The sequence below is a fragment of the Callorhinus ursinus genome, unplaced genomic scaffold (assembly GCF_003265705.2).
Source record: "Callorhinus ursinus isolate GAN/ISIS: 27379988/994484 unplaced genomic scaffold, GSC_fseal_2.0 scaffold4, whole genome shotgun sequence".
Taxonomy (NCBI): domain Eukaryota; kingdom Metazoa; phylum Chordata; class Mammalia; order Carnivora; family Otariidae; genus Callorhinus; species Callorhinus ursinus.
In genome coordinates this window covers 50,104,520-50,176,608 of record NW_027397066.1, presented here as the reverse complement: position 1 = coordinate 50,176,608, position 72,089 = coordinate 50,104,520, and the positions used below count along the sequence as shown (strand labels likewise).

At 34.6% G+C, this 72,089-nt stretch overlaps 2 pseudogenes; one reads left to right on the top strand and one right to left on the bottom strand.

Annotated features, from left to right (window-relative positions):
- Window positions 1-35,652: 35,652 nt before the first annotated feature.
- LOC112835489 (MIF4G domain-containing protein-like) lies at window positions 35,653-36,419 on the bottom strand (annotated as a pseudogene).
- A 6,278-nt stretch (window positions 36,420-42,697) lies between these two features.
- LOC112835488 (glyceraldehyde-3-phosphate dehydrogenase-like) lies at window positions 42,698-43,651 on the top strand (annotated as a pseudogene).
- Window positions 43,652-72,089: the final 28,438 nt, after the last annotated feature.

Sequence of the window (72,089 nt, the reverse complement as noted above, 5' to 3'; positions counted from 1 at the left end):
TGCATTTCATACTATGTGTAAGTTACAAAGGACAAATAATACCCCACGCCTTCAAACTGCAATCTAGCTAATGAATGAAACCATTAGAAAAATACTAGGCAGACTGACAACAAATATTACAAAACAAAGTTATTAATGAAAGCTTGGCATTCAGAAAGAGGGAGGGAGAGAGCACAAAAGCAAGAGAGAACAAGAGAACATCTAATTTGATGCTGAGACTTTTTTTCATTACTAAAGACTGAAAAACACATTGACAAGTCACGTAAAAGGAATATTACTCTACAGAGCAATGTTAATTTAGTACTAGATTCAAGAATTGACAGAATGTATTAAAAGTAGGTAGAGTGGCTCACTGAGTGGGTTGTAGAAGAAATTAAGATATAAAATGTGATCCGATGTGGAAAGAGTTCAAATGCCATCATCATCAACATCATCATCATCATCATCATCATCATCACTATCATGGATTTTATTCTATGTGTAGTGGTGCTTTATCAAAGTTTCAAAAATGGTGATACCACAGATTTCCTTTTCTATAAATTGAGTTTGACAGATGAGAAAATGAAGAGTATCTGGGTCAGAGAAATGAGAAGGAAAAAAAAAGATACTTCAAAAGGTAAAAGTACTTGTACAAAGATAAACTTGATCAATTGCATAGTTTTGTTTAGAGCTAAAACTGAGTTCTAAGCAGGAGCCTATGACTATTTTTTCTACAGGTTGTATTCCAGGGTCATATGAATCCTCAGAAGACTGAAACCACACAGGACTTCAATTTTATGAAATAAATTCCATATAAGTATAATGTGGTTCTGTATGGTGTCTTATTTCAACTAAGGTTGAAGAACATGGTGATATTAGTTTTCCATTTATAAAATTCAAAAACATTGTGAAGTAACACTAAATAAGAATGGATATTTCATAAAACCATTTCTTAAAAAGATTTCATTTCTTTATTTTGAATCCTGCCATTTTCTCTGGAGGTTAATTTATTTTAGTTTAACATTCTACACTATTCTGTCAATGGAATTTAGTGCCAAGTACTTAAGTCATATGTGTGGGAACAATTTCTTTCATAGGACATTTTCCCACATGAATTTCTTAGAAGACATTGCCAATAGGGACTGAGACACCTGCTTGTTCCTTTGCACTCATTTATTTTCCTGTTTCATATTAAAGAAATAAATATTTTGTGCCTTGTCTCATCTCTGGAAAGCCTACCAAAAGGAGCCTCCTAAAAATAATTTGGCATTGGCCAAGAAAGTGTAAATAAGACAATAAAGAATAGAAAGAAAAGAGACATAATAGAGTTCAAAATATTTTCTGGCTTTGTGTATATCCCGCTGAAACATAATTTCATGAAATCTGTCTGAATGTCTTAGAACATTACATGTAGGTCTGATTTTTCTTAAGCCAAGTTTGTTTCATTTACAGAACTTAGAAAATCCTCACTATGACATAAACTCATTTAGATGTTATTTGTTTCTGTGAATTTCTGCCAAGCTCCATTGAGATTTGGCCCTGATTTCTGTATTTTAAGAGAGTCAGTTTATTCGAGGAAGATATACCCAAATGGACTGAGATTGAATAGCTGTATTATTTAGAAAGAATTCCCAAATGATGAGTCATTTTTTCTTTCAACATTTAATTCTAATTCCAATTGTAAAAATCATAGTCATTCTTAATACAAATTATTTTCCCAAATACATAAATATACTAGTCTGTCCCGTTTTACATCTTTACATTTAGAGAATCCTTCTCATCCTTATTGCTCTTTTAGGAAATTCACACTTTAGGTCTATTTTTCTCACTTTGCTGGATCCTTCCACATCCTTGACAATTCAGTATTGTTTCTTAATCTGCTTAGAGCATGCATAGCTCTGAAATGTACATTTGTCAACACGCATAGCCTGTGACCATACATACAGTTGATAGACTATATATTATTGCTATAAAAACATATTAGAAAACTCTTATCTGTTCTTTATGTTAAATCATCATCTTTGAAAACAATATAGAATATTGTTGAACTTGTCATAATAACAGATCACACTTTCTGTCACTGCTAAATCATTTAACAAAGTATATTATTTTCTGAGACTGGTATAGATTGCCCTAGCAGTGCCACAATTTTGCTGAACATCTGCATAGCAACCTTTAGAATGCCTTCTCAAGAGAACTAGAATTCCCTGAATTTACAACATAGCCCACATTGTATAGCTTTGCCAATTTGGGAAAGCATATAATCAAATATATTCAAATTATTTTTATTTATAATATTAATTACATTCTTAGTATAAATGTTTATTATTTGCAAAATAGTATCCTATGCATATTAAATTGGTTCTTATAATAAAATGATTGTAAGTGCTCTTGTTTCCTTATCCTTTTGCTATTTTGCTGATTATTACAACACATCTATCATATTGGGCAAAAGGGAACAATCCATTAATACTGCCTTGGAAAATTATACTTGCTTTGAAATTCACATTCTCCCTGCAAGTGCAATCAAAATAAATTACCCTACTTAGTCTATAAGTTGATTTTTGGACCACTTTGTAGGATTATATCTCTAGGTTTTTATCATTGACTTTACAAGAAAAGAGCATTGCATTTAGATGTTATTGTCCCTGTCTTTACTCTATGCAATTAACACTCCCCACACCCCCATTGTGTATTCCAAATACCAGAGCACTTCACTTTAATAACACTTCATTTTAACATGACTCTTCATGGTCATTGAGGGAGAATGATTAAATTAAATCAGGAGTGCACAAGCATTCCTATGAACTATATTATACACAAACCATTTGGTCTTCAAATTCTCTTTAACGCATGGAAGTAAAGAATTTTCTTTTTTTTAATAGGACCTTGGTGTTGACCATACAATGCCACTACACTATAATGTGTGAAAAAATGAACTTAATTTCATATAGTTATTCTCCTTCACTGAACTAATGAAATAGATAAAATATGAAAATGATTTATCATAGCAAAACTTAAAAATAATTTAGAATAATAAAAATAAGCATTTGTAAAATTTCATTGTCAGTTTACTAGGGAAAATTGAATTTCCCTCTGAAAATAACAGCTTTATTTAACCAGTCAGTAAAAAAGATCTAAGTGTTGGCCGATTTTAAAGGAAATCTATTCTAATTACTCATTTGATCTTTGTACTGTTATTTCTCTTAAAAAAAAAAAGCCCTATGAAAGTTTCTTTGAACATCTGTAGTAGTAGAGATTCAGTACTTCCCAAGAAAACTGATATTTTAACAGAAAGTCTATTAGAAATAATTGCACAAATATATGAAATCTATTAATTTCCAAAAGTTTGAGAAGCTATAAACTTGGACCACCCAGAATAAACTTAAGATAGTACACATTAGTTACTATCAAACACATAAAGAAGCATCTGATATATAATTCAGTCTAACCTTCCCAAATTTAGTGGCACCAGAAACTTAAGCATTCAAATATGGTTCTAACTATGACTATCTCTAGATAGAGCAACTTAGGAAGAAAGCATTGTCTCTACACACTAGCCATTAAATACTATTAAAATATTTATAAAAATCTCACTTTTGCTATTTTATTATCTGTCCTACTTTCTATATAGATCTGAATGAAAAAGATGCTGAAGTAATAAAACAAATAGAACTTATAACTGTACAGTCTTTCCTACTAAGACTAAGGGTCCTAGAAAGTCAAGAAATTAGTATAAACCTTTGAAGTGAGGAAAGCTGTAAGTGTCTAAGTGAGGCGATCCCTTTGCCTACTTGAGAGGAAGGTTCTCATGATCTTTGTGCATGCCATGGTATTTAGATTAAATTTTTCCGTTTTATTGTTTTACATTTTCTTATTTTCTAGTTAGTGTTGTGGAGTCCTTGTTCTTCTGACATAGTCTCCTAACCTGGGGATAAAATAATTAATTAGGGGGGGCGCCTGGGTGGTAGTTGGTTAAGCAAATGCCTTCGACTCTGGTCCCAGGGTCATGGAATCGAGCCCTGCTTCGGGCTTCCTGCTCAGCCGGGAGCCTGCTTCTCCCTCTCGTCTGCCACTCCCCCTGCTTGCGCTCTCCTGCTCTCTCTCAGTCAAGTAAAATAAAATAATAATTAGGAAATATCTAATAATCACAAACAAACAAAATTTAAAGTAAGGAATATTCAAAATAAAAAAACTCATCAAATAAAATTATATTTACTTGTTAATAAACGTTGAGGCCATCTTTTTGTTTGTACTGTCAGTGATGACAAAAAAAAGAAAACAAACAAGCAATAAGGAAACCATAAAACACTCCATAAGCTAGTAATCCTCTAATTTTCTCTAAGTAGTTTTAACCTCCAGACCCATTCCAGGATTAACCACGAACACCCATAGACGGCTAGTACATTTTTTTTTTTCATAATAATCACTGCTTAGTTCTCTGCATAAAAATTAGTTCTATATAGTGCAGAGAGAAACTGAGGTATAAAAGCATTCAACTACTTTTAGATATACCTAAAACAAAAATTTTACACTTCAAAAAATAGTCTCATAGGAAAATGGGCTGTTAATTATCAGAGTACAAATACTCATTTTATATATTAATTTTGTGAAAGAGATGTCCACATATGAGGTATTCTAAATAAATATAAAAATATTACATTAAGATTATTAGTAAGACTGTTCTACCATGGTAGTAGAAATATATCTAGCAACTCTTGAATGAATCCATGTTGTAATTGAATTTAAATCATACACACAACCATCTCTAGTCTGCAGCATATGAAGAAACTGCCACTCCAAGTCTGATGATCAGTAGTAATCAAATTAAACAGGAAATAAACAGTGGAAAAGAGATTCTGGACAACTAAATGTACAAGATCCTCACATCTTCTCTTCTCCTTAAGCTTCAAACGATAAATTTTTGTGGGATTATATATTCCCCAAATTTTCAATTTTGGTTTAGAATTGGCTTCCTTGCTTCCTTCACACCTTTGTGACATACGGTAACAAACATTAACTGAATCATGTTTATATAAAACTAATTCTCACTACATTGACTATCATCATTACAAAGTATTGCTAATTTCACACAGTAATACACAGTTTTCCTGGCATTTGCCAATATCCAGAAATGGAGAAGGGAGAAAGAGTATAACTAAATGTGTTACTACTATGTGAACACAGAATTCATGTTCTTGATGCCATTCTGTGTAGCCCCAAAGCTTCAGGTTTTCTATTCTTATTTTAATTCCTTTTACATTTTTTCTTTATATTTTCATACTTTGATTTTATGAAAAATCATAATTATTTGATTATAATTTAATATACAGGAAAATCAAGGTACCTTATTTTTTGTAAACAAAGACCAAATGAGAAGATAAGATTAGAGAAGATAAGCTTACTATAAGAAAAGTAGTCTTAAAGAGCTCATTTTAAGAGAAATCACTTAAACCTCATTTTTACCTTTTCTATCTAAAAGTTGTACCTAAAAACTCCCTTATATTAAATATAATATAAAAGTCATAGGTAAATTTGCTGTTTAGGAGAACTTAAAATGATTATTTTGTTTAAAAAAATCCCACAGTTTCCAAAACAAATAATCTCCTTTTTCATCTGTTCCATGGTCAAATGTTTTAATATAAAATTTATTTAAATTGAGATGGCCATTAGACCTCTAAGTAAATTTATATGGGTATAAAATTAGCATTATAGAAAGTGAATTTTAAAAAGAGTGATTTTTTTTTTCCTTTTTTCTCTTAAACATGTCAGACTCATATCTGGAGGATATTCTTTTTCATCACATAGTAAAGGATTTCCATTTGGAATATCTAGATGAACATATTTTAATAAACTGATCACATTTCTATGGGACACTTCCCCTTACAGATTAGAATGCAATATTTTCACATAAAGTACATTTCTAGTAAATTATGTTAATTATATCCTCCATGTAATAATGTAATTATATGTAAGCACAGCATTACTCCCAACAAACTAGATTGGTTTTAGAAGACCCCTCAAAGTGTGGTGGTTCAGGGGTCAAGTGAAGCACATATGAAGCCTGAAAGTGTGATAGGCTCTTGAGAAATATACATATGCTCATATATTGATAGACATTGCCTTGAAACACACAGTGGCAACACAAGTCTAGCACAGTGTTGGCACAATTCATTACTAGAACTCTTGATTTTCCTTTTAATTTCTTTAGAGTATTCTATTTCTTAACAGGTTAAAGGGGCCAGCTAAGCAGACAGAGATCTAAGAGCCCCACACGTACTTCACTGGGAAGCTTCAATTTCATGTCAGAAAAGAGTTTCACAGATTACAGAATGTTTTAGAAACATAATATCATAGAACTTTGATTTCACTTTTCTACTCAACATGTGGGTACTATCAGCTCATAGAAATCACAAGGGTGGGCAAGTTGGAATACATATCTGTTTGTCCTTTTTTTTCTTTTTTAAAGATTTTATTTATTTGACAGAGACACAGTGAGAGAGGGAACAACAAGCAGGGCGAGTGGGAGAGGAAGAAGCAGGCTTCCCACCAAGCAGGGAGCCTGATGCAGGGCTTGAACCCAGGACCCTGGGATCATGACCTGAGCCAAAGGCAGACACTTAACGGCTGAGCCACCCAGGCGCCCCCATATCTGTTTGTCTTTTGTTTTCAGGCATGACAGAGAAAGGAAGCAAATTTGAAAATGAGACATAGAAAAAAATTTTAAAAATAGTGAGAATGAAAAATCACCACTATTTCAAAACTAATATAATGATTTTGGTGTGACCTGTTATTAATGTCTATTTGGTGTAATGCGTAAGATTAAGTGCTTATTAAAATATTTCATAAAAAACAAATACTTAGGTCTGTGTTTTTAATTTTGTGTCAATTTTATTTTTTTTTTCGGTTTTTATTTATTTATTTGATGGAGAGAGAGAAAGACAACAAGAGAGGGAGCACAAGCAGGCGGAGTGGGAGAGGGAGAAGCAGGCTCCCGATGGAGGACTCAGTCCCAGGACCCTGGGATCATGACCTGAGCTGAAGGCAGACTCTTTTTTTTTTTTTTTTTTAATTTTTTTATTTGAAGGCAGACTCTTAATGACTGAGTCACCCAGGTGCCTCTAATTTTGTGTCAATTCTTATCAAAAAAATATTTTAGTTATTTAACAAAGTAAAAACTTTAGAAATATCCTACAAATTCTTGCTCCTAATATATACAACCTTTCTCTTAAACTTGCTGAAATGTTTTGTCAAATGTAACAGATGGCATTTCTTGAAATGTACATCTGTCTACTCAAACACTAACACCAATTTTATAATGTAATTATGTAAAAAGTCTACTTTGCTTTATCAGACTTCTAGCATGTCAAGATAAGAATAATGAAATAAACAGATGGTGCATTATTATCAAGTTTTCTCAGTACTCAGGGCATCTATATTTTTTATTAGTACCACTTGATCCTCTAACCATATTAGGAATGATACTGTTGAGTGTTAGTATTGATGCTGTGGAGAGGTTTTTAAAAATAACTTAAAGTAGTCCTGAAGGAGCAACAAAATTTGTCATGTTTTCCTTTTTATGAAGTAATCAAATACATAAAATAACATTGTGGCAAGGAGAACTGAATGCCACTGTATATATTTACAGAAATAACTGTAAGTAAATATTTTGAGATAGATTAATAGCTTCAGTATTCTTCCTGTGGCGTCCAGATTTCCATTCATTTAGATTGTGAGGAGGGAAAAAGAGATGTCCAAAAGGATTATTTTAGTGCATATATTTTTATGCTTACATAAAAGGAGGGAATGGCTTTGTTAAACTTACTAAGTTTTATAATCTCTTTTCCTTGTCATTTTCTCATTCAAATGTATTCTATTTTAATTATTCAAGTCCTTTAATACTTTTCACTTCCTTGATTAATTCTTCTCCCACATTTTAAAAACCCTTATATTTACTTCTTTATATAGACATCTCCATTCCAACATGGCTTTTCTCTAAATAACCACAGTTAATAAGAAAAAAAATGTAAAAAATACAATTATCATTATAAATAGGATTTATTCCTATAAATTCTATGTATTTTTATATAATCTATGGCAGGTTTTTTGGAATATGTGTTATTTTGTTTTAAAGCTATAGTCAAAAATTGTGACGTCTTAGCTGATATCCCCTTTTCCTCCTCACAGCTCTTAATAAATGGTTCATACATATGGTATCAAAACTGAAATGATAAACCCGTATTAAGAACAAACACAGGTAAGGAGTTTTTGATTCCATGTTCCCTGTAAATCATATGACTTTCTGTCATTGTATATTATTTCTAGTTGGTAAATTCATTTCTAAATAAAGTGATTATGACCTCAGGCATGTCGAGTACACCATTTTGAGATTTCATGAACTGAACATGATTTTAACAACATCCACACCACCCAAAATTACAAATATACTATTCAGAATCTCATTATTGTAATGACAGAGCCCTATTCAAAGTATCTTAGACAGTAATGGGAATTTATTGAAAGAATACAGGATTAACTCACATACCCACAAGTAAGGCAGTGTCTAGCTTGGGCCTAAAAAGCCACTAAATTTATGCATATTTAACTAGAACTAAAGGAAAAAATTAAATCCCTGAAAAGTGAAGTTCAGAAGCTAACAGTGGTCATATTTCTGACCAAAAAGAGGAAACAGATTCGGTAGAATCCCCTTGTCTTCTTTGAACCAATATTCTTTTGGTGTTCTTAATTATTCTTCTACTTTTCTAAGCCACACAAATTAGCACATTCCCTAAATGTACATATCAAAAGTTGAGTTTCATTAATTTTTAAATTTCTTTTTGTATTTTATTATCCACACTTTTCCTAGGAGAAATCATTTTTTGCATGGCTTCAATGGTCAGTCATATCCAGGTAATTCATATATTTCTATCTCCAGCCCAGTATGCTCCACAGAGTTCAAAACATCAATATTTAACTAGTTAATTGACATAGGGAATTATGTACATCAAGGCCAAATCAATTATCAATATAAAATTGATATTTTCCTATGCCATCTACCAAAACACACAAACAAGAAAGAAAGCTACTGGCCATCTTTCAATGATCTTCAAGTCAATAAGGGAATTTGTCATCCATAGGATGAAGCAACCAGAGTCAGAGTCATACCTTACCCATAAGTCTCCCTCACCTGAGCTCTACGCTCATAGACTTACATACAAACATCTAATCCATCAGTGAGTACTGTCAAATCCTCTTGAATAATCTGTGTGATTCCTCCAAATTGTTCCATCTCCACCACTACTACCTTAGTCTATCTTACATCAATTCTCAGTAATGTTACTCAAGCAGATTACTAAATATTCTACATGTGTGTCTCCACATTTACTCTCTTCCAAACAGTTCTCAAGACAGTGTTTGTGATTTGCTAACATGAAGATATTTTCATGTGCAACAAATCCTTTGGACCTTTGTTTAAAATGCCTGACCCATCTCTGCATATCTTGTAATATTAAGAGAAATCCCTTAATATGGCTTCCAAAGACCTATACTAATTAGCCATTTTCCACCTCTCCAAATTTTTCTGTCACCCTGTCACATTTGTGCTTCTTTTTACACAATTTACACAATTAAAATTCCCTCATATAAATCATAGTCACTTCCACTATTATCGGTCCCTCTGTGGGGGATGTTCTTTTGTCCTTTTAATGCTTGGTTAACTCTTACATCTTTAAGGTCTCAATTTGAATGTGAGACCCTCATAACCTACCATCCAGGCTGGGTCAAATTTTCTATTACCATTGGCACTGTATACTATTCTGTCACAGCTCTTATGGGAAAATTTTGCATATTTTTTTGTTATTATTTAGCTATTGTCTGTCTTTATTCACTGGACTGTGAGTTCCATAAAAATAGCATATTTGGCTTTATTATTTTATCCCCTGCTCCAAGCAAAGTGTTCAACATTATTTTGTGGCTTAGTTAATATTTATTGAATAACGAAAAATAGAGTGAATATCTACATTCAGGTATAAAAAGAGGTAATTTTTTCAAAGAAAAAATTTTGTCAAAGTATGTCTTCTTCAGGAGAAATTAGCTACTAATCATAATGGCAGCTCATTCATTTTAATATCCTGGTTTATAACTTAAAGTGGAAAAATCTGGTAGAATACACCTTAATCAAGAGATCAAAGTTAACATAACCAAAAATAGTAAGATACATTAATACTATATGCCCTATGGAATGAAACACTTTGAAGAACCCAATATACTTCTGTGGAATTTCTGCTAAAAATGAATACTTTTCATTGACTGGTGAATGGAAAAAGAAGAGGTGGTATATATATACAATGGAATATTACTTAGCCATCAAAAAAGAATGAAATCTTGCCATTTGCAAAGACTTGCATGGAGCTAAATTGTATTATGCAAAGAATATTAGTTAGAGAAAGACAAATATCATATGATTTCACTCATATGTGGAATTTAGAAAACAAAACACATGAACATATGAGAAGAGGAATAAAGGAGAAAAAAGAAAGGGAAGAAAACCATAAGAGAACAAACTGGGGAGCTAGATAGGCATCAAACCATTCTGAACGCCCATGAACTCAACAGGACATCAAAGAAAAGAATAGCAGCAACCTCTGAACAGAAAAGCGACCACTTCCTGGAAGGTAGGACGTGTGGAGAACTGAATCCAAGGCAATACTCGGGAAGATAGATGGCGGGGGAGGGGGCCTCCATCAGCCATACCAGCAAGTGAGAGAGCAACAGAGCACAAAATCAGAATTTTTAGAAGTCTTCTCCGCTGAGGGATGTCACTACAGTGGATAAGCAGGGGGTGGAACACTCGCTGGGACAGTGTGGTCTCAGGACCCTCAGGGTCACAGAAAGACCGAGGGTGCCTGAGTGCAGCAGAGCTCCCAGGTATCGGACTGGGGGAAGTTGGCTGCAGAGACAGAGCCGAGGCACAGGCTCTCAGCTCAGGGTTGCCATAAACCATGATCCGTGGCACAGTCGGGCCCCTGCTCTTCCAGCAGGTACACAACAAGTGGCAGATTTGGGGAGACTCCCCTTCCTCCCCTGTGAAGAGTGGCACAGGAGCACACCGCAGGGATCTGCCGGGTTTGGAGACTCCACACCAGGTCGGGTGCCAGAAATAGAAACACACGGTCACAGGCTGGGTGAACACAGAGTGCTGCCAGAGACCAGGGAGACGGGAGTGATGGATTCCTTTTCTCTGGGGGCACACTGAGGAGTGGGGCCCCGAGGTCTTGGTTCCTCCGGGGCAGAGACTGGGAGGCCACCATTTTCACTCTTGTCCTCCAAAGCTGTACAGAAAGCTTTCTGGGAAGAAAAGCTCCCGGAGCAAACCTGAGCAGATTACTTAGCCCAGACCAACAAGGGCGGGGAAATTCCACCTCCGGCAAAGACATTTGGGACCCACAGGTAAAGGGCCCCTCCCCCCAGAAGATCAGCAAGAACAGCCAGCCAAAAACAAGTTTACAGATCAATGAGAATGGCAGACCACCAGACTAGGGGAATACAGCACATAGAATTCATGGCTTTTCCCCCTGACTCTTCAGTCTCTCAAAGTTAATTTTTTTAATTTTCTTTTTCTTTCTATTTTTTTAAAAAATTTTCTTTTTCCCTTTTTCAACCAACATCTTATCAATCCCTTTTTTAAAAATCTTTTTTATTTTTCATTTTTAGAGTCATATTCTATCCTTTCATAGTAGTTAACCTTATTTTTTGTTCACACACACACACACACACACACACACACACATATATATATATATATATATATACATATATATATATATATATATGTTGTTAACTCTTTAAAATTTTGGGATATAGTTTCTTCTAACAGACCAAAATATACCCTAAATCTCTAGTGTATGAATTTGTTCTAGTTTCCTGCCTGGTCACATTCTCTCTGTTTTTATTTTTTGTTTTTTCTTTTTTTTTAATTTCTCTTCTTTCTTTTTTCAACCAATTTCTTATCTTATCAATTCCTTTTATAAATTTTTTTAAGATTTTATTTATTTATTTGACAGAGAGATAGAGAGCACAAGTAGGCAGAGAGGCAGGTGGAGGGAGAGGGAGAAGCAGGCTCTCCACCGAGCAGGGAGCCTGATGTGGGACTCGATCCCAGGACCTGGGATCATGACCTGAGCAGAAGGCAGCTGCTTGATTGAATGAGCTACAGAGGTGCCCCTAAAATCTTTAATATTTTCATCTTTACAGTGATATTCCATCCCTTCATCATATTTACCCTTATTTTTGTACATATATAAGCTTTTCTTTCATTAAAATTTTGGGAGGCACTTTCTTCTAACAGACCAAAATGTACCCAAAATCTAGTGTGTGGCACTGATCTATTCACCAGCCTGATCATATTTGATCATATTTTTTTAATCTTTTTTTTTTCTTTTTTCTTTTTTCCCTTTCTGTTCCCCCAGTTTCAGGTCTCTTCTGATTTGTTTAGTGTATATTTTTCTGGGGTGGTTGTTACCCTGTTAGCATTTTGTTCTCTCATTCATCTATTATCCGCTGGACAAAATGACAAGATGGAAAAAAATCACCTCAAAAAAAAAAAAGAACAAGAGGCAGTACCAACTGCCAGGGACATAAACAAAACAGACATTTCTAAGATGTGGGAACTAAAGTTCAGAAGAACGATTTAAAGATACTAGCTGGACTTGAAAAAACATGGAAGATATTAGAGAAACCCTCTCTAGAGAAATAAAAGAACTAAACTCTAACCAAGTCAAAATCAAAAAGGCTATAAATGAGGTGCAATCAAAAATGGGGGTCTGTGGGGCATCTGGATGGGTCAGTCGTTAAACGTCTGCCTTCGGCTCAGGTCATGGTCCCAGGGTTGAGCTCTGCTTCAGGCTTCCTGCTCAGCGGGAGCTGAGCTCCCTATCCCACTCCCCCTGCTTGTGTTCCCTCTCTCACTGTGTCTATCTCTGTCAAATAAATAAACAAAACCTTAAAAAAAAAAATGGAGGCTCTAACTGCTAGGATAAATGAGGCAGAAGAGAGAATTAGTGTTAGAGAAGACCAAATGATGAAAAAAAGAAGCTGAGAAAAAGTGAGATAAACAATTACTGGATCATGAGGACAAAATCTGAGAAATAAGTGATACCATAAGATGAAACAATATGAGAATAATTGGGATCCCAGAAGAAGAAGAAAGAGAGAGAGGGGCAGAAGGTATATTGGAGCAAATTATAGCAGAGAATGTCCCTAATTTGGGGAAGGAAACAGGCATCAAAATCCAGGAGGCACAGAGAACTCCCTCAAAATTAATAAAAATAGGTCAAAAGCCCAACATATAATAGTAAAACGTATGAGTCTCAGAGAAAAAGAGAAAATCCTGAAAGCAGCTTGGGACAAGAGATCTGTAACCTACAATGGTAGAAACATTAGCTTGGCAATAGACATATCCGCAGAGACCTGGCAGGCCAAAAAGCACTGGCATGATATATTCAGAGCACTAAATGAGAAATATATGCATCCAAGAATACTATATCCAGCTAGGTTGTCATTAAAAATAGAAGGAGAGATAAAAAGCTTCCAGGACAAACAAAAACTAAAGGAATTTGCAAACACGAAACCAGCCCTACAAGAAATATTGAAAGGAGTCCTCTAAGCAAAGAGAGAGCCTAAAAATAACATAGACCAGAAAGGAAAACAGAAAATATACAGTAACACAGTAACAGTCACCTTACAGGCAATACAATGGCACTAAAATCATAACTTTCAATAGTTACCCTGAATGTAAATGCACTAAATGCCTCAATCAAAAGACACAGGGTGTCAGATTGGATAAAAAAACAAGACCCATCAATATGCTGTCCACAAGAGACTCATTTTAGAACCAAAGTCACCTCCAGATTGAAAGTGAGGGGGTGGAAAACGATTTACCATGCTAATGAACACCAAAAGAAAGCTGGGGTGGCAATCCTTATATCAAACAAATTGGTTTTAAACCAAAGACTATAATAAGAGATGAGGAAGGACACTGTATCCTACTTAAAGGGTCTATCCAACAAGAAGATCTAACAATTGTAAATATCGGGCACCTGGGTGGCTCAGCTGGTTAAGCGACTGCCTTCGGCTCAGGTCATGATCCTGGAGTCCCGGGATCGAGTCCCACATCGGGCTCCCTGCTCAGCGGGGAGTCTGCTTCTCCCTCTGACCCTCTTCCCTCTCATACTCTCTATCTCTCATTCTCTCTCTCAAATAAATAAATAAAATCTTAAAAAAAAATTGTAAATATCTATGCCCCTAACATGGGAGCAGCCAATTATATAAGCCAGTTAATAACAAAAGCAAAGAAACACATCAACAACAATACAATAATAGTGGGGGACTTTAACACCCCCTCACTGAAATGGACAGATCATCTAAGCAAAAGATCAACAAGGAAATAAAGACTTTAAATGACACACTGAATCAAATGGACTTCACAGATATATTCAGAACATTCCATGACAAAGCAATGGAATACACATTCTTCTCTAGTGCCCATGGAACATTCTCCAGAAGAGATCACATCCTAGGTCACAAATCAGGTCTCAACTGGTACCAAAAGACTAGTATCATTCCCTGCATATTTCTGGACTACAGTGCTTTGAAACTAGAACTCAATCACAAAAGGAAAATTAGAAAAAACTCAAAAACATGGAGGCTAAACAACATCCTACTAAAGAATGAATGGGTCAACCAAGAAATAAAGAAGAATTAAAAAAATTCATGGAGACAAATGAAAATGAAAACACAACTGTTCAAAATCTTTGGGAAGCAGCAGAGGCAGTCCTAAGAGGAATGTATATAACAATACAAGCCTTTCTCAAGAAACAAGAAAGGTCTCAAATACACAACCTAACCCTACACCTAAAGGAGCTGGAGAAAGAACAGCAAATAAAACCTAAATCCATCAGGAGAAGAGAAATAATAAAGATCAGAGCAGAAATCAATAAAATAGAAACCAAAAGAACAGTAGAACAGATCAACGAAACTAGGAGCTGGTTCTTTGAAAGAATTAAAAAGATTGATAAACCCCTGGCCAGACTTATCAAAAAGAGAAATGACCCAAATAAATAAAATCATGAATGAAAGAGAAAGATCATAACCAACACCAAAGAAATACAAACAGTTATAAGAACACATTATGAGCAACTATATGCCAGCAAATTAGATAATCTGGAAGAAATGGATGCATTCCTAGAGGTGTACCAACTACCAAAACTGAACCAGAAAGAAATAGAAAACCTGAACAGACCTATAACCACTAAGAAAACTGAAGCAGTCATCAAAAATCTCCCAACAAACAAGAGCCCAGGGCCAGATGGCTTCCCAGGGGAATTCTACCAAACATTTAGAGAAGAATTAATACCTATTCTGAAAGTGTTCCAAAAGATAGAAATGGAAGGAAAACTTCCAAACTCGTTTTATGAGACCACCATTACTTGATCCCCAAACCAAAGACCCCATCAGAAAGGAGAATTACAGACCCATATCCCTGATGAATATGGATGCAAAAATTCTCACCAACATACTAGCCAATAGGATCCAACAGTACATTAAAAGGATTGTTCACCACGACCAAATGGGATTTATCCCTGGGATGCAAGTTTGGTTCAACATCCGCAAATCAATCCATTTGATACAATACATTAATAAAAGAAAGAACAAGAACCATGTGATTCTCTCAATAGATGCTGAAAAAGCATTTGACAAAGTACAGCATACTTTCTTGACCAAAACTCTCCAGAGTATAGGGATAGAGGATACATACCTCCATATCATAAAAGCCATCTATGAAAAACCTACCACGAATATCATTCTCAGTGGGGAAAAACAGAGCTTTCCCTCTAAGGTCAGGAACATGGCAGGGACGTCCACTATCACCACTGCTATTCAACATAGTACTAGAAGTCCTAGCCACAGCAATCAGACAACAAAAAGAAATAAAAGGCATCCGAATTGGCAAAGAAGAAGTCAAACTCTCACTCTTTGCAGATGAAATGATACTGTATGTGGAAAACCCAAAAGACTCCACCCCAAAACTGCTAGAGCTCATACAGGAATTCAGTAAAGTAGCAGGATATAAAATCAATGCACAGAAATCAGTGGCATTCCTATACACCAACAACAAGACAGAAGAAAGAGAAATTAAGGAGTCAATCCCATTTACAATTGCACCCAAAACCATAAGATACCTAGAACTAAATCTAACCAAAGAGGTAAAAATTTGTACTCAGAAAACTATAAAATAGTCATGAAAGAAATTGAGGAAGACACAAAGAAATGGAAAAACGTTCCATGCTCATGGATTGGAAGAACAAATATTGTGAAGACGTCAATGCTACCTAGAGAAATCTACACACTTAATGCGATCCCTATCAAAATACCATCATATTTTTTTCAAAGAAATGGAACAAATGATCCTAAAATTTGTATAGCCAGAGGAATGTAGAAAAAGAAAAGCAAATCTGGTGGATCACAATTCTGGACTTCCAGGTCTATTACAAAGCTGTCATCCTCAAGACAGTATGGTACTGGCACAAAAACAGACACATAGATCAATGGAACAGAATAGAGAGCCCAGAAATGGATCCTCAACTCTATGGTCAACTAATCTTCCACAAAGCAGGAAAGAATGTCCAATGGAAAAAAGACAGTCTCTTCAACAAATAGTGTTGGGATAATTGGACAGCCACATGCAGAAGAATGAAACTGGACCATTTCCTTACACCAGACACAAAAATAGACTCAAAATTCTTGACAGACTTAAATGTGAGACAGGAGTCCATCAAAATCCTAAAGGAGAACACAGGCAGCAACCTCTTTGACCTCAGCCACAGCAACCTCTTCCTAGAAACATCACCAAAGGCAAGGGAAGCAAGGGCAAAAATGAACTATTGGGACTTCATCAAGATAAAAAGCTTTTGCACAGCAAAGGAAACATTCAACAAAATCAAAAGACAACTGAGGGAATGGGAGAAGATATTTGCAAGTGACAATATCAGATAAAGGGCTAGTATCCAAAATCTGTAAAGAACTTATCAAACTCAACACCCAAAGAACAAATGATCCAATCAAGAAATGGGCAGAAGACATGAACAGACATTTTTCCAAAGAAGACATCCAAATGGCAAACAGACACATGAAAAAGTGCTCAACATTACTCGGCATCAGGGAAATCCAAATCAAAAAAACCTCAATGAGATACCACCTCACACCAGTCAGAATGGCTAAAATTAACAAGTCAGGAAATGACAGATGTTGGCGGGGATGCGGAGAGAGGGGAACCCTCCTACCCTGTTGGTGGGAATGCAAACTGGTACAGCCACTCTGGAAAACAGTATGGAGGTTCCTCAAAAAGCTGAAAATAGAGCTATCCTATGACCCAGCAATTGCACTAGTGGGTATTTACCCCAAAGATACAAATGTAGTGATCCGAATGGCTACGTCACCCCGATGTTTATAGCAGCTATGTCCACAATAGACAAACTATGGAAAAAGCCAAGATGTCCATTGACAGATGAATGGATAAAGAAGCCATCCTTTCATGGCTACATAATATTCCATCACACACACACACACACACACACACACACACACACACACACACACACTGGAATATTATGCAGCCATCAAAAGGAATGAAATCTTGCCATTTGCAACGATGTGGATGGATTTGGAGTGTATTATGCTGAGCAAAATAAGTCAATCAGAGAAAGACATGTATCATATTATCTCACTGATACAAGGAACTCTTAATCTCTGGAATCAAACTCAGGATACCTGGAATGGTAGGGGGTGGGAGGGATGGGGTGGCTGGGTGATAGACACTGGGGAGGGCATGTGCTATGGTGAGCACTGTGAATTGTGTAAGACTGTTGAATCACAGACCTGTACCTCTAAAACAAGTAATATATTATATGTTAAAAAAAAAAAAAGATAGTAGGAAGGGAAAAATGAAGGGGTGGAAATTGTAGGGGGAGACGAACCATGAGAGACTATGGACTCTGAGAAACAAACTGAGGATTCTAGAGGGGAGGGTTGGGGGGGTGGGTTAGCCTGGTGATGTGTATTAAAGAGGGCATGTATTGAATGGAGCACTGGGTGTTATACGCCAACAATGAATCATGGGTATTGATGTATCACTACATCAAGGACTAATGATGTAATGTAAGGTGATTAACATAACACGATAAAAAAATTTAAAAAAACGAACAAATTGGGGGTTGATGGCAGGAGGTGGGTGGGGTTGGGCTAAATGGGTGATGGGTATTAAGGAGAGTAGTTGTTATGATGAACACTGAGTGTTACATATAAGTGATGAATCACCGAATTCTGCTAAAACCAATATTACACTATATGTTCACTAACCAGAATTTAAATAAAAATTTGGAAAACAAAACAAAACAAAAAAATTAAAAATGAATATTCTTGATAAAAATTTGAAGAAATATCAGACAAAATCTAATTGAAGGGCATTCTGCAAAACAAGTAGCCTTTGATCTTTAAAGATTTCAGGGTTACACAAAAGAAGATTCATCTGAGAAGATGTTTTCTATTGAAGGAGACTGAAAGATATCAATGAAACGGAAAAAAAGAAAATGATACAGGATTAGAGTCTGGACAGGAATATTTTTCTTTGAAGAAGAAGATAAAAACGTTATCCCATTTGATCTAATGCTTCAGTTATCAAAAGAGTATGCTACTGACATAGAAATAGACAAATATCCAAAATAGAGCCCAGAAGTGTGTGTCTATATAAGATTATTTAGTTGATATTAAACAAAGGCACTGAAGATTTCACTTTTTTGGTGAAATGGTGAAATTACCATCTTTTTGAGAAAAAATTTTCTAGAAGTCAATATCCATTTGGAAAAAGAAAAGAAAAAGGAAAAAAAATATACCTTGACCTCTAACCTCACAGCTTTCACCAAAATTAGAGTAATGTAATGTATCCATGCATAAAAACTAAATCTGTCAGGTTTCCAGAAGAAAACAAAGGAAAAAACCTCCATAACTTTAAGGCAAGCCATGACTTATTAACAGGCTAAACACTGAGTATTTCCTTACATTTTGGCACAGCAATACAACCTCGTCTTTTTTCTTTGCCTATCCCAGTTCTGGGACCAGCCATTTCTCCCAGGATCTCAATTTCCATTTAGTGGAGAATGGTACTTACAAACTAAATCTAAGTACTAGTTGTGCTTTTGCTATTAGGCTCTCTCAACAGAGAGAATTAGAAAATATATGTATGTATGTATGTGTAATTTTATTTATATGTCCATATGCATAGTTTAAAACCATAATTTTGCATTGATATCTCCAATTCTAAGCGAACACAGCAATGTTCATTTATTCTTTGTCTTTTCCTTATATATATCTTCTCTGAAAGTGAAAATCCTGGTTCCCTTTATCCTCATTATATTTTTCTGATTTGATCTCTCTCACTCACACACAAACACGATATAGGCTCCGGTCTCCCTAAACCACCAGCCTCCCCCTTGGCCCCCAAACATCTAAACTGTGGTTTTGCTGACTTTGCTGGCCTTCTCAGCCCTCACTACCCCAGTCGTGTCCTTTCCAGGAGCCTCTTTGTACTTTCCCACAGATGTTGCTAGCCCTGGAATCTCAAGAGAAGAAAAGAAACAGGAAGAGAAGGAATAGAAGATAATACATAAATATTTTTTAAACAAAGGGGATGAGAAAGGAAACAGAACAGGAATTCCTTACTGATCATTTTTATACTTATTCTGTCAGGGAGAGAGCTCTGTTTAAATCAACTATTATTGGGCGCCTGGGTGGCTCAGTCGGTTAAGCGACTGCCTTCGGCTCAGGTCATGATCCTGGGGTCCCGGGATCGAGTCCCGCATCGGGCTCCCTGCTCGGCGGGGAGTCTGCTTCTCCCTCTGACCCTCCTCCCTCTCATGTGCTCTCTCTCTCTCATTCTCTCTCTCAAATAAATAAATAAAACCTTTAAAAAAATCAACTATTATTGTTTTTTCTCCCTTTAGTTAGTCAATAAACATTTCAAATACTTTGGTATTCTTAAGTTAGGGACAGACCCCCATGAAACCGTCAGAATTTTTTCTTTTTATCATAATGAGATGTCAATTTTTACTTCTGATAACAGTCCTTGTCTTTTTTTTTTTTAAGATTTTATTTACTTATTTGACAGAGAGAGACACAGCGAGAGAGGGAACACAAGCAGGGGGAGTGGGAGAGGGAGAAGCAGGCTTCCCGCTGAGCAGGGAACATGATGCGGGGCTCAATCCCAGGACCCTGGGATCATGACATGAGCCAAAGGCAGATGCTTAATGACTGAGCCACCCAGGCACACCAAAACTCCTTATCTTTATGTCTACTTTAATTAATAATATTATAGACATATCAGCTTTCTTGTAGTTACCCTGAGCATGATACATCTTTTTCTATCCATTCCTTTACTTTCAACTTATCTATGTCTCCTTTTGTTTTTCATTACTTGTAGTTTTCAATTCTTTTTTCTATTAGTTTTAAGCTTTTGCTCTTCATATATTTTTATTTTAATAGGTTTATTCTGTCTGTTTAAAATGAATATTATACAACATCATGTAGTAGCTATGCACCAGTATAATTCCATTTCTAGTCTTTCTTTTTTATCTAATGCAGTCATATATTTCTACCTATATTACTAATACAAAATACATATTTATATTTTTGATATGAAGTCACACCTCTCTTATAGAACTAAGAGATAACAAATAAAGGTCACTTGTATTTAAAAAAATATTCACATAGTTACTTTTCTGGTGCTTTTCATTCTTCTTGAGCATCTGAGTTTTCACTTGGTATCATTTGCCTGCTGAGGAACTTCCTTAATCTTGTCTTATTTTTTGTTTTAAAAATTTTATTTATTTATTTGACAGACAGAGACACAGCCAGAGAGGGAACACAAGCAGGGGGAGTGGGAGAGGGAGAAGTAGGCTTCCCGCTGAGCAGGAAGCCCCATGCGGGGCTCGATGGGATCATGACCTGAGCCGAAGGCAGACACTTAATGACTGAGCCACCCAGGAGCCCCTTAATCTTGTCTTATGATACATTGACTGTAGCAACTTTTTTTCTAGATAGGTCTTCTGAGGCAAGGGAAATAAAAGCAAAGATAAATTATTGGGAATTCACCAAAATAAAAAAAACTTCTGCACAGCAAAGCAAACAATCAACAAAACTAAAAGGCAACCTACTGAATGGGAGAAGGTATTTGCAAATGACACATCCAGTAATGGCTTAGTATCCTAAATATATAAAGAACCTATAAAATTGAATACCCAAAAATCAAATAATCCAATTAAAGAAGACATGAATAGATATTTCTCCAAAGACATACAGATGGCCAACAGGCACATGAAAAGATGCTCAACATCACTGATCATGAGGGAAATGCAAATCCAAACTACAATGAGATATCACCTCACACCGGTCAGAGTGGCTAAAATCAACAACCCAAGAAACAGGTGTTGGTGAGGATGTAGAGAAAAGGAACCATCTTTCACTGTTGGTGGAATGCAAACTGGTGCAGCCACTGTGGAAAACAGTAGGGAGTTTCCTCAAAAAGTTAAAAATAGAACCACCCCACAATCCAACAATCACACTACTATGTATTTACCCAAAGAATACAAAAATACAAATTCAAAATCCCTTTGAATTCACCCCGATGTTTATAGGACCATGATCTACAATAGCCAAATTATGGAAAAAGCCCAAGTATCCATCAATTGATCCATGGATAAAAGATATGGCAATATATATACAATGGAATATATCTCAGCCATAAAAGGAATGGGATCTTGCCATTTGCAACGGCATGAATGGAGATAGAGAGTATTATGCTAAGCAAAATAAGTCAGAGAAAGACAAATACTATGATTTCACTCATATGTGGAATTTAAAAAACAAACGCACAAAGGGAAAAAAAGAAAAGAGAGAGAGGCAAACCAAGCAACAGACTCTTAACCATAGAGAACAAACTGATGGTTATCAGAGGAGAAGTGGGTGGGAAATAAGTGATGGGGATTACGAAGAGCACTTGTAATGAGCACCAGGTGTTGTATGGAAGTGTTGAATCACTATATTATACACCTGAAACTAATATTACACTGCATGTTAACTAAATGGAATTTAAACAAAAACCTTTTTTAAAAATAAAAATTAATTTCATCCACTTGCTCTCCATTTTCTTCAATTTTTATAAAAAATATTAGAAGGAAGCAACATAAATAATTATATAAATAATATTAGTATGCAAATTCACCCATTATTAATATATGCCATTTTCATTTCCTGTCTTCCTAGATAATAAAACAGATAGAGAGATGCGTGGATGGGGGCGCCTTGCTGGCTCAGTCAGTTAAGCGTCAGACTCTTGGTTTCAGCTCAGCCATGATCTTATCAGTTGTGGGATGAAACCTTGCCTTGGGCTCCCTGCTTAGGGGTGAGTCTGCGTGGAGATTTTCTCCCTCTGCCCTACCCCCCCCTCAAATAGATAAATAAATCTTGAAAAAAAAAAAGAAATTCATGGATGTACTTGGTGAGCCCTTGAGAGTACTGAAAACCATCCCCTTTTCTATAAAAAAGAAAGTGCACATATACAGACACATATAACATTGCCTAAAATTTCTTATAATGGATTTACATAGAATGCATATTATTTTAAGCACACTTTAGGCAAATTATCCAGGCAATTTGATTCAAATCTCTCTTTTCCTGAAACTATATCATGTGAACAGAAAACATTAAAAAAAAAACCACTTTCAGTTAAAGAAATATAAATTATTCCATGAGGTGTGGTCTTTCTGCAGACTTCTACTGTCAAAAAGTTTTTCCTTCACTTGAACTGAAATTGATCTCTCTGTATGTCCCATCATCTATGTCCATTTATTGAGATCTTAAAGACCTATCTTTAACTCCTCATTCATGGAATAGCCTTTCATATACTTAAATGCATCTCTTGGAAGTCTCAGCATTAGTTTTTTACAACTTACATAATAATATTTTAATTTACCTCTTTGTTCTTTTTATTTTCCAGTTTGTGTTTACATTCTTATATATATAATCTTCACAACTGATTCCAAAAATCTAACAACATGTTATAAGTACACTCCTGTGTTCTGGAAATACTGATTAATTTTGTTTGGGAATACATCCTCTACAAAGAGGAATAGTAAAAAATGAATCTAGAAATTACATTGAGGCAAGCTCCTGGAGGCACTTTCATGCTTTCCAAGTAATTTATATTTTATTCCGTGTCTAATAAGAAACTGTTTTTGCTTTAAACAGGATTTTCTTATGATTACAGTCACACTTTGGAATAATTACTTTGACAGTGGTATGCAATTTGGATTGGAAAGTTTAGAGAAGGCACTTAAAAAATGCTGAATGAAGAAAGGCAGGCAGAAGTTCAATTAAGAGGCTCATATAATTGTATTAGTGGAAAACAATAAAGTTCTGAACTTTACATCAGTGATGATGGAAATATAAATTACACACAAATGATGGAGCTATCAGAGAGAAAGTCAGTAATAGCCAATTACTTGGTTGAAAATTTTAAAATGAATAAATAATTTATATTTTGTGTGTTCTTCCTGACACCACTAAAAGAAAAAATAAATCAGAACAGGATTGGGGGCCTCTGGGTGGCTGAGTGGTTTGAGCATCTGACTCTGGATTTTGACTCAGGTCATGATCATTTCTGCACTCAGCGAGGAGTCTGCTTGAGAGTCCCTCCCTCTCTCTTTGTCTCTCCCCCTCTCATGTACAAACTCTCTCTCTCTCTCAAATAAGTAAATAAATCTTTAAAAAAAAAGAACAGGATTGGGTAGAGGGGAGAAAGTTGATAATGATTGTAATCATAATAATGACAACCATATCATCATTAATATGCTCAGACATGGTTCTGAGTACTTTATAAGTATTAAATGTTGTAAATCTTACATTTTACCTTGTGATAGGTACCATTAGTATCTCCATTTTACAGATGAAGAAACTGAGGCACATGATTAGGAAATTTGCTGAAGTTCATCCAGGCATTAAATCATAAAAGCAAAGTTTTAAACCCATATAGTTTAGTGCAAAATTCTATACTGTTAACCCATTCTACCATACTGCCTCTCTATGACAGTTCAGATTATTAGTCAAATAGTTCTTACAATAAAAAAACCTCTAATTTTCAAGAATATATTTAAGGCCTCTAAGAAAATTATTATAGCCAGAATATAAAATTATAAGTAGAAGCAGTGTATACCATAGTTCAGCTCTGGCTCAGATCTCTGTCTCTCTTTAAACAAGGTTAGGAGGTGGAAGTTAACCTCTTCAATATGAGTCGAGTAGCAGAATGGAGTTATGCAGGAAAGCATAAAATTCTCCTTATCCCATGCAAATCAGTGAAGTATTTTTTTCTGTTTTTATTAATCTTATCCACAAAGTATTAGTCCTTTTTAATTAGGTATATTATTAATTTCCTTTTCTTACCAAATATCCTAAAAATATTAATACCAACTGATGACTAATAGTTTCCAACTATCTGAGCTAGTACAATGACAGAGTTCTTGGCAAGTGAAAAGAACAAAAAATTATTGGAAATATGTTCCAGACTGAAAGAATACCTCATGAACTGTAGTCAGTGTTAATTCAGTAACATGTTGGTCTCATATTTTGTATTAGGTCTATGTCAGCCCCAAATCTATAAAATGAGGTGTAGAATATTTTACATGAGGTAAGAAACAAATGCATATTTGAATAAATAAACTGGCTAGAAATCACTTTTATTTTGGAATTGAATGGAAGATGAGAGAGGAGGAATCTAAATAATGTTAAGTATATGAGTATATGACCAAAAGTAATCCACACACTGCTTAATTAGTTAAATTTCAACCTCCAATTCATTTCTCAGTAGTTGTGTGTTAAGTGCATCACATGCAGTATCTTGTTTTATGCCTAAAACCAACAAATGAGTTATGAATCATTAGCAGTTTCTCATAGACACATGATGTGAGTGAAATTATTTCATCCAGATGAGACCCAATATAAGGCAATATAGTGAGGCATTGAATGGACAGAACTCCTAATGGAAAATATGAAGTTAGAGAGGAAAAAACAGTGTTTCCTCTTTTTCAATTTTGATGAGGGTTGTCTCTGACAGTAGCTGCTACAGCCACAATTTGGGTCAAACATTTATCCCAATACTACAAAGCTCATAGTATCACATTTTTTCTGTACTTCCTATTTGGGACAGAAAACCTTTTAAAGTTTAGGATGACGAGAAATGTAATCTCAGTTAATATTTGAAGGTTAGCTCTTTTTTTAACAACTGAAGAAAAAAAATTACTTCTACTTCAAGTGTAGGCAATTTCTGAACTGAGATAAGCACATGGGATGAGAGCCAGAAACATTAAGTAATAGTATATAGCACATTGCTGTTTGGAGCTTAAAGTGCCACACTGAAAGCATCCAAGTTTTCAGGAATGAAGTAAAAGTGTTATAATTGCAATACATACATCAATTTCAAACACTCAAGGTAAATAAACAAAAAGTATACTATAATGCGGGTAAAAGCAGTTGAAATAATATTGAGCTATATAGTATGTTACATCTTCAGGAACTTACAGATAGTTTTGTTTGGGTGTCTCTCTCTCTCTCTCTCTCTCTCTCTTTTTTTAAATTTTGTTTTGTATTTTAACCCAAAGAGAAGTTGTTTGTTCTGTATCTAGATTTTCTAAAAGAAATTTCAAGTCAAACTTTTCCTTCTACTCAATTTAAAAATCCAAAATTCCTTCTGAAAAATGCATGTTTATTTACTTATGAGAATTTCTCTTCAATTTTCATTATTCAAAAGAAAATTAAGTCAATTTATATGATTAATTCATCAAATACAACTTCATATTTAAAAGAACTTCAAATTATGCTGAATTATAAGAAATAAAAATTGCAAAAAGCCCTATTCTTTATCTCCCAGAAATCTAACTTGCATGAATACTCTGAATTTTATTTTATATTGCCTATCTATCTATCATCTATCATCCATCTATCATCTATTTTATTTATCATATTTCTCTACTTACCTACCTATTATCTGTCTATCTCCTCAAACATATCCTTTAAGTTGGATTGAGTGTGGAGAGTGACAAAGCCATTATCAATTCCCCCATTTTTCCTGTTAAAACAATCCTGAATTTGGGGAGATAGAAATTGACCCAACTAAAAATTCATTTTTCCAGGCCACTATGTTCCAGGGGCAGAGAGGTTGAGGAAATGAGGAATGTAACATAATTCTGGCTAATGATGCAGCAGAGTACGTTGGGTGTTTCTGTAAAATTTTTACTTGTTAAAAGTTGACAAATATACACAATGCTTTCCCCTCCTCCTCCTGTCTTCTTTCTCTTTTTTTCCTTCTTCTTTCATTGAACATGAATATGATGGCTGGACCTACAGCAGCCATCTTGAAATCCTAAGATAATAATAACCAAAATTATAAAAAGTAAATATTAAATAATAGCAGATTTCAGGCAAAACAATGAAATACTAGGCAGATACATATCATTTATATGAAAATATTTTTGGCAAGGAAACAGTCACATCATATTGCAAAAGTTCTAAAATGGTGTACAAAATATTCACAAAGATAATATCATTTTGTAAATATATAAAGAGGAAAGAGAAAAGTGTAGAGAATCTGGGTATTCCCTGGAAGTGGAATAAAAAAAGGAGGGCTGATAGAAGTGGTTTATACCAGATGTAACCAATAATGGGTTGTGTTCTCAATTATAGTACTTAAGAACAGTACTCAAGCTAACCAAAGGCTAATAAGTGATTTATTGTTAACATGTACCAGTTTGTTTTCCGATTGATTTGCAGAAATAATATTTTCAAAGGATAGAAAACTTGGAAAATAAGAATATAATAAAAATATCATTTCTAATAATTTCACTAAATTTTCCCCATTTTTGTCATACTACTTCAAAGTGGCTTAAAACAACAATTTATCATTATTTTATTTCAGTATTATTGGGCCAAAAATATGAGCAGGCACCGTAGACTTATCTCACCTCCGTAACACCTGGAGCCTCTGCAGGGATAATGTGAATCACTGGGGCTACTGGAGCTTCTCTGTCTCTGTCTGTTTCTCCCCCACACTGCTCACGACCTGTCCATGTGGTTACTTTGAGCTTTTGTATGGCCTACACAGAGTGATCTGACTTCTTAAACGGAAGTTCAGGGCTTCCTTCACCACCCACCCACCCCCCCCAAAAAAAGAAAAGAAAAAGAAACTGACAAACATTTTAAAGGTTAGGTCCCAAACTGGCAAGCATCAGTTCTGTCATGTTCAAAGCTTGGATTCAAGGGGATGGGATTTAGCCCCCACCTTTCAAAGGAAGGGATGTCAAAGAATCCCCGACCATTTTTAACCCATCACAACATTTATATATGTGTTTATTTGAGTACTTGATTAAATGGCCAGATATCTTTCAATCAAAATGAAACTCAATATAGGTTAAGGAAAATATAAAACTCTAAATAAAAAAAATGAACAGTATACAATAAATTGTCAGATCGATAGAGAAGATTAAAAAGAGGTGATACAGGTCTGTGATTCAACAGTCTTACACAATTCACAGCGCTCAAAGACTGTTGAATCACAGACCTGTACCTCTGAAACAAATAATACATTATATGTTAAAAAAAAAGAAGAAGATAGTAGGAAGGGAAGAATGAAGGGGGGGAAATAGGAGGGGGAGACGAACCATGAGAAACTATGGACTCTGAGAAACAAACTGAGGGTTCTAGAGGGGAGGGGAGTGGGGGGATGGGTTAGCCCGCTGATGGGTATTAAAGAGGGCACGTACTGAATGGAGCACTGGGTGTTATATGCAAACAGTGAATCATGGAACACTACATCAAAAAGTAATGATGTAATGTATGGTGATTAACATAACATAATAAAAAATAAAAAGAGGCAATACATATATTGGCTAATGTAACTGAAACATGCAGTTAGTTTTCAAGCCAGGCTAGATAGAGTGTTCAAACCATATTCTCTCTTTCTTTCACCTGTTCTTTCACCATGGAATAACTCAAATGGAGAGACTTTGCCATAAGATAATACCTGTAACAACATTGTAGCTTGGAAAAAAGGGTATCTGGTTAGCTTTCCTGAACCACATAACCACCCCTGTGGCTAGAAAGATGGGACCATGTAATTCAACTGCCGGCTCCATTATATGGAAGAAGTATATTTCTCAAAAGGATGCATTAGACATTAGTTATGGTAAAAATTTGTGTTCATGTACTTTAAAATATAGGTGTTGTAATAATATTATCAAAAATAAAGAATATTTTTACATTCTACCTGTGTTTCCTGTTTGTATTATTTGTATTCTGAATTAATACCTGCTATTAGGTAGAATTATAGTTATTTTAAATATAAGAAAATTAACAGTACTTATTGCAGCTTAAACAGTAATAACTGTGACTTGAACATATGCCAAGGAAATATATCTCAGGATTATACATAATTATTTTCAAAATACCATTATATCTTGTTAATATGCATAGAGAATTAAATCATAAGGATAGTGAATCACAGAGTAGAAGGTATGTATCTCCCCCATCTGAGCATTAGCCCAGGCGGCCAGACAAACTACTGACTTTTTTTCTAGGTCAGACTTAAAATAGTCTGTCACTGGAAGGTTAAAAATCACTCCCTGTCAACCATTACCCATCAGCACCAACATCAAGCACAGGAGAGATGATAGTTGAAATGAAGTTCTTCAGATAAAACAAAACTTACTGGGATATGGATTATTCTGAATATCTCCCCTGGATAGAGAGCTATAAAGTCCAAGGGTGGATCAGGCTTCTGAGTCCAGTCTAATTAGCAACTGGGCTGCATTCACTATTTTCCACATCAAGGAGACCTATGTGCTAGAGAATTTCCAGAAATAACTTTCAAATGAAGGGAAGTTAAGAAACAAAAGGTGGCATGTTTGAATGTGTCTTCATAACCTATACATGGGTTTCTGTTTCAAAATTTCACAGTTTTGATCAAACTCAAATTTAGGAAAACTAGTGAGTATTAAAGATGAAGTTTTGTTGTTGGTAGTTAGTAGCTCATAAATGGGATTATATGCTGCTAGGATGGTGCTGGTGAGAGAAAGAGTGAATTGTTACAATAGAAAAGAACAAAAAGGCACTTCTAGGACTTGAAGATAAGAAGATGTAACTGATGGAACATGTTATATATGCCATTACCCAGCTGAAAATAATCTTTTAATTATCATTTAGGTAAACGCTTTTCAAACTGCTACCAGTATCCAGGGCTCTTAAGCTGTTGAGAGGAGGCAAGAAAGAGGGTGCAGAATGATTGGGATTTCTCATATATATTTTAAAGCCCAATGTAAATCCACCTTGATCAAAATAATTTTTTTATTAATGTATGTGGGTGGACTTCCACAAATATTTTATTTGAAGGAAAGAGCCCATAGCTATAAAAACCTAGACATTACTGAGCTAGATCAGTGGTCTCTTCAAATATTAATATGGATTTAGTTATAAATGCCATGTCATTGTAAATATTATATGCATTATAATGCATGTATATACGATTTTTAAAGGATATATGACATATTTCACTTTTAATTATTAAACAAGGTTTTAGGCCTCATTAAAATCTAATATTAATAATATTTTAATGAAAGAAATGTGATTGATTCTGCATCTCTATTTTTGATCATTTTTATTTAGAAATTCGTGGCTTAGCAATTTATGAGACTTCCTTAATATATTTCACAACTGTGTTTTAATAACTTTCATACCTGAAAAATATACCATGAGAGATATATAGATCTAAAAGGAAGAAGGCCTTTGGTGGTTGTGATGACTTTATGCTGGTCAGCATATTTAACTCAAACAACCAAATGTTCACAGATTTTTATTGAAATGTCGCTAATAAATATTTGGAAACCAATAGAATGTTTGTTTTTAAACTGTTAGTAAATTGACTTAAATCTCTCCTGAATCTTTTCATTTAGATTTTAAGGAGATAAGACATTTATAGTTTCAATAATCCTTTTTTTTTATGTGCACTATATAAGAGATTGTAAAGGCATAACGAATCTTATTATGACAATAAAAATCCCATAACTGGCACAACTCCAAACACCTGTTATCAAAACGACACTGTCCATGGCACAGGTTTCTTTTGAAAAGCATTAACTTTCTCACTCATTGTAAAAAAGGTCACTTTTATGTTAAAAGAACAAAACTTTTATATTTATTTTCAAATTGATAACAGCTCATTGGTAAGTTATTACTAATAGTCCCTTGTCATTCAACAAAATGTCAACAAACCCAGAGCAAATTTTTTTTTGTAAAAGAAAAACACATGATTCATCTTCAACTTTGACAACTTTTCTTTTAGGAACTACATGGAGGTAACTAGTAAAATGTTGGGCTATAAAAGGTGTTTATGATATCTTGATAGAAAACGTAATACAATTCTACAATTCAAATGTGTTTTATTATAACACTAATCATATTTGGGATATGTGGTATTCAAGCATAGTATATTGAATAAGCTGAAAGCTTATGCCAATAAAAACAGTGACAACGCCTTTGCCTCCCTGAGAACACATGCTCTATGAAATGAATGAGAGTGCCAATAAAAGAGATGTGTTAAGTTGTAGAAAGCAAATGCTGTCATGATTTAGGTAAAAATTTAAATAAAAACAATCTAGAATTTCTTCCTGTACTTATACAAAACATATAATAAATACACTGATGTATATGCTTGCCACTGTGTAGACAACAATATTCTGCCAACAGCATACACCTATTTGATTGCTATTAGAATTCAGCCTATATTTACCAGAGAGTAAACCTCATGAAGTCGGTGCTCAAAAAGCTTACGCACTCCCTCTTGGCTACAGATAATGTGCAGATGACTCACTGTGGCTGTCATGGCTCCTATTTTAATATCTAAATCAGCCTCTCCACGTGATCTTCCCCAGAAAAATGAATTATATGCATTGGTTATTTCGAGAGACTTTCAGCTGGATTTGGCCTATGTTTTCCCACCTTAGGACATGTGCTATTTTAATTCCTTCTGCCTCTCTCTTATAGTCATTACTGCCTCTACAAACCCTACTTCCTTCAAATCCACCACATCCTCTTTTCCTCATTTATAGTCACCTGAGTTAGAACTACCAATTATGTGTATGGGTATGTATATTGCATGGTTGTGCATGTGTTTCATCAACACAGTGGGTACTGACTTGACAATGGGAATGTGTCCTTTCTCTATATAGTAAAGGGGAGGATCATGCCTTGCTCGTGTTTATATTCTAATATCCCTGGATCAGCAGTAAGTAAGGAAAAACTTGTCAATTTTTTAGCTTTCTGCCAGTTCAGCATCAGGAAAAATATTAAATTGTCTTTCCGTGTTATTTTTTTATAAGTTGTTTTATATATATAATTATTTTGTATAATGCTAATATTGTTTTTATAATAAAATTGTGATTATTATTTTCCTAGATGAATTACAGTTAACATAAGAAACTACAAATACTTTTAAAATAATGTAAGATCATATAGGGAAAATGCATAAAAATCTTTAATTACAGAAGGAAATGCTCAAGTATAGTATTTATACATACAATGAGGGAAACATCCTGTACCATAATTATTAAGCATTAATAGGTTCAATGCCCAATTTTGCTAGTTACCCAAGCGCATAAAAACAAATAAACCCTGAACTTGACATTCCAGAGACCTACTTACAAAATCTTGGAAGATGATAATGTATTTTTAAAGCCATTTAATAAGCATTCAACTACATACATCTCTTTTTTGAAATAAGATTTTTTCCAATTAAATTGGAGAAGTGAAAACGGTTTATGCTTTTATATGATGTGATAACCCCACATGTCAGAGTTAATGGTGTACAATTCCAGATAACACAAAGAAATAGGCTAGCTTTAGGGTACTTTTTTCTGATGTACAATTTTTTGATTATAACAAATATTTCTTTATTAAAATCTCATGTTATCTGTTGATTGAAAGTACATTAGATTAACAGCAGACATTGAAAGCACTACTGTAGATTTTAAATTGAGCTGTTACAAAAATACTTCACTGACATGAGTATTGAATTTAGAGGCTTGCTTAAGAAACCCATTGGAATAAAGAAGATGTGGTATATATATATATATATATATATATATATATATATACACACACACAATGGAAAAATATCTTTAAAAAATTCTGTTGTCTCATAATTTCTTATTAAATGGTACTTTTTATTAACTATTATTATTATTGCCTATTGACTTATTAATTCTAAGTTCAGCAACTAACATTTTGAAAAGCAGAAACATATGACCAGGAATGGAATGTTTGGTCTCAACAGAGGAAAGGAGTTCTCATAGTCAGTTATCAAAATGTTTATTTGACCAGAAAAAAAAATGATTTGTTCAACATGAGCGGTTGTTCCTTGGTTTCTTGAATCGTTGGTGACCATAAAATGAATCTTCAGGGGATTTACTGCTCCAGGATAAAGGATCTGAGTTCTAAAATCATGGTCTTAACAAAGTCTTCACCTCTCAACACTGAATGTGCCTGTCTGAAAAAAGAATATTCCTAGAAATATTAGTAAGTGTGTAAGAAGGCTTTCTAAAGATGCTCTAAATGCCTGTGTGTTGAAATTTACCAAAGTAATTTATGGTCGAGGCAAATACGTAATTTCTCTCAGTTCTGAAGAGAAGATTAAAGTGTACAATATGAAAATGGTGAGCATATTGTTCCCATTTTCCTATTCAAAATTTCAAAATATTTGTAATGTATGTAGACATTCTGCTCCAGAGGGAAATATCAGAAAACTTTTCTTTGGCATAATTGACTTTTTCATTTATTTATCTTTTAAATAAATATCAATTGGCTGTCTAACATAAGTTACTTACAGGGTTTAATTCTGAAGTAAGTCTCAGGACCTATTTTTAAGGAGGACCAATCCTAGTGGAGGAGATAAACGCAATGATCACAAATGTGTGCAGAGTATGTGAACCGGAAGAGGGGACAGTGATTCCAAATTGAAGTTGGTTAAAAACAGCTTCCCAAAGGAAATGCCAGGCTGAATTTCAGTAGGTGAGCAAGGATTATTTATTTAGACTCAGAGAGTAGAGGATATTCCAGAAATAAAAGATAGTAATGTTGTGTGAAAGTGTTGAATCACTATACTGTACACCTGAAATCAATATTATAATGTTAACCAACTGGAATTTAAATAAAAACTTAAAAGATAAAGCAAATGCTAAAAAAAAAAAAAGTAGCATATTATACATGGGGGAAACCAAACCCTAATAAAGGGCTTCAGAAACATATAAGGCAAGGCACCACATGACTAAAGATGGGTCTGAGAAATAGTCAGAGGGCATATCATGGCCACCTTTGAATGTTATGTAAAGTGCCCTACAAGTGGTAGAAAATCCTTGAAAATCATTGAGTACTTTTAAATTGCATTTGAGAATGGTACCTTGTGGCTTTGCAAACTGAATTTGAGTAGAGAAAAGAGAAAGCAGAAAGACTGCTAAAACAGAAAAATAAAAATAAGGCTGGGGTTTTCTATGTTGTGAGGGTTCTGTGTGTGTGTTTCTAAATAACTGGTTGCTGAACAATTACCAGCATGTGACTGGCTGCATTCCACTAGTGACATTCAAACACTGTATCACTGTAATCTTAATAAATTTTCAGAAGTAAAAATAGTGTGATATTATTCAGAAAAATCTCCCCATGCCTCATAAAACCACCTACATGCAGTACCAAATTAATTGACGAGTTAAAATCAGCAAAAAGCATGTGCCTCTTAGATTAAACTAAAATATACATTAAGTTATCAAAACTTAAAGGGCTTCTATGTATAATCTGTAATGTAATAGCGTTCTCTATGGAAAGTACTGCATTCATCAAGGACAGAAGTTATTCACGGTCATGCTTCTCTATCCAGGGACTTCTAGTCCAGTCCTGTCATTTATATCTCCATAGTGGGAACAAGTTTCTATGTTTTCCCAGAGGTTCTCTTATGTCACAACCACTTTCAGAAATCTCTACACAAAAAAAGTGTTATCAAGAAGGAAAAAACATCAGTGATTTAAAAGGCATCTACAAAATGACACATATGTATTTTGGTGTTCATCATTCATACAAATGTTTTAATACATAAACTATATAAGCATGTTTCCTCGAACAATATTTAGCATTGAAGTTCAGACTTTTTAAACTTTATATAAATTGTACCATACCTACGTATTCTTTGGCAATTTGATTTTTTCACTCACATTCTGCAAGATTTGTCCTGATTACAATACAACTTATATATTCACTTTCCTATCAATGGATCTTTAGGTTGATTCCAATACTTCTCCATTACAAACTATGCTAAATTTTTGAAGATGTTTTCTCATGCAAATGTATGAGAGTTTATGTATAGTTGATGGTAAAATGACTGTTTGATTTCTAGTGTATACACATTTGAAAATCTTACAAAGTACGAAAGAGAGTACTGATATAGAAATGAATTTTAGAGGATAAAACTGGAAAGCCTCTGGTGTTAGCATCCAAGAACACTGGTTTTGGAATCAAACGATCTTAATGAAATTTCCTGTTCCATTAGTCAGATGAACTGTGTGAATTAGGGAAAATTAGTCATTCTGGGTCTTGATGGTATCCTCTATAACATAGTTGTGAGATTAAATATGAAATTGCCTATAAAGCCTCGAGTGCAGACTCAGGTAATAAGTGCTCATTAACAGGTTAATATCATTGCTACTGCTGAAAGGTGAGCCAGAAAAAGAAGTGAAGAGAATAAAAATATCAATATTGTTTTTTTTTTCCCAAAAGCAACTTGCAAATGAGTCAACTAAAATACTTTCAGACATGGGTATGACTTCGATAATCTTCCACTAAGCAACTCTTTGATTTTATATATATTTTTAATTTTAGAAAAGGTTTATCAGAAAATTCTCACCCTGGGGGCACCTGGGTGGCTCAGTCGTTAAGCGTCTGCCTTCCGCTCAGGTCATGATCACAGGGTCCCGGGATTGAGCCCCACATCGGGCTCCCTGCTCCGCGGGAAGCCTGCTTCTCCCTCTCCCACTCCACCTGCTTGTGTTCCTGCTCTCACTATCTCTCTCTCTCTGTCAAATAAATAAAATCTTTAAAAAAAAGAAAAAAAAAAAGAAAATTCTCACCCTGAACTGTTGGTGTAGCATGTGATGTGGTACTATCATTTATCAAAACCCACTGGAAATAGATTTGTTTCCGAAGTGGTCCTTGCACAAAATGTATAAAAAGCAATTTCTGATGTGGTTTGTGTTCTGCCCCTTGACATGCCAAAGTATCCCACCAGTAGCTATGGTACCCATTTTATAGATGGGAAACAGGCATCAAGATAGCTGTTGCACCAGTGAGTACACAGTGCAGGGCTTGTTAGAAGCTGCCTTTCTCTGCCTGGCCCAGGTGGGAGGTTATGGGGGACAGGCTGATGGGACCGTGCGGGCGAGTCTGTTTGGTGTCTTCTCCAATCCCTGAATGCGGGAAGGAAGGTGCTCAGGGAAGGACCACACTGTAAACGGGAAACATCTCAGGAGCTGCTGGCAGTCTGGGACAGTCTTTGGGAGAGGCCGACTCCCCTGCAAACCTAGGAGATAGGTTAGGTGAAAGGCCAGGGCTGCTGGCGAGGCAGCCTGATCTGGAGGCCTCCTGGGAGACTTCACTATAGTGATCCTCCTGGGCCCAGGGTCCTCTTCCAGCTGTCTGTCCGAAATTCGGTAATTTTCCAGTAGCAGTACCTGGGCCAGGGAGCTGAGGCCGCTTGGGAGCAGGAAGCCATCATCCCTGCCCTTTCTGTTCATCTTCTCCAGCTGCTCCCCCGCACAGTGCAGCTGCGGCACCAGGCGGTCCACCTCCTTCTCCTTGCTCAGACTGTCAGGTTGGGCCCGCTAGAAGAGGCAAGAGATAGATGGAGGCCACCTGGGACATCAGGGGTTCACCCTCAGGTTATCAAAGAGGTTGCAGATAAAAGTGACCTCGCTGACCCATCCCTGACCGGGCTCCCAGCGGCTCCCAGGCCTGGTACTCCTGCGGCAGCTAGTTCAGTCCCTGCCAGAAGCCACTCTGACCTGCTTGCTTGCTCTCGGCCTGAACGATGTTCCACTTCTTTACTGAACACAGTCCTGCAAAGAACGGTCCACAATCACATTACCCACTTTCTCCAAGTCTACGGCCCTTGGATCTTTGAGTGCTGTCTTCAGCAGCTGCTGAGTCTCTGCATCAAAAGATTGGATTTTATAGTCTTCTCTGCCAGGCTCCCACATGACAATCCAGCCCTGGCAGCTCTTGACTGAGGTGGTACACTAATGACAACACCTGCAGGATCGGCGCCACCCCACTTGCTGCGCAGGATGCGCGTGTCCCACTTCCGGCGCTCTGGCTGCCGGAGCCCGCATCTCTCCTCGCCACTGCTAAGGTCATTTCCCCCGCGGTGCGGGCGCCTGCTGTTTATGTAGCGTTTATGTGTATCTGTAGCATTTATGTGAATCTGTAGCGTTTATGTGAATATTAAGGACATTGTTTTGGAAATTAGTAAGAAAAGAAAGATTGAGTAGGTGTGATATTTGCAAAATATTAGATAAGAAGAACTATTCTTGCTTTATATTAGCACATGCAAAATGAATTTTTGGGAGTGAACCATAAAGTGGAAGCAATATGGGACAAGCTAGGAAGCGATTATCATAACTCAGTATCTTCTTCTGCTCCCAAAATTGATCTCAAATGTTTAGCATTCTAATAAATGCTTTCACTCATACTTCACAGCAATTAATCATCCCTGTTACAGGTGGTACCAGTGTCACTTTCCCACAGACAACACTTCTTGGGTCATGTCAGTGTCGCCAAGCAACACCAACATCACTTGCTGGTTCTCCTTCCACACTTACAACAATGAACTGAGGGTGAAGCAAAGCTACTGTTGATAATTGGCAAGATATATTCAGGACTCAGGAACCTGCTTTCTGGATTAAGACATCCATCAATGTCTTAACCGTCCTCCCCATCTGTCTCCCATTTAAAAAAAAAAAGTATCTGAGAGGCAAGAACTTTTAAATCTTTGATATTTAGAAACTTACATAATTCACAAAAAATCATTTTAAGTCCTTTTCCCCTGATTTCATTGTCACTGAAATTTTATATATGAATCGGCACTGTGATCCTGAAATTTCCACTTCATGTAACTTTAATTTACTATTTATTACTTTTTACTACTTAATTTACTATTTAATACTATTTAATATGTTTCTATAGAAGAAATAATAAAGGAATCATAAAAATGATTAAATTTTTGTTCTACGTATGTAAATCATAAATCAAATGAGCATAGTTTTATCAAATCCCTGAGTAGTATACAGAAGAATCTCATACCTGTGCCGTATCATAGTAAATAATAACCACACACGTGCACACACACATGGACAAACATACACACAGCCATGAGAACATAGTAAAAGGTTTTCAAAGTGTCGTGAGGCAGAAAGTTTCTTTTCACAGACGGAATATATTTGAGTAACACTCTTGTTTAAAAAACCCTATTGTCATTCACATTACTGTGTTTGTTAAGAAGGTAAAATTGATTTCAGTATTTTCACCTAGTTTTAATAGCAATAGTGCATATTATTTTTATTGAATTTTATCATGCATAAAGTATCTTTATAAATGTCATTATTTGTGATTCTCACAACTTGGAAGTAGGCAGTGTAGGATTATTCTTCTTTATCTATAGATAACGAATCTGGGATTTATACAGTCATGTGGCTAGTAGCCAGTAGTGCTGAAATAATAATCCAGTCTCTCTGATTCTCATATCACTGTTCATTTTCCCTTATCAAATAATCTGTTAAACTCCAGTGACCTTTAAAAGTACTTCTTAAATCAAAACATATAATATTAAAAGAATGAGAAAATTCAACATGTCAAAACAAGAACATGTCAGGCACTGAATGAAAACTGGATCCAAAGATGAGTGGAATAAAATTCAAGTTCTCAGTAACTTTAAGGTCTAATAAGGGAAACCATATTTCAAGAAATAATTATAATACAACATAATTAAGGAAATATCACTATAGAAGATATGCAAGGAATTGATTTTTTTTTTCCTTACAGGTAATATAATACAAATGAAATGTAAGCAGGAGAGTAACAAAATAAGACTTGCATTTTGAAACTTCATATCAGCAGTAGTATAGAAAAATTGGAGGGATATGAAAGAGTTCAGAAGCTATTTTAAAAATATAGAAGAGAGAGGAGAGGGATTAAATAGATATGAAAAACACAAAAGGAGGGATTTATATAATATATAACAATTAAATATTAGAAATAATGAGTGTTTCCAGAATATTTATAGAGAAAATGGTGGATGAAGGTACCATTCAACAAAACATGAATGGATGATAAAATACAAGTCTCATGGAAAGATGTAAAGCAAAGTGTTTCATGGCATCTGACCACTCCGTTTGAAGGGCATAGGGACAGTGAATCACAAACCCCTAGTGAAAGCCTGAACTAGGAAAAGAATGATTACAGAGAGAATGGCTTTAATAAAAATAATTACAAATCTGAAAATCAATCAGTTTCTAGAGTTTTTGTGTGTGTGGTTTTTCTTTTTAAGATTTTATTTATTTATTTGAGAGACAGTGAGAAAGAGAGAGCACATGAGAGGGGAGAGGGTCAGAGGGAGAAGCAGACTCCCTGCTGAGCAGGGAGCCCGATGCGGGACTCAATCCGAGGACTCCAGGATCATGACATGAGCCGAAGGCAGTCGATTAACCAACTAAGCCACCCAGGCGCCCTTGTATGTGTTTTTTTAAGGCATAAAGAAAGGAAAGAATTTTAGCCAGATTCCTCAAGTGCCAAAACTACTTGTAAGTTTCAAGTTAACCATATTTTAATCTAAAGCTATCATTTAAAACACTGAGTAGAACACAATGGAAAGGGGTCAGCTATTTAGGATCTTTTTTATAGGAATGAATTTGTTAAGGAGAAAGATAATTAGAAAATATGAATCAATATTTCCCTACTACCTTTGGTAGAATTAGAATTGGCTGGGGCTAATGGGTGACAAATGAAAAACAGTGGATGAGACTTCCTTTACAATAAACAAGTATTTAAATTTGCAAAATTTAACATTTAGAGTATGGTAAAGTAGCCATCTATTATCGTCACTAAGATACCCAGCAAAACATTGAAAAGGCATGAGTTATTGGATCCGTCATGACACCAATTACAATGGATTAAATTTCGCTTTCATTCTCCATACTCCAGAACCCCAAAAGATCCAATTTATATTAGATAAATCTGTGTTTGACTATACATAAAAAGAATATCACACAACTGAAGTTTTTTGCTGCCTAGATAAATAATATACTAAATACCTTATAGTTAGCTTTTTGGATGGTAAAATGTAATTCTCTCAAAGATAGAAATATGATTGTATTCTGGGACTTTAACTGTTTAAAATAAATTTTACTTAAAGGACACCATTAGCTATCTATTGTAGTGGGGATAAGCTATCTCTCTGGTAAAGTTAAAATATAAAGTACTTGAAGTAGAATCAAAGCATAACCATGTAAAATACACTATATAGTGTATCAGAAATAAATCAAGTGGAGGGGAATGGCCTGCATGGGCCTATACTGAAGGGACCTATAGCTCAATGTGTTATAAGGATGACTGATTAATACAAGTTGGAAACACCTCAGATTTTTTATAAATACAGGCAATGAGAAAAAGTGACATGCTAATTGGTTTCATATCGATTGCCAAAATGACTAACATGATCAAATGTATTAATATTTTCTATTTTACCAAGTTATAATGCATAGAGATGCAAATATGATTTTGTTTCAAAGCTACAGTATATTTTAATTCATATAGATGAGGAAGTAAGTAACAAGGACTCTGAACTCTAACTGTACAAGATGATTTGAATAAAATTCCATTGGCTAGCTTCTCATTAATGAATTTTAAAACTAGTGAAAACAGAATTTGAATTTTTCATGCAAAAACTTATCACCAGTGGTCGGAAAAATAAGCTTATATTCATGGGATTTTATATAAAAAGTTTGCATAATAAAAAGTGCAAATTTTTAAATAAACTCACACACACAATTGAATTTATTGGAATCCTAGTCCCAATACCTACTAGTAATGAGTAATCAAACTATCCTACATTTTTCTAAGACTAATTTTCTCACCTGTTAAACAGGAATTATAATAATATCTTCTTTGAAAGGTAGTTATTAGATTGGAAAGTATAATATCAAGCAAGTCTCCTGGTACTTAATACACTCTCAAAACAGTCAGGAAATGCAAGAGCTTCATGTTAGACTCTTGTTCATCATAGACAGCACACTTCCCTTCAAATAGTTTGTAATGAGCAAGTTGTATGATCCCATGATATTTCCTTTCTCTATCAGGCTTTTCTCCATGAACCCACATGAACAAATCAATCACATTCTTCAAGATTTTGCTCAAAACTTACCTTATCGATGCTTATCCTGAATTACAAAACTCACTTTCTTAATTATTGGACACTGAGGTTGGGTATTATACTTTCCAACCTAGTATTATACCTTCCCACCATTAGTGTACATCATGCTTCTTAATTTGGTCTATTGTTTTTCTTTTTTCCATAGCAGTAATCTCCTTTTAACATAAAATATATCTGTTCATTATATTTCTTTCTTTTTTTTTTAAGATGGAGTCTGACACGAGGCTTGATCCCAAGACCCTGAGATCATGACCCCAACCAAAATCAAGAGGCCGCCACTTAACTGATTGAGCCACCAGGCACCCTTATGTTTATTAATTTTTATCTACATTTTTTCCTAGAATGTAGACCATAAGTAATGAATATGAATAATATGAATGAAAGTAATAAAGTAGGTAATCCCTGAGTCTAAAGAAGTAAATACAATTTTCCATGAATATTGCCCAAAATAGAAGAAAAAAGGAAAAAATGCCCCAATTTCAACATTTATAAACAAGCAAACAGCAGAATGATAAAATCTCCTGGGGCAGGGGGGCAGAGTGGGAGCATGGGCATAAAGCATACTAATCTACTTTGGAATTGTTACCTATCCAATAGACACTTATGCATTTTACCTAACTCACTGAATTGCCTTTTATTTCTCTCTCCATCATTATATTTGGAGATACTATTTAACATGTCAATCTCTCTTATCCATATAGTTGTTCAGAATACATTTTTGTTAAATAGAATATTAGAAGTATTTTCAAGACAAGAACTGGGTGTTTGAGAGCAAGATATAGTATTATAAAAGGCTTTGGATAGTTAAATGCAGAAATTCATATTTATCTACCTTTCCAACTTATCTGTAAGATGTAAGACCTGTAGTCTCCTTGGATTCCATGGAATTTATTTTATTTCTTTTTATCATACAGACAGATATGCATTCTCCTCATTTTGAAAGGATACCACCCTGGAATGTGCTTTTCATTTATATAATGCAGGGAAGAGGAACACTTAAAATTGTGGGGACATCTCTATTTAGGACTCTTCATTATATATTGCATTTAGGATGGTTACACTTCTTATCCCGACCCTTTCACACTGGTTCAGTGTACATTTTAGGCCTGTAAAAAAGATTAACTTCAGCTAAACCACAGACATATTTCTTAGAGAAAAAAATGTTTCATAGAGGTCCCAGAACTGACAGATCTGAATCTCTTTATTCTCTGAAATCTGACAGAATTCAAGTTCAAAGACATGAGAATACAAGGCACAGATTGTTTTATTGAGAATAACAAAAAGTTGATCTATGTCTAGTTTATATATGATAACCATGATCACTGAAATCTAAAATAACCATTTAGACATTTTAATTTCTTGAGTTCAGTTTAATTTCTTGAGTTCAGTTAAATGCACACAAAAGCTTGATTTGTTAAAAAAAAATCAGCAATGAATGCCTACTACACAGAAGGCACACCTGCTGTTCCCAGAGAATGAAAAGTTGAGTGAGAAACAATCTTGGTCCTCAAAAAGCTTACAGTTTTAAAAACCAAAGCAAAATTAGGTTTATAGGGAGTACAAAACAGAATTGCTTAATTTTGACGGTAGAGGTTGCACTTGATGAGACATTGAAGAATCTTTGTGATTTTGCTGAATGACATAAAGGGTTTCTAGCTAGAGTAAACAACATAGAAAAGGCATATAGGCATGTAGTTGCTCAGATTATTAGAGGATTTCATGGGAGATTGTTTTGAATGGAACTTTAGTGTCATGAGACAATCTATAGGTAAGAAAAAGTTGGCAAAAGAAAACTGAGAGAATTGTTTAAAGCCATATATTTTCTTAATCTTAAATGACAAACTTAAGAAAATAGATTTTACCGTATTTGCAATGAAAATTTTGAAAGCATTTGAAGAGTGTCATTATTTAGAAAGATATTAATTATTTTAGACAGAAATGTAATGATTAGAGACTGGAGTATTAATTAAAATTTAAAATGAGGCTTTCTGTTCCTCCCTGTTTGACAGACAGCTGCATCTTCTGGTGCAGTGACAGCCATATCCCTGAGACATGATAGTGAAGATCAGAGTAAACAGATTTGGCCGTACTGGGCTCCTAGTCACCAGAGCTGCTTTTAACTCTGGCAAAATGGACATTGTCGCCATCAATGATCCCTTCATTGACCTGAACTACATGGTCTACATATTCCAGTATGATTTCACCAATGGTAAATTCAACCACACAGTCAAGGCTGAAACGGGGAAATCTGTCATCAATGGAAAACCCTCTGCATCTTCCAGGAGCAAGATCCAGCCAAATCAAATGGGGTGATACTAGTGCTGAATATGATGTTGAATCCACTGGGGTCTTCACCAGCATGGAGATGGCTAGGGCTCACTAGAAGGGTAGGGCCAAGAGGGTCATCATCTCTGCTCCTTCTGCTGATGCCCCCATGTTTGTGATGAATGTGAACCATTAGAAGAATGACAACTCCCTCAAGATTGTCAGCAATGCTTCCTGCACCACCAACTGCTTGGCCCCTCCAGGCAACGTCATCCATGAAAATTTTGGCATTGTGGAGGGACTCATGACCACAATCCATGTCATCACTACCACCCATGGACAGCCCTTCTGGGAAGTTGTGGTGTGATGTCTGAGGGCCACACAGAACATCAACCCTACTCCTACTGGCACCACCAAGCCTATAGGCAAGATCATTCCTGAGCTGAATGGGAAGCTTACTGGCATGGCCTTTCTGTTCCTATCACCAATGCGTCAGTCATGTATCTAACCTGCTTCCTGAAGAAAGCTGCCAAATATGATGACATCAACAAAGTGGTGAAGCAGGCATCAGAGGGCCCGCTCAAGGGCATGCTGGGCTACATTGAGGACCAGGTTGTCTCCTGTGACTTTAACAGTGACACCCACTCTTCCACCTTCTATGCTGGGGCTGGCATTGCTCTTGATGACCACTTTGTCAAGCTCATTTCCTGGTATGACAATGAATTTGGCTATAGCAACTGAGTGGTGGACCTTATGGTCCACATGGTCCCCAAGGGGTAAGAGGTCCCTGGACTACCAGCCCCAGCGAGAGGAAGAGGAAGAGAGAGACCTTCAGCTGCTGGGGAGTCCTTGCCGCAACACATCCCCCAACACATTGACAATCTCCCAACCTCTACCCAGTTTCCATCCCAGACCCCTTGAAGAAGGGAGGGGCTCAGGGACCCCTCCCTTGTTTTGTACCATCATACTGTACCCAGCCTAAATAAATAAATAAAATTTAAAATGAATGACATTACTTCATCATTACCTACATCAGGGTAGTGCCAGTGAAGATGATGTCACATTTTTCATCATTGACACTCTTACTTATAATTTACTCATTAAATTATAGCTATTGAGTGATATTCTTAGTACATAAACCTGTCACTGCAATCACCTTGAAGACACTGCATTCCTGATTTCAGGAAACTAGAGACATAATTTGGGTAAATACTCATGCAAGGCAATGACATTGAGCCATTAACCTAGATAGTGCTAAAGACAGTAAACTCCCCAAAGAGGTTAGGTAAAGCTGTATATGAATGGGCTAAGAACAGGGAGTTTTTCAACTGGAATAACATTAATTTTTAATGCGAGTATACAGATCTGCAGTATGAAATCAGAGTTAAAACCCATTTATTGAAAAATATCTTGTACAATAAAATAAAAAATATATGAAATCCTTAGGAATAAATCAAGCAAAACATAATCCTTAAGGACAAGTAGAAACTTTGTTTAGAGTGATTAAACAAACTCTAAAACAAACAAAAAACTGGAAAGACAAATAATTGTGAAGGAAAAAACTATGCTTATGATTATGTCTCAAAGTATAAAATACCAATCTAAAATTGATCTATAGATTCAATATAATCCCAATCAAAAGATCAGCATAATTTTTTGTGGAACTAAACAAGCTTATTCCAAGATTTAAGAATAAGAAAGATCTTTCTAAGAATAAAAAATTGGAAGAACTAACTCTACAGGATTTCCAGACTTACTATAATGTTATAGTAATTTAGGCAATGCAGTAGACAGAACAATGTTCCCCTAAAGATTTCCATGCTTTAACTCCCAGGGACTGCGAATATGTTATTTTATATGGTAAAAAGCATTTTGCAGTTATGATTAAGGTTAGGAACCTTAAAACAGGAAAATTAAACTGGATTATCTGGGTTGGCCTAATATAATAAGGAGGTTATCCTCAATTATCTGGGTGGGACGAATCTAATCACTGACCCATACAAATAGAAAAAAAAAAAAAAGGCAAAAGAGAGAAATGTGACCATAAAAGAAGAGGGAGGTGAAATTCAGTCTGAGAGGGATTCAACTCAATATTGCTACCTTTTAAAGATGGAACCAAGGATTACAGGTAGCATCTAGAAGCTAAGAACAACTCTCAGTCCTATAATCACAAAAAATTGAATTCGGCCATCAAGCTAAATAAGCCAGAAAACAGATTCTCTTCTAGATACCCCAGAAAGGAAGGCAGTCCCTGCAACACTTTGAATTTAGCCCAATGAGACCAGTATCACATGGGTGAGTTATAGAACTGTAAAAGAATACAGTTGGGTGGTTTGAGCCATTACATTTATGAGAAGAGGAGGTGGAGAAGAAAAAAGACTGGTTTCCAGTTCTGCATGGAAGGAGCTTAGAAGTCACTAGCCTGTCCTAACAACAGATAACAGATAAACAGAATAAAATATCAAAAAGTTTTCCTGAATCCATAAGAAAATGGAGGACACAGGGCAAACTGCTATACCCAGGATTGCAAAGACACACAGATGAATATAGGGAGTCATGACTTATTAGAGCAGAGACTCGTGAGTAGAAACTGGCTTTGGGACCAGTACCTAGGTAGGAAAACTTGAATTATAATTGACTAATTTCTGAAGGCTTGGTATGGATAATTCTGAGAGTTAAAAACTCCAGGAGGACCCAGTCATATATGCATATATGCATATATATGCATATATCCCTTATGTATGTATATTTGCTTATATATGCATATGTATAAGTAAGATGAATGACAGCAATGACATGAGAGATAAGGGGGAGGAATTAGGATTATTTTGTTATAAATGACACTACCTATGTACTGGTACAGTGTTATTTGAAAGTGGACTTGAATTAGTTGTACAGATATACTGCAAATTCTAGGTCAATTAAAAAAAAGTAAAAAAGGAAATATAACTGATATGCTAAGAAAGGAAAGAAAATGGAATTACATAAGATGCTCATTTAACACCATGACAAAAACATGGAACATAAAAAGGAAGAAAAACAAATAGAAAAGAGCAATGAATGTGGTAGATATATCAAGGATCACTTTGGATGTCAACAATCTAAACACACCGATTAAACAGCAAAGTTTGTCAGAGTGGATAAAAAAAAAAAAGACTAAAGTATATGTTGTCTCCAAAAAACCCACTTTAAATATATGGGCCATCTGGATCAAAAGTAAATGGATGGACAAAAAATATACTATGTTAACACTAGTCAAAAGAGAGTAGGAGTAGCTCTTCAGACAGAGCAGATTTAAAGCAAGATAAGTTATCAGCAATAAAGAAGGAAATTATGTAATAATAAAGAAGTGAATAATCCAAGAAGACATAAGAATATTTGAAGTGTATGTGTCTAAAAAAATGTCAAACTATGTAAGGTAAAAACTGATAGAACTGCAAAGAGAAATAGATGAATCGACTGTTATTGTTGGTGATTTCAACAACCTTCTCTCAGAAATGGACAGATTCAGCAAACAAAAATCAGTAATAACCTAAAACATATCTTAGATCATTTTTAAAAATAAAAATCATACATCTACTCTCAGATCACAAAGGAATTACATCAATAACAGAAAGATAACTGAAAAATCCCCAAATATTTTAAGATTAAACAACACTCTTCTAAATAATACAGCAGTCAATATGACATGCTACTATATATAGAAAACACTAAAGGCTCCACCAAAAAAATACTAGAACTGATAAATGAATTCAGTAAAGTCGCAGGATATAAAAATCAATGTACAGGAATCTGTTGCATTTCTATACACTAATAATGAAGCAACAGAAAGGGAAATTAAGAAAACAACCCCATTTAAAAATGCACCCAAAACAATGAAATACATGGGAATAAACTTAACCAAAGAGGTGAATAACCTGTGCTCTGAAAACTATAAAACACTGATAAAAGAAACTGAAGTTGACACAAAATAATTGAAAGACATTCCATGCTCATGTGTTGGAAAAACAAATATTGTTAAAATGTCTATACTGCCCAAAGCAATCTATGCATTTAATGCATTCCCTATCAAAATACAACAGCATTTTTCATAGACTAGAATAAACAATCCTAAAATTTTATGGAAACACAAAAGGGGCACCTGGGTGACTCAGTTGGTTAGCGACTGCCTTCAGCTCAGGTCATGATCCTGGAGTCCCAGGATCGAGTCCTGCATCGGGCTCCCTGCTCAGCAGGGAGTCTGCTTCTCCCTCTGACCCTCTTCCCTCTCGTGCTCTCTATCTCTCATTCTCTCTCTCTCAATAAATAAATAAAATCTTTAAAAAAAAATTTTATGGAAACACAAAAGACCCCAAATAGCCAAAAAATCTTGATAAAGAAAAACAAAATAAAGTATCAATTCCAGAATCCAGGCTACATTACAAAACTGGAGTGATTAGAACAGTTTGGTACTGGCACAAAAATAGACACATAGATCAATAGAAAAAAATAGAAAATCCCAAAATAAATCCACAATTATATGGTCAATTAATTTTTGTCAAAAGGAGGAAAGAATATACAATGAGAAAAAGAGAGACTCATCAACAAATGGTGTTAGGAAAACTGGACAGCAACATGCAAAAGAATGGAACTGGACCACCTTTTTACACCACATGCAAAAATACACTCAAAGTAGATTAAAGACCTGAAACCATAAAAATCCTAGAAGGGAACACAAGCAATAACCTCTTTGACATCAGCTGTCACAACATTTTTCTAGATACATCTCCTGAGGCAAGGGAAATAAAAGCAAAAATAAACTAGAGACTACATCAAAATAAAAAGCTTCTGTGCAGCAAGGAAAACAACCATCAAAACTGAAAGGCAACCTACTAAATTGGAGAAGATATTTGCCAATGACATATCCAATGAAGGGTTAGTATCCAAAATATATAAAGAACTTATAAAATTCAATACCCAAAAAACCCCCAAAAATCCAATTAAAAAATGGTCAAAAGATATGAACAGACATTTCTCCAAAAAAGACATACAGCTGGGCCAACAAACACATGAAAAGATGCTTAACATCACTGATCATGAGGGAAATGCAAATCAAAACTACAATGAGTATCACCTCACACCTGTCAGAGTGGCTAAAATCAAAAACACAAGAAACAGCAAGTGTTGGGGAGGATGTGGAGAAAAAGGAACTGACTTGCACAGTTGGTAGGAATACAAACTGGTGCACCCACTGTAGAAAAAAGTATGGAGTTTCCTCAAAAAGTTAAAAATAGAGGGGTGCCTCAGTTGTTCAGTCAGTTAAGCATCTGCCTTTGGCTCAGGTCATGACCCTGGGGTCCTGGGATTGAGCCCTGCATAGGGCTCCCTGCTCAGTAGGGAGTCTGGTTCTCCCTCTGCCCCTCCCTCTCTTGTGCTTGCACACACACTTTCTGTCTCTCTCAAATAAATAAATAAAATCTTAAAAAAAAATTAAAAATATAACTACCCTAGGCTCCAGCAATCACACTATTGGGTATTTATCCAAAAAATACAAAAACACTAATTCAAAGGGATACCTGCACCCCTGTGTTTATAGCAGCATTATTACAATAGCCAAATTATGAAAACAGTCCTTGTCCATTAAGAGATGAATGGATAAAGAAAATGTGTTATATGTATACAATGGAATATTATTCAGCCATAAAAAGGAACGAAATTTTGCCATTTGCAACAACCATGGATGAAGCTAGATAGTATAATGAAATAAGTAAAATAAGTTAGTCAGAGAAAGACAAATACCATATGATTTTAGTCATATGTGGAATTTAAGAAACAGAACAAAGAGAAGGAAAAAAGAGAGAAAAAGTAAGAAACATATTCTTAACCATAGAGAACACAGTGATAGTTACCAGAGGGGAGGTGGGTGGGTGAATGGATGAAATAGGTGATGCAGATTAAGAGTACACTTATCATGATGAGCACTGAGTAATGTATAGATGTGTTGAATCACTCTATTTTACACCTGAAAAAATATAACACTGTATGTTAAGCTATATTAGAAATAAAATTTTTAAAATTAATAAAAATCTTAAAAATAAATAAATACATAATACAGCAAAGAAGTAATCTCAAAAGAAATTCAAACTAAAACAAAAGAAAACACAGCTTATCAAAATTTGTAGGATACAATGAAAACAGTGCTTAGAGGGAAATTTATAGCATTGAATTCATTATTAGAAAACAAGATAGATCAGGGTGCCTGGGTGGCTCAGTCGGTTAAGTGTCTGACTCTTGATTTCAGCTCAGCACTGGGTGGGGAGTCTGCTTAAGATTCTCTCTCTCTCTCTCTCCTTCTCCCTTTGCCCTCCCCCCCTTCTAAAAAGGAAAAAGGAAACCAGTAAGATCTAAAATCAATACTATAAGTTCCCATAAAATGAAACTAGGAAAAACCAACAAATCCAAAGTAAGCAAAAGAAAAGAGGGGAAAAAAAATAAAAAAGAATTGGAGCAGAAATCAATTAAATTCCAAGGAGGGATCTAATAGAAAAAAAAATCAATAAAAAAAGCCGTTCAATTTTTTTTCGAAAGATAAACAAAATCAGCAAGCCTCTAGCCAGACTAAGAAAAAAGAGATAGGATACAACTTATTAAATTCATAAATGGAAGAGGGGCTATAACTACAGATCATAAATATTAAAAGAATAATAATAATAAAAAAATGAACAATTCTATACCCACAAATTTGTTAACTTAGAATTCTTTGAAAGACACAATTTGTCAAAACTCACACAAGAAGAAATAGACACACTGAATAAACGTATACCTATTAAATAAATTAAATCAATTATTTTAAAACTTCCAAAACAGAAAACACAAGGCCCAGACTGATTACTGATGAATATTTTACCAAACATTTAAGGAAGAAATTATACCAATTCTCTACATCTCTTTCTGAGGATAGAAACAAAGGGAATACTTTCTAACTTATTCTATGAGGCAGTGTTACCAAAACCAGGCACAGACATTATAAGAAAAGAAAACTACAAACCAGTATTTCTCATGAACATAGATGTAAAAATCCTCAACAAAATATTAGAAAAACTATAATATATATATTATATATTTTTATATAATAAAAAGTCTTCTTGAGAAGACAAGGCACATTGGAAGAAAATTTTGCAAAAGACGTGCCAGATAAATGTGAGAATGTAATTAAAAATCACTTTGTAAAATAGTTGGTCGATAACCGTAAAGGTAAAACTATATACCCTGTGGATCCTCAATTCCACCCCTAGGTATTAGCTAGTAAAAATATGTGCTATGTAATCCAAGATATATATGCATAATTGCTGATAGCAGCATTGTTCATAATATTCCCAAACTGGAAGCTTTAAAAATATCTATCAAAAGAAAAAATAATTATGAAATCTAATTTACAGAGCAATGCAAAAGAACTAATTACATCTATGCATTTCTACATGAGATGGGAGAATTTCTTTAAAATGCTGAGTTAAAGAAATTGGCATAAAACAATGAAGAGTGTTTCATTCCCACTTACACAAATTTCAAAACAATTTCATTATAATGCTTATAGACATGCACCTATTTAGTATACCTATAAAGCAAGGAGATGATTACCATAAAAGTCAAGATAATAATTACTCAAATTACAAGCAGGAGATTTTAATTCAAAAGGCAGTCAATGGCTCTGGGGAATCTGGCAAAAGTCTGTTCACATAGATGTTTGCAGTACAATAGAGCAATTACATGTCACGCATGTCTTACTGTTCGTGTTTTGCGTAGTTTTCTATAGTGTATCGCCTTCCACAACAAAAATTCGGAAACAAATGAAGTTAAATGATGTCTTTTCCCTACTGAAACCTGCAATGACTTCAAGTTTGACTTAACAGTTAAACCCAAAGTACTTACAACAGTGTACAAGGACTTAGCTTATCAGGCCAGCAGTATCTATCTGATCTCATCTCCTACGTACTCTCCCTTGTTCATTCTGTTGTCCACACACTGGGCTCCTTGCAGTTTGCTGAACACCTAATCCCACTTTAGGGCTTTTTTACTTGTTTATTCCTCTGCCTAGGACGTGGTATCCAAGAATATCCTCATGCATTCCCCCACACTTGCTCTAGGTCTTTGCTAAAGCTTCACATTCTCAGTGAACAACCTATTTAAAAGTGTAAAGTACTATATACCCTGATCCTCATTGTTGAAACATCACACCCTCTCCCTTTCTTTATATTTCTCCATATTTCTTAAGACCATTTAGCTCACCACACTTTCACATATTTATTTGGTCACTTTTTTATTTGTTTATTTTCATCATCTGTGGAGAAATGTTAGCTACATGAGAGCAGGGGATTTCTATTAAATCAGCAAATAATTGAATGAATATTTATGTTACATAACTTTCTCATGAATTCAAAGGACTTCGCCCATGATGAACGTAGATTTGATGATCATCCTGCATTTACTTTCAAGTCTGGACAACTGTGACAGTATTTTTTTAAAAGAAGTGTTTTTACGTGAGATTACTTTATAATTAATACCTTATTTTATTTATTACAGTGTGGATTTAATTATTAGTATTCTGAATCCAGACTTGCATTAAAAAACAAAGTTTTATTATGAATAAGCCCCTGATCCCATGAGAAAAAAATATTTATCACGGCATGATTGTGTTACTGCACTACAGAAATATGGTATCTCAGGGTTTACTAGAATAAGGATCCCAATAAGGATCCCACTGGTCTTCCCCAGAGAAGACTATATTTTGAACACAAAAGGAATGCCATATATGCAAAGAAAAATTGTTAGCAATTTTTTAGATATAAGGAAACCTGGCAGATGTTGCCTGATGAAGCAAACCGACATCTTGGTATTTTATAGTTGGCTGTCTTTTCCAGATTTGATATGAGCAAAAGAAAATATGAGAATAAGAGGAAACTGAGAATAAGAGGCAAAGATAGTCAAACACTGAAGAAAACAACTGGAATGATGTATGGAGATCTGCAAAACTATGTTAAATTATGAGAAAGTACTGGGAGATATGAGAATTATATAATGAATGAAAGTTAAAGGTTAAGAGGAATGGGATAAATTGTGAATCAGGAAAAGTGAATTTAAAAAGGGGTAAATAATTTTTTATTCAAAGGCATGTTTGGGTAAAAATATTAGTATTAGAAAAAAACCTAGTTGAATCAGAGTAAACACTGGGTTGGCAGAAAAAAAAAATCTGTCACTTTCCTCCTTTTGGAGTGATACATAACAGCAACAATAGAAACAATAGTAGAAAATTCCCTTAGGTGGCAAGTTATAGACCGAAATCTGAAATCTGTGCTTTTGGGAAGAGTAATATAAAAGTCAAATGGGCAAAAAATATCAGCAGAGAGAAATCATCTAAAAGTGGTGATTTTAAAGTGCTATTGAGGTTAACATCATATGGATTGGGAAAGGTCTAATGGAAGATGAGGAAAGTAAACTTTGCCAATTGGAATGTGAATACATGGATAGCTGTGCCTGGAAGCTGTCTTGGCTGATATGAAAGTGAGAAAGGTCATGGGCGCCTGTGTGGCTCAGATGGTTGAGCGTCTGCCTTCAGCTCAGGTCATGATCCCAGGGTCCTGGGATCGGGTCCCGCATTGGGCTCACTGCTCCTTGGGAGCCTGCTTCTCCCTCTGCCTCTCTCTCTCTCTGTCTCTCATGAATAAATAAGTAAAATCTTTAAAAAAAGAAAGTGAGAAAGGTCAAAATAGATTTTACACACATACACACAGAGGATTGCCATATATATAAATATATATATATATATATATATATATTTTTTTTTTAACCTACTGAATTTGGGGCTTTGAAAGAAAACAAATATCCAGGAGATAATGATGAAAAATGTACCAGATTATAACAACCTAAAATATCAAAAGGCAATCTTCTCATTAAAAGTATAAAGGAAAAATTTAATAAAAGTAAAAAATAAATGTACAAATATTGAGCAAAACCTAATATGAAGACACGTATACAAAATTCCTTGATTGGAGTCATCATACTCTTCATACACACATACTGTTAGGAAGACAATAGGAAAAGGTACCTTAAAAATATTTCAAAAAAGCCCAAGTTAAATTTAAAGAAAATAAAATAATTAAATTTGAATGTCATTACAGACTATAAGGGAGCAATGATAAAACAGTGTGAGCCAGAAATGGGAGAAAATATTATTGACTTGCCTATGATTAACATCCAAAGTTACATTATACCTTTTACTCTATTATTTTGAAGAACAGCTAGTAATATAGTTTGTCCATGTTCACCTTATTACAAAATTTATTTTAGAATACATTTACATATTAATAAAATGTCCTAATTTAAAATATTGTGCATTACTGTGCATTACTATTAAATATAAAAAAACAAGCATTTTTTATCCCTTAACTTAGGGTTGTATAAGGCAATGCGATAGATGCCATAAAATAGAAAAACAAATGGCTCAGTGGTATAGAAGGAAAAAAATGTGTATATGTATATATATGTGTGTGTGTGTGTGTGTATATATATATATAGCTTTTATATATATATTTATAAATTTGTAAGTCATTGAGTGCTTAATAAGTCTCAGGAATACTATGAAACATGTTACATTCTCTCACGCAAATGCAAACATCTCTATTAAAAGTAAAGTTGGGGTCGCCTCGGTGGCTCAGTTGGTTAAGCATCTGCCTTTGGCTCAGGTCATGATCCCAGGGTGCTGGGATCGAGTCCTGGATCGGGCTCCTTGCACAGTGGGGAGCTTGCTTCTCCCTCTGCCTGCTTCTCCCTCTGCCTGCTGATCTGTCCGTGCCCTCTCTCTCCCTCTCTCCCTCTATCTCTCTCTGACAAATAAATAAATAAAACTTTAAAAAAAAGTAAAGTTGTAAGCATTAAGGTGATACTCTAAAAGAGAATAATGAGACTTCAGAAAAGGGAGACATTTCTACTGGCAGGAGGTTCTCCAAAAATGGTGTCCTATGGTAACTTGCTTTAAAAGTCGGCCTTGAAGAAGAGGTAGGGTTTGGATAAATGGACAGAACAATATAGCGTTCTGTGTGGATGCAATATTGTCAGTAAAAATAGAGAAATCGCCAAACAAGGGACACAGTTGAAGAAAGAGGAGATGAGTTGGAGTCTAGTAAATGTGGGTGGTGGGAAGTAGTGGGAGAAAACAAAAGAAAAGCTAGGCTGCTTCACACTTGCCATATTCTGTGATAAGGGGTGAGGTCATGGAACTAAATTTCTTGATTTTTATTGATGTCATTGTGATCAATGCTGTTATTTTGAAATCTATGTTCTGATGTAGAAAGTATTATCATTAATATTCTTATTACTAAAAAAAATCAGGTGAAAACATTGTTAATGCCCTTTATTCATTAATTATACCTATACATATTTGTTAAATGTGTAATTATAAGCAAAGATGAATGTGTATCATACTGCCCATCATGACTATTTCCTTACCTTATCCTTACAATTTTTGATAGTACTAAAACGTACAGGTTTTCCATAGAAGAAAATGACTCTTATGAACATTCATAGTCAATATTCCTTCCGCCTATGATAGAGTTTCTCCTAAAATAGCTATAGTGGACACAGCCTACAGTAACCTCCAATCTCCAGTGACTCGTGGCCTTGAATAACCCCTTCCTCTTGAGTGGGATCACAGCTGTCATGACTTGCTGCAAGCCAACAGAATATGGCAAAGATGAAGGAATTTTGCAGATACAATTAAGGCCTCAAATCACTTGATTTTGAGTTTCTCAAAAGAGAGATTATCCTGACTGGTCCTGATTTAATCATTTAAATCATTTAAAAGAGGGACTAGTGTCTTCCTTGAAGTCAGAGACTCACTCTCTTCCTGGCCTCAAACAAGTGAGCCACCATGAGTTCAATAGCCACAAGGATATAAATTCTACCAGTAATCTGAGAGAGTTTGGCAATGATTTTTTTTTTTTTTTTCCTAATGGAAACTCTGATGAAAATTCAGTCCGGCTGAAACCTTCATTGCAGCCTCAAAATAAGACTATAAGCAGAGGATCCTGCTGACAAGACGCCCTCCTTGGCCAAACTTTAGTCAGACTCTTCTCAACCCTCTTCTCAACTAGGCCTTGACCATTCGACTTCCATGTCCATTTTTGCGTAGCTTAATTTCAGCAGAAGTCCTGCTAAGTCAGTTTAGCAAGATTCCTCATTCTTTTTGTTTTTTTTTTAAGAGAAGTTGTGTGTGTTGGGGGTGGAGCAGGGGTTGGAGAGGCCCAGAGACAGGGAGAGAGAGAATATTAAGCAAGCTCTATGCCCAGCACAGAGCCTGTGGCGGGGCTTGATCTCAAGATCCTGAGATCATGACCTGAGCCAAAATCAAGAGTCAGATGCCTGGCATCCCAGCAAGAATCTTTACTCTTGATATCTGATCACCTTCAATATCTGATCAAATTTTTTATCCCCTGACCCTGAGTATCTGATCACCTAGCCTGCCTGCCATAAGAGTCCTGTCAAGTTAGTTTAGCCAGAATTTCTCCTTACCCTTGATATTACCTCTTAGTAATTTTCCATCCACTGACCTCCACCTGCTCCTTGGTATAAATCCCCCCTTGTTCATGCTGCATTTGGAATTGAGTCCAGTTCTACCATGAGTTATCTTTTCCCCTATTCAATAGTCCTGAGTAAAATCTGTTTTTACTGCTTTAACTACTATCCATCTCTGGTTTCTCTTTAACACAGCTAAGCTTTGCGGGGATTCCTGACCTATGATAATTAAGGTATTGTTTTAATCCCCTAAGTTTGTGGTAATTTGATGTATCACAAGAAAAAACTAGTACAGCAGCCAACATAAAATTATATTTTCTTTTCAGTAATGAGAATGAAAATTAAAATGCCATATATGATCACAGACTCCCCCCTTCCAGAAAAAAGATGGGTACAGAATCTGCCTGGGAGGACCAAAAAAATGCTCTCTTACTCTCTTAAGCTCATACCCATAGAACACTGCTTTCCTCACATCTTTTGCAGATCATGGGGTTAAGTAGGTGTTTTCCTTTCTTCTTGGTCTTAGAATCTTTTCAAAGTATTTGTAAATAAAGAGTGAAAACGTGTTAACAAAGCAAACAATTAAGTTGCAATCAAGAACATTTGTTTTAATAAAGATATTTTGATAAGGTGAATAATGTGCCCATGGAAATTTGAGAATTGATTGTACAGATTTGGGGAAATAAATTCTAATATCTTTTTGATGAACATTGGAATTATTCATAAAGCCTTTGTTTAGCCATTAAACAACAAAAAAAGGATTTAAATTGAAAAATTTCAAGATTTTAATGGTGTTTTTCTTGACACGTACGTTGTCTGATTTGGTTTTACCTGGAATGAACCATTGACAGTTAAATATTTCTATGGAAGTATGTTAACTCCAAGTGTCAAGGGACCCCAGGAGAGTAGTGAATAATAAATAACAGCATTTCTTCTTTGTTAGCCTCTCACATCTATGCTTACTGGATATCATGCTGAGTATCCAAAGAAAGTGTGTACTTTTCTGAAACAGAAGCAAGATACTACAGAGCCAACTTCAATTTAACTTCAATGGATCTCTTGCTGTGCTATCCAGACAATTAAATCACCACATTCCCTTGGTGAGTTACCTGGAACACAGCAGCGCCTAGGAAATTAAATTGAATATACTTGTTTTTATCCATTTTATTAGAACCATTTCAACTGAGATTTTAGAGGATTTTAATGATTGTTTGCTTAGTTTTGTATTTCATAAGGTGGATTTTTTCCAATAATGGCATAAAATACATAAAATGAATAAATCTTAAGTGGAAATAAAATTAAATAACTGCATTGACAAAACACTGAAAATGAAACAAAGTTTTAATGGGCACATAAGAAAGTAGCCCTATAATATTAATTGGCTGCTATGACGTCACAATATGATAATATATTATGGCTATGATCAATGATAAAGTGAAACCAAACAATGCTGAAATAATATTTGTGTATTATAAAATCAAAAGAAAAAGGTCAAACATGTAGAAAACTTAACTCCAAGTGTAAGAAATCTTCTATCTACCATTAATGCCACATCTTAATGTTGATAACCATTTATTCCATAAAGAACACCTTCCAACTATGAAAGCTGTCTGCTATCCTTTTAAATTGGGTAAACCTGGGGCGCCTGGGTAGCTTAGTCATTAAGCGTCTGCCTTTGGCTCAGGTCATGATCCCAGGGTCCTGGGATCGAGCCCTACATCGGGCTCCCTGCTCAGCGGAAAGCCTGCTTCTCCCTCTCCCACTCCCCCTGCTTGTGTTCCTGCTCTCGCTGTCTCTCTCTCTGTCAAATAAATAAATAAAATCTTTAAAATAAATAAATAAATAAATAAATAAATAGGGTAAACCTAATGAATTGTTATTTCAATAATAATGTAAAATCTTATTCACAGAATTATTATTTCAATAATGATGTGAAATGAATTATCAATTTTGCTTTTAAAGTATCCACATTGCCTCGTCTCTAATTCTTTCTAAATGCAACTGAATCATATAATTCAAGGAAAATAATAGTGTTTTATGGGGCACCTGGGTGGCCCAGTTGGTTAAGCGTCTACCATCCGTTCAGATCGTGATCTCAGGGTCCTGGGATCGAGTCCCACATCTGGTTTCCTGCTCAGTGGGGAGTCTGCCTCTGCTTCTCCAGAATTCAATCATGGTGGCACCCCAACCTCAGACTTGTAGGTTCCAGAACTGTGAGAAATAAATTTCTGTTGTTTATAGCCACCCAGTGTGTGGTATTTTGTTAAAGTAGCCCTAACAGACTAAGTCAGTTGTCTACCTGAATGTTTCATTATTTTCATGTTTGAGTTATATTAAAGAATGATAATTGTGACAGATTGTATTTTCCAAGAAAGATCATATTGCCTCCTGTCAGACATGCTTATCTGTAATGCAACACTGTCACTATCTCATTAAAAGATGGTCTATCTCTCAATCCCTTTTAACCTGGTAAGACTGGTAACTGCATTGACTAATACAACAGAGAGGATACTGTGCCAGTTCCATAGGTCAACATTAACTAGCCTGAAATTTTCTACAGCTTGTCACTTGGAAGTCATTTGGTTTTATGAAGTACAGTTACCCTGGCTCCACCATGCTGTTAAAAATTTCAAGTTCAGGCTCATGAAGGGTGAGTTATCATGTAGAGAGAGAGAAGGTGGTACAGAGACAGAGAAATGGAGAAATCGGTATCATCAAGGTGCCAGATATTTGAGTAAAGAAAGCCATCTTGAAAGTGAAACCTCCATCCCCAACCATCTCAACCAATACCACATAGATCAAAAATAAGCCACTTAAATGAACTCTTCCAAAATCTCTGCGATAAAAATTTGGGCAAAATGAAATTTTTACACAATTATATTTCAGTGCGGTTTGTTATTTATTGCTCATGCGGAGCTTGCTAACCAGAAGCAGGATGCTCTCATTACAAGACAGTGAGAAGAACCCTGCAAAGAAAGATTGGAAAGACAGTGAGAAAACTGTATTCAGCCTAGAGGAAATTGATTGTACTATGTACTTGTGGAAAGTTGAATGAAACTGGTGTCTGTAATAACATGAAAAATAGATACTGTTTTTAACGAACTGATATACCCACAGAAAACACACAGGCAGGAAGTTGAATGTGTTAACTGGCTTTTTTCATAAAGCTATAAAAAAACCAAGACACTTGGAGAGTCCCTTGAGAATGAAATGACTTGAGAGGAGAAAGATCAAATCCAAGGAGCTCCACACTGGGTGTTATACACAGTGGAACATTACATCAAAAACTAATGATGTAATATGTGGTGATTAACATAACATAATAAAAAAAAATTCCAAGGAGCTCCAAGGAATCTGATATGTAAGCAAAAGGCTGTCTTGAAAGTAGAACTTTCAGCCTTAATAGCCCTGACGGATATCACATTCTGATACAAATCATCCAACTACTCATCTTCCAAATTCATATGCCTTAAATTATGAACAAAATAAATTGTTATTTTAAGCCACTAAGTTTGGAATGGTTTTGTTATAAAGCAATAAATAACTGGAACTTAATGACTGATTTCCCTATGCGACTATAATTTAAATAGATTACTCTATTAATTTTTTTAATTACAGAAAATAAGTTATAATAGTGGTTCTAAATAGAAATTTCTAAACTATAAATAGGATCTAGATTTAACAGCTGGATAATTGGATTTTTAGAATTTTATTTTCTCAATAATATATTACTATATGTAAGAATTATTTTTTCTTAACATGTTATTTTCTTTGTTTATGTTTTCTTTTATTTAAGGGAAACCAAATCAAATATGAAGTCTAACAGCTGACACATTCAAAATGATCATGTGTGCCTGTATCTACATATGTATATGTTTTCTCTCAGTTCTTTGAATATAATAAGCCATTGGCATCTATTTTTTTGTTGATGAGAAGTTTGTTTTCAAACTATTTATCATTCCTTTGTAGTCAATGTTTCTTTTCTCTCTCTGATAGCTTTAAAGATTTTTCTCTTCACTATGTTCTACAGCATCACTATGTGGTCTGGGATTAACTGCATTTATCCTTTCTAGAAGTCTGTGTGAAGTCTGTGTGTACTTTCAATCTGAAGGCTAAGATAATTCTCAATTCAGAAATATTCTTAGGCATTTTAGTTTTAGATAAGCTTTTTCTCCACTGTGCTCTCATATTAGATATGGCTGAGTCATAAGTATATTCTCTATAACTCTCAATTTCTCTTTCTAATTTTTAATTTCTTTATCAGTCTATGCTGCATTCCAGATGAACTACTTGGTATACCTTCCTATTCAATATATCTTTCTTTGTGTTCAGTCTGAAGATTATGGTGTTGTAGGGAGTTTTATTTTTATATAAGTTACTGCATTTTAATACCCAGAAACTATAATTCGATTTTAATATCCATCAGTTCTTGTATGAGTCTGTCTTTGTTTCATAATTTTGTAATGATTTTAGGTATGTTATGTTTTTCCATTTTCTCTTTTAGTATCTTCAACATACTTTAAAGTCATTTTGAAATTGTCCTAATGTGTGCATTTTATTTAGTTGCTTCTATTTGTTGTTGTTGTTAATTTTGCTGATCAATTTTTTTTTTAGTGTTAGCTTTCCTCACATACTTGGAATATTTGCACAAATCTCACCTGGGAAACCACCCTCTTCCCCCCATACCTCTTCTTCCATCTTTGTCCAGTGGTTTTACATTTGCCCCTATTTGGATTCCCAGACCCCATTGTGGAATCAGGAATTATACCAACTTTCATACTGTAATGACTCAGGGCTATTCTAGATCTAGTTATTGAGTTAATGGGTAGATAGTGTATGGGATGACTTGTTCATTCTCTTCCTTCTTTCAAGCAGCTTTACAAACACACACACACACACACACACACACACACACACACACACAAAACAAAGCTCCTAGAAATGGACATAACTTTTTTAGTTTCCTTTCTTGCACAAATAAGGAGTCTTATTCCAGCTCCCATTTTCATGTTGGGTGACTGGTTCTTGTCCTATACCCCAGTTCTGCCATTCAATAGTTTACCCCAGAGGAGCTAGAATATGTCTCTGCTTACTTAGAGTCCTTAATACCAACATACTCATGTTGGATTAGCAACATTTTGTGAAATATATATATGTGTGTGTATTTTTAAATTTTAGTTTTGTCATGTTTGGAAGAAAAGGGGAAGCTTGAAATATTCATAAAGTTATTTTGACCAGAAATCTCCTGAGAGCTCACTTATGTTCCCCAAAAATATATGTTTCCCATCCTCATCAAGACCTCAAAGACTTCTAAACATCAGGCAAAATTTTTCCAGATATCTATATGCTATAAAGGATCTTTAGTCAAGGAAAGTATAAAGATAACAAAAATATTCACTAAAAAGGAAAGCGTTTAAACATAGTTATTGAAACATGTTAATTTCACTGTATAAATAGATAAAATGAATCATAATAATTAAATATACTTTAATAACAACTTCTGTTTCCTCCTTATCCAGAAAAAGGGATAGATCTAAACTAGTTGAACTAAGAGTGTGCTATGGACTCTGAATTGTCTTCATTTTCTCTACATTTGATCCCGTTGTGTATCCCTGGTTTCCTTGACATATGTTTTGCATTGAGTCTTTCATCGTTAATCACAGATAGTCATTATTATTTTCTTTCTTAATCTTGGTAATTGCTAGATAGTATTTCTCTCTTTTTCTTTCTAGCTAGATTCCTGGAAATGTATTTCTTTCGGTAGGTCTGTGTTTCTGCTCTGCTCAGGATAAGAAAAAGATTTATTAGACTAACTTTGGTGAGGGAAAAAAAAAGTTGACACGCGTCTTCATCTAAGGAGGGCTCTCCAATAACAAAACAATGTAACACCATGAATCTTTCCAAGTAACACAATTTCTCTCACAATCCCTAGTTTACTCTGCATTACTGTTTAGTTACTTCATGGCAACATATCATAGGTCAAATAAGTATGCAGTGTTAAATACTGAGAGTATATAATGAAAGGCATAACTCTTACATTTAAGGAGTTGCAGTCTATTTGGAAAGGCAAAGAGAAAAATTTTCAATACATTAATTTTGTTCCATGCAGGTTAGATTGAAAGAAGAAAATGTGAGCAACAGACAGATTAGGTCGTGGAAAATTGTAATGACAGTATGAGATAAAAAGGGTCTAAATCATGATGATGGCATAGAGATGAAAAGAGCAAACCAAGAAACAAAGCAAAAAGGAGTCAACATACCAGGAGAAAAATCGGAGAACTATAAGAAAGAGGAGTAAAATATGATGATCATAATAACAAGGACAACACTGGCAAGAACAACAACAGCAGGTTATGTTTGCTAAGTGCTGACTGAAATATTTCAAGCAGAGAAAAATAAAACAATGTTAGTGCCAGAGACAGAACGTGGAGTAAGAGCAATTTCAATGAGAAACACTGAGTTATAGGAGTTCCAAGGTTGATGTGACTGAATACCACTGTAAAGGAGAAGCCTTTAGACACAATTTTTAAAGGCAGTAAGACAAGGGGTGTATAGCCTTGTCGAACACTCAAGAAACAGAATAAAATGAGAAATAAATTGTAATTTATCTTACATTTAGTTACTTTTATCAAATCTACATAAGTTCTGGGGACTTAGATGGAATTTTACATTTTCCTTATCACTTCAGCAATTAAGTAATGAAGAAATGTCTTTTTTATTACCTATTTTATTTTTAGATCTTCCTTAATATGAATATTTATGCTCTAATTGTGTTGCTTAATTGCCAAATAGTATCTCTCTACAGCATCAGATCCCTATGGTAAAAGCCACTAGAGAAAACTAAAAATTCCACTGCTTCTTTCTGTAAATGCATTCTCATTTTCGTCTGTAATTTAATTTAAAAGAAAAGTTATCATTTTAGATATGCAGAAGTGTAAAGTATGCCCGAATCTATAATGGCCTCTGGAATTATCTCTTTGGAATATCTTAAAGTACTTTGAAATACACAGTGAATTAATAAAACTATAACAGTTTTCCTGGATTTTTTTTTTCAAGCAACAAAGTTCCATAATGAGAAGAGTTATGGAGCTCACATAGTGTCATTTGTGTCCCTTTCCACCTTGGCACAAGAGCCTACTTTGTAGAGGGCTCCATAGAGAATTCAATAACACTGGGTGGCGCTATATACTAACAGAAAAAAATATATTTAGCATGACTATAGGTTTTTCTAGCTTCGGTTCATTTTTGCAAACTTGATATCAATTATTACTAGATATTATTTTACTGGTCATTCTGATATTCCACTCTCACAAATGTCTGGTGCAAATTGGCCTATTAGCAAAGAAATGTCAACCATGTTGCTCCAACTAGGTAACATTTCATGAGAAAGCATTATGACAAACTGGAAGGAAATAAAAACATTTGATAAAGAAGCATTTTTCCCTCATGTTGATGACTGAGGATATTTGTTGGAGGAAAACATTAAACAAGTCACAAATTTGCATAGCCAGTGAATTCCAAACTAGCACCACATTTTCTACAACTTGGTTTTTTAAATAGTGGTGTATTAATTCATCAAATGCGATATTGAAGTTATTTAATTCACTCACCTAGATCTTCCCAGCGTCATTAAGACAAATAAATTGAGCCATCCTTTTTGGGAAATTGGATACCGAGGCATTTATATTCAAAAGAGATAAATATGACAGCTTTTTGTTAAGGTTTTTAACAGAACAACTAAATACATTTTTGAGGGCAAGTGCTTTTCATTTTGCTCTTATAAAGGATGTGTAACTACCATGCATTTTTTTAAATTTTCAGATAAAGAATTGTATTAGCATTGTGAATGTCCTCTCTTGCCAGCACTCTCCCTGCACACCTACCATTTAAACTCCATAACTAGGGATAAAAGTTGGTGTATCCATCCAGTTCTTTTTATGAGCACGAAGTACATTTTTATACATATATACCCATTTCCTATTTTATACTAACAGGATCATACAATGCATATGGTTTGACAACTTGCTCTTTCAATTAAGAGCAGATCTGAAACATCTGTGTCAACTTGAAAGTCCAATTAATTATATTTAAAGCAGAGTGATATTCTATAACATGGACATGTCATAAATTCTTTAACCATTTTCTAATTGAATTGCTAGGGTGTTTTTTTTTTCCTTTATTACAAACAATGTTGCAATAAACATCCTTTTACACATATGTCTGTGCATATGTGTATTTCTATTAGATGGATTTTAAAAGTAGAATTGCTGAGGTGAAAGGAATGCGCTTACATACATATGTCTAACTTTGCATTCTCTCTGGACTAGGAGAGTAGCTTATGGGAATCCCAAACCCCAGTTCTTAGCAAAAAAAGGAGCAGTATGAATTTTTTCTTTCTTTCTTTTTATTTTTTTTTTCTTTTTTACCTTTCTCTCTCTCTTTTTTTAATTTTCCCATATTTAAATGGTGGGATGCTATGTCTCTACTATTTTCATTGATAAGTATATGTGAAATTTTGGATTCTTCTATATTTTTATTGGAATTTACAGGCTTTTTAAGAATTGTACATTTATATCACCTTTACACATTTTCATACTAGGTTAATTCTGTTTTTTTGCATAGCACTATAAGCAATTTTTATATCATGTATTCTTACTTTTTGTTAGTAATAGCCACTCTAAGTATTTGTTCTAGCCTCTCATTTGTCTATTAGCATTGCTTATATAATCTTTGATGAATATAAGCTAAAAATTACTACTTATCTCTATTAGTTTTTCTTTATGAATTCTAACTTGCATCTTACTTAAGAAAACACTTTCCACTCCAAAATTTTCAAGATTTTTGCACTTATTTTTTGTGAGTATTTTTATAATTTAGACTGTTATATTTTTCTCTTCAATTCTTTTAAAATTCAGTTTTGTATAGGGCATATAGGAGGGAATTAAACTCTTTTTCCCAAATTTAGCCAATTTTCCAGACCATTTATTAAAGAGTTTATCTCTGCCCCATTGATTTGAAATACTGCTTTACTTATAAACTCAAGAAATCTTTTTCTGAGGTTTTGAATAAATGTTTACTTTTTTGTTTTATTGTTTATACTTCACTTTATTTTCATTAAACTATCATTATAGTCAAATGGTATCAATGCCATTTTAAGCTTATTTTTAAAACATATCTGATTACATGGAGATGCCATTTCTCAAATTATAATACAACTGAATTAAGCTAAACAAGATTAAAATTCTCCTTCAAAAATGTTAAAATGACTAAGTTTTTTTGTTATATATATTTTTTACATAATTCACTCAGTGAATTTCTTTAATACTTATAAGATACTATCTTTCTCAAGAGATTTAAAAATAGCTATCATGGACCTGGAAGCTAACAGTCATATAATGATCTAGGTATGAAACAATTTATATTGGCAAGGAGAAGAGATATGTTTTAGTAATTTTGCCATTATTGTGTCTGTATAGCTTAACATTTTTTATAATGTAAGGCTGGACAAACTAAACATTTCTCTTGGTAATATAGATGAAGACTTTTTGGATGAGATTTTGGTCTTCTGGTACTTCTTCTAAAAATGTGATTGAATGATAATTTCTAATCCAAGGCCCTTTTTTTACTTTAAAGAACAGCAAGAACAGTTCTTTACATCTGATTCTTGATAAACGTACAATATTTACATGAATTTTTATTGTGAGATGCTGTTAACTGCTTTTATCCACAACAAATGTGTGGAGTTTTCCTCACATCAACCAATTCTCCAACTCTCTGTACACCAAGTACGGGTCCTACAATTCAACTGAATTCTGACACTAACTATCCAGAGTTAATGCAGACCCCAGGGGTTGAGGATTCAGCCTCACAAAACTGCCTTTGTACTGCAGATACCAGTAACAACTATCAGACCTCCTGTATTTCTGGCTGATTGCTATAAAACCACTTGATAACTTGCTAGAATGATTCACGGAACTCAAGAAAGTGCTTTACTTACTATTATTAGTTTATTATAAAAGATAAAACTCAGGAAGAGCCAAATGGAAGAGATGCATAGGACAAGGCATGGGGGGGAATAAGCATGGAGTTTTTATGCTAACTCTAAGCACATCACCATCCCAGCATCTCAATGAATTCACCAACCCAAAACTTCTCCAATGCTCATCAGTTAGGGGTTTTTATGGAGAATTCATTACATAGGCGTGGTTGATTAAATCATTGGCTATTGGTGATGAACTCAATCTCCAGTACTTCTGGAGGCCAGGGATGAGACCAAAGTTTCCAACCCTCTAATCATGACTTGGTCTTTCTGCAGACCAGCACCTATCCTGAACTATCTAGGGGCCCTCTAAAAGTCTAAGAATCACCTTGTTAGCATAAACACAAGTATGGTTTTGAAAAGGGATTATGAATAACCAAAGATGTTCCTGTCATCCCTATCTCTCTTGTGTCAGGGTTTTAGAAGCTCTGAATCAGGAACTAAAGACAAAGACCAAATATATATTTCTTATTGTATCACAGAGGCTTGCATAATAAATAAAAAAAATTTCTAATAATATATTCAGGTTTCTAATATTTATATTTATGTGAGAATAAATAATACTAATTTTCATAATTTTAAGACCTATTGTATATATTAAAATATTAAATGTGATTTCTTATAAACAAAATTTCACTGTAGACATAATAAAACAATGTAATAATCTTTATAGTAAGATGTATTGATTAAGCAATGAAATCTAAGCATTGTTTAAGCATTTTTCAAATATAAAATATATTCATAAACAGTGTGAACTATAATTCTGTGATAATACATATATCACTGATTTATAATTCAAAGTTTTCTTCTTTATTTCATTTAGTTATAATTAGAACTTTAAGCTCCACATTTAAAACCATGAAGATAGCAATCAATGTGTTCTAAAAAAACGAAAATAGCCAAATAGCCATTATATGAGGTTATTTTGATTCAACTAAACACATTGTTTGGAATCTGTCTCAATGAAAAGAGTAATTAATTATATCACATTAATGTTCTTTTTTGCTATAATAATTGTTATCGCTTTAGATATTATGGGACCTCTACAGATAGCTTTCAAATATCAACAATATCAACTACTTAATGTATTTATCACATGTTTATATTAATCATTATTTTCTGAACTAGTATGCATTGAAGATCATTGTTAAAACTCTGGTCTGTTTTCATTCCACATAGGTTTTTATAGAATCTGGACTAACTTTCTTTTAACTTGTAAGTCAATATAAGACCACTCATATTTCTTCATAACAATATCCCTTATATTCACTGTGTCTTGAATGTATAAACTCCAAAACAGGAACATTCTAAAACTAAATTATTTTAATTCATGCATTAGCACTTTAACTTAATAAATAATTATGATTTCACAGGAAAGGAAAGAAGTAAGATGGTTAAATTATTTGTATCAATTTAATTTTTGCAAATTAGTTTTAAGACAAGATTATATTTGTCTTTTGATATTGTTTGTGAGTAATATAACTGCAGATGCAGATATTATTAAAGTCTAATGTAGTTTATTCTTCTTGTCAATATTGATGACTGCCACGATATAATTAGGAGAATTGCATGACAATTTTTGTACATATAATCAGATTTCAAAAAGATTTAATATCCAAGTATTTGAGGAAAACATAAGGCACCCACTCCAATGTGAGTATATCTACCCTTGATTTTGCTGAGAATTTCAATAAAAATTTATAACTTTTGCTAACTTGAAATTTAAGGCTATTTAAAAGATAATTAGGAGATTATTACGAATGTATTAAAATTTAATATTTTAAAACTACATCTTTATCTTTAAATATGCAATTACTTACACTAGTGTGTTTCCAAACATGCATTTTTTTAAGATTTTATTTATTTATTTGAGAGAGAGAATGAGAGATAGAGAGCATGAGAGGGAAGAGGGTCAGAGGGAGAAGCAGACTCCCCGCTGAGCAGGAAGCCCGATGTGGGACTCGATCCCGGGACTCCAGGATCATGACCTGAGCTGAAGGCAGTCGCTAACCAACTGAGCCACCCAGGCGCCCCCAAACAATGCATTTTTATATGTACACTAAATTGAAAGATGTAGATAATATAGCCATACAGACTTCCACTGCTTCCTACAAAGATTTCTTTAAAGCAATTTGATATGTCACTGATATTTCAAATGCCTTTATCTATAATGTCTAAACAAGTTCTGTTGCTCTATCTACCCTGCTTCTCCACATATCACATTTCTAACCATCTTGTAAAAGCCTGAGAATGTCCTACCTACCATATGGTGTTTCCTTGGGTGCATAGGTCTTAGTACACTAGTGTAACTGAGGCCAATTTTGTATCTAAGCAATTCCTAAGAGTTAAAATGCTGGACATTTGTATCCATGGTCCTTAAGAAATAAAATTAAATTGAGAAGTCTATGACAAACTGAACAGGAGCCTGTTTGCCAGCCTCAGGTTTCTTCTTCTGTGCCTGAGTTAGGTTTAGAACCTGCTGCCTTAAGAGACTTGATGTCTGGCACTGTCCCAATTACAGAAATATCTACCCAGGTATATGCCAAGCAAACTTATTCCTTTGAGTCTATAACGTCAAATCCAATACTTGGTTATAAATTAGAGTGGTAAGAGGATGAACATAGATATATGTATATTTTATAACATTTCCAGCTAAAGTTTTAGAATCTTTGAAGTCATGACCTCTTTCTTCTATTCTGTTTTTAACCCAAAAGACAACAATAAAAAAAAGTACTAGATAAATGCCTGCATAACTTTAAAAATTATAAAAATAATTATGTCATGGAATTGCAAGAATTAAATGATTAATACATGCAAAATGATTAGAATACAACAAAGCACAGCACATAATATTTTATATACATAGCATTTTATAGAGAGAGCAGCTGCCACCCTTGTGAAATTTATTTAAGTATTAATCAGACACATTTACCTGTGGGAGCAAAAATTCCTGTTCCCTTCGAGGTCCTTCTAACTGGGCTAAGAATCAAACTGACATGAGACACATTAACAGATAACTGGTTCTACCAGTAAAAGGGAGCCACTGTACGATTTTAAACAGGTAGTGACATTATGAGATTTCATTTTAAAGAAGGTATTTTGGATTCATTAGGTTGAGTTTATATGTTAATTTACCTGACAAATACTCATTATTATATGTGTCAGATACTGTTCATAGATGTTCGGAATAGCAAGGTGAACAGGACAAAAAGCAATCTTTTTCATGGAGCTGACAATCTAGCAGGACAATTTGATAATAAACAAGTAAATAAATAAGTAATAAGATTTTAGACAGGGCTAATATCATGGAAGGAAGAAGTATAATTAAGTGATACCATGTGATTGATGGGTGTGATCAACAGTTGACAACACTAAATAGCACCGTAAATGAAAATCTTGCTAAAGAGTAACATCAGATTTGAGACTAGAATGAAAGGAAGGAAGTCATCACTCAAAGGGCTGGAGCCAGAGAAAGAACAAGTACAAAGAGCTGGAGGAAGAGCTAAGCATGTTGGAGGAATGGAATGAAAGCCAATATAGATACAACAAATTGCATGAGAATAAAAGTGGAGCAACTGGAGATTTAAAAGTTAAACAGCTCATAGCAGAAGACTTCGGAAAGACTACAATTTCAGCTTAAAAATGGGAATCTATTGGTTGATATTTAAAAATAAAGTAATATGGTTTTAATTACATGTTTAAAACATAAGCTTAGCAACTGAGTGAACTGTGAATGAGAATGTATGGAACAGGGCAACTAGTCAGGGAGATAACACAAGTATCCATGTGAAAGTTAGTGGTGGTTTGTCCTAAGCGGTAACAGAGGAGATGCTAAACCTAGAGGCAGAGCTGTCGGCACTCACTAATAGGATGGATGGGAGGGGTAAAAGGGAAAAAGACAAATTGAATATGATTCCAGGGCCTTAAACTAAGAAAGTGGATGACTATGGTACATCATTAACTGAGGAGCAGAAGTAAATTTGGGTACATATAGTTAAGGTCACACCTTATATGTAATATGGCTTCATGAAAAGATGCAAGAATCATTTCAGGGTTATGATGATGGAAAATGAGTCTAGATTATACACAAGACTACAAAGAAAAAGGAAGTAACTATGTTTTTCTCCATTTAAAAAAATCTTCATTTTCTAAGATTAATTGCTCTCAAGTCTGCTCTTCCATTCTTTAAAGCTCTAATAGTTTATAGTTTTCCCAAAGTAGTAATACTTACTTTATTGACTGTGAGAAATAAATCAGGTAGAAATGAACTCTGTATGGTCAGATTATGTGAAATAGCCCTTTATGTAAATATATTGGCAAATTTTAATATTATAACATAGTAATATGTAAAGTGATGTATAAATGTTATTATTATTATTGAACACATTTATTCACTGAATAAATTTTAATTATCATTTATTATGTGTTTAATAGTACTCTAGATATATTTGACATAGAGGAGAAAAACACAAATAATTACCCTGCTCTCATAGAGTATTCCATTAAGAAGTCTATTAAGTTTAGATAGAAGAGCAAAACAAACAAATAATATATAAATAAATAATTCATTCAACAAAGATTTACTGAGCACCAACAACATTCTGGACATTGCTATAGAAGCAGGGAATATAGAAGTGAGCAAAACAGACAAATCTCTCCTCTCATGAAAATTATGTTCAGGAAGGCAAAGAAACAATAAAGCAAATTAGATTAAATCCTGGGACAAGGTTTCTAACAGAATGATGTGAAAGGTTTAGTGGGTGACAATTTTGATGGGTTAAAAAGCAAATCATATTTCACTGGTACTCATTGGGACTCACTGGGAGTCTCCTTATAATGTGTGTACCATAGTCCCCAAACACTGGGCCCAAAACTTTGCAGATATTCCAAAACATACAAGAATGTTTAACAATGTTGATAGGGTTTTAATAAATTTAAATTTTTATATAATTTGCACAGAGAATATACAATGTGAATTTTAATATTTAAGGAAACTGAATTTCAGTGTCCCTTTTTAAAGATAACATTCACAATGATAATAATATATTGCTTTAGAATAAAGTATCTTACATTTAATATGATCAAAAGTTATAATGTTAGAGAGAAAATTAATTCTTTTGAGTTTACCTAGACAGAAATCACAGTATAACAGCAAGAAAGAACCTGAAAGATTATTAGTGATTCATTGTTATTCGTTTCTTTAGAAGACTAAAGGAAACACTGCAGTTAATACCGTATTCATTTTACCAACTCTCTTTCCACTGACACTCTTCTAGTGTTCCATTCTGGTGCCACGGAAGTCTCTCCACTGAGCTAAAATCCTCAATTAATTACATGATGCAAGTTAATATAACCTAAGTCCCTTTCTCAGGAGGAGCAGGGTAACGTAATGGAAAGTGAGTGGACTTGAAAGTCAGATAGATGTGACTGGAATCCCACTTATTAGCTGAGGGAATTTGGTTTTATTCTTGAATCTGACTGAGGCTTAAATTCTTCATCTGTAAAATGGAGATAACAGTATCTCTCTTACAGAGTTATGGCAAGCCAGGAATGAGATAATATGTGTCATTCATTGAACATAGTATCTTCCACATAGAAACTCAGCTCAATAAATTTTAGATTTTCTCAGAATTAATAAAATTATCCTTTTACCCACATTGGTCTCCATCTTACTACATCCTTAACACCAGAAAATTGTGATGGTTATTTAATTAGCAATTTTACTGTTGTCTGATAAATCAGACACAGTAAGTGGAAGACACATTCTTAGTTATTATAATGGTAGCTTTTAAAGTGAAAGGTCTCTTAAAATAACAACAGTTATTTTGTTTGGGTGCACTTATTTCCAAATTTCAAGATAAATGGTTTCCACTTTGCTCCTAAAACCTTAGCAGATAACTCTCATCAAATGGACCTATTTTATCAACAACATTTTCTATCATTCTTTAGTCATAATATTTTCCTCATCGTACCATCATTATCTGTTTCTCTGAGAATGTTATCTCCTCCCCATGCCACTCTTTTCAACTCTTCTTCAGCTGTTTGAAACCCACTCTGCTCAATGTATGGTGCATATGTCAATCTGCATTCTCATAAAACCATCCACATTTCTATCTTGCAGAACAATGTTGATCAGGAGTTCCTTGAGATGGGGCTTATTTCCCCATTTCTATCTTCTCATGTCTAGGATAGAACCTGAGTATTTAGCACTAAATAAACAACTGATGAAATAAAACTAAAGTCCAAAATGTTCAAATTAAAATACATAGATACCCGCTGATACATTTTACTAGTGTGTAGGGTCAAAAAGAACTCTTGAAATCTATTATGCACTGAATGTTGGTGCTCCCTTTGCCTCAAATTCATATGTGAGGCCATAGCCCCAATGTTACTGGACTGTATTTGGGGAGAAAGTGATAAAGTTTAAATGAGGACATAAAGGTGGTGGTCTAATTGGATAGGGCTCATGCCCTATAAGAAGAGGAAAAGACACCCACGCTCACCCTCTACCATGTGAGGACACAGTGAAAAGGAGGTCCTCTCTGCAAGCCAGGAAGAGAGTTCTCACCAGGAATCAAATTGACCAGCAACTTG